This window comes from Coptis chinensis, chromosome 2 (assembly GCF_015680905.1).
Source record: "Coptis chinensis isolate HL-2020 chromosome 2, ASM1568090v1, whole genome shotgun sequence".
In the NCBI taxonomy this organism is placed as follows: Eukaryota; Viridiplantae; Streptophyta; class Magnoliopsida; order Ranunculales; family Ranunculaceae; genus Coptis; species Coptis chinensis.
This window is the reverse complement of record NC_141457.1, coordinates 76,211,506-76,282,233: the sequence shown is the minus strand read 5'-3', so window position 1 is coordinate 76,282,233 and position 70,728 is coordinate 76,211,506. Positions and strand designations below refer to the sequence as shown.

The following is a 70,728-nucleotide window of genomic DNA, read 5'->3' as shown; positions in this document are numbered from 1 at the left end:
CAAACTGCCTACGTATCCTCTCCTTAGTTTTTCTCTTTTTCCTTTCTTTTTCGGGGAGAGAGGAATCAGACCCGACGTAGTTCAATTAGGTGGTATTTATAGGCTTAGGGAAGTATCAATCTAGAAGACACGTGTGTATTTAGTACACGTGTAAGGTGGAGATCGTGAATGAGTGTTGAGCTGGTTATATTATAAGTCATGTACTGATTGGGTGCTGACGAGGTTACCCCTATTTTCCGGGGATAGGTAATGATTACCCCTGATGGTTATCATTACACGAGGCGTTCTGCCATGTGCTCGTACTGAAATATCTTCGTCCTCCTTTCTCGTAGGTCGCCCGGGAGGTATTTGTTGATGGGGTGTTCCCGGGGAGCCGCCACGTTCGGTCTCGAGGGTCGGCGTCCTGAGTTCGCTTACGTTGCACGCGTGCATGATAAGATATCGCTCCCCTACAGTGCCCATCATTTTGATGGACTAATGGTCTAAATTCACGACAATCATTCAAGTACCTAGATGATTTCAGATATCAATAATTCAGAACTATGGTTCAACCTTCATACAATTGAACCTTCATATTCATATATATGTATGTGTGGCCGAAATCAGTGACAGGGTCAGGAGGGAATCATGAGTCAGTTGTCCTCCCTCCTCTTCAAAGTATTTAATGAACTTGGTTTAGGACTGTACGAGTAACTTAGCACTTGGGTAAATAATTGAACTTCCTCGTGTAGAAGTTCTCGCTGCTTCTATAGTTATAGCATTGTTCTATAGTCATAATCTAAAGAAACAAAAATGTATGTGACCGCGTGTCCAATCAGTACGTCAGTATAACTTTCATAGGATCTAAGCACGGATCATTCTCGAAGATACCAAGGGGTCTTCATGTCACTGCCACCAAGGACGCTAGCCAGTCTGCCGCCATTGCGGTCACCTTCAGAAGGTCTTAATCTATCGCTCGCTCCGTCGGATCACCCAAAAGATGGATCTCTAAAATTATAATTTTTTTCATGAAGAAAAAAAATTACTACTGACTTTTCATGGACATGTAGGTTGAAATGATTAAGTACAATGTAAGTAAAACAGGAACCTGTAAGTAAAAATATAAGTTACTGAATATGGAGTATATGGATTATCTATACCTCAGTTCGAAATCTCATCACCAAAGACATTGCTGAAGTTATCTACAGCCCGACCCTTGTTTCTTTGGTGTCTGTTTATTTCTTTTTTTCTATCCTTCTTAGCTAAAATGTTTTCTTTCCTCAGCGGACCAGCAGTAGGGTCTGCCCTGCCCTGTCCCCGAACCCAACCCAACCCCCACCAAGTCAGACGATGGCCATAGATGCTATCTTTTGAAGAGGAGAGTAGGCTTCAAAAAAATAGGCTGGAAATACCAAAGATGTCACAAATGTATACTGTGATTTTAATCCACTTGGCATTGGCCAATTTCATTGTATTGATCTCTGTTCGCAAGTATTGAAAATATCATTAACCTTAGTAGGAAATGCAGGTTTTACCTTCAGGGAAAGTACTAGTTTAAATGGGCAAATTCTACATTGAAGTGACAACACAGGAAAAAGTCTAGGCTATCATATCAATCATCATAAATCGTAGAATGCATCAACAATAATACATCTCCATTGATTGATTCCAACAAAGTAAAGCCACTACCTAATTAATGAACAATAATGCAAGCTTTACTCTTCGAGGTCTTGGTGTTTGCTCTAGATGCTATCAGGTGCTCTTTTTAAAATTCAAGCCCAATAGAAAAGGCTTCATTCCTACTTACTACCATTCTATTTGAAACTTTGCATGCAAAAGAGATTCAGAGGTCTTTACAGTTTTTTTCACAAGAAGCAATGGCATCTACAGCTCTTCAAGTGGTTGTTTCTCCATTTATTGCAGTAGCATATGACAACCTGAGCTCTTTAATCCAGAAGGAAGTTGGCCTGGTATGGGGTGTCCATAGAGAGATGCAAAAGCTTTCCAGCACATTATCAACCATTCGATGTGTACTGGAAGATGCGGAGGAGAAGCAACAAATTGATAAGGCGATAGGGAATTGTCTGTGAAAGCCGAAGGACGCAGCGTATGATGCAGACGACATTCTGGATGAGTGGGCAAATGAGGCTATATGCAACTAGAACAAGTTACAAGAGACAAGACTTGTACCAAACAGGTATGTGACTCTTTCCTGTCCTGCTTCAACATTGAACAAATTAACTTTCGTTGTAACACTGCAAAGAGAATCAATGAGCTTCAAGAGAGATTTGATGACATTGCTGCTGAAAGAGCCAAGTTTCATTTGAGACAGGGCGTTGTAGATAGAAGAGTAGAATTTTTTCTGAATCGAGAAAGTAGTTCAATTTTAACTGAACCACAAGTTTATGGGAGAGATGAAGAGAAAGAAAACATTGTACAGCTTTTGCTAGGCAATGTAGACACTGAAGATCTCTCCATCTGTCCCATACTTGGTATTGGTGGCCTTGTAAAGACTACTGTTGCGCAACTCTTCTACAATGACGAGAGGGTAAAGGAGCATTTTGAGATCAGAATTTGGGTTTGTGTATCTGAAGATTTTGATCTCAAAAGGCTTACAAAGGCAGTTATCGCATCTATGTCAGGAGATTCATCCTGTCTTCGGGACCTTGATACTCTACAGTGTTGCCTTCAAGGGAAACTTACTGGGAAGCGATTTTTACTGGTCTTTGATGATGTATGGAATGAAAACCAGGTGGAGTGGAACAAATTCAAGAATTCAATAAGAGATGGAGCCAGAGGAAGTTCAATTGTGGTAACCACCCGCCTTAAAACAGTAGCATCAATCGTGGGCACATCTCCTGCTATTTCCTTGAAATTTTTGTCTGAAGATGTGTTGTGAATAAATAACTGCGGAAACAACGTTACCCACACCAAACGGATCAATCCTACACAAAGATTGATCTTTCTCAACAGACAAGACTTCAACACCCTCCAAGCAATATCCCAACACTTCTCAATATCAAATAACAAGCATATGAAATAAAAACAATCAATGTAAAAGAAGAACAAACCACAAGACGAGATATATCGTGGTTCGGCAATTTGCCTACATCCACACTGCGAGTTCCAAGCTTTAATAGATGTCCGGAGTAACAGATTACAAGTCTCTCTCAATTCACTCACAAAGAATGAACACTCAACTCACAAAGAATTGTTCTCTTGTAATCACTCTCTTTCTTGGTTTTGGAAAAGTTAGGTTTTCCAAAAGACTAATTTTGTTTTTATACCAAAAACCAAAATTTCGCGGTTACTGTAGCGAAGCCCACTGAGAAAAAGCAGCGGCCCGGCGCGGGCTCTACTGAAGGCTGGCGCTACGGGTTAAAGCCACGAGCTGGTCGCTTTTTCCTTGAGCGCTGGTCGCGCTTAAATTATCGGAGTCATAAGCGCTGAAGTCGTTCTTCTTCCGAAGCGCTGGCGCGCTCTCGAAGCGGAAAAGTAGAAAAAATCCCTTTTTCTACATTCTCCACCTCGGTGAGGTTTTAACACATAAAACCGGGCGAACACATCCAAAGAAGAACACATCCATCCGTAACTTCGCAGCCATAACCGCCTCGAAGGAGCCATGCTCACAAAGAGCTACCCACAAAGAGTCATGCCCACGAAGAGCACGTCATGCCCACAAAGGGCCACCTACAAAGAGTGTCATGCCCACAAAGAGCCACCCACAAAGAGTGTCATGCTCACAAAGAGCCACCCACAAAGAGTGTCATGCTCACAAAGAGCCACCCACAAAGAGTGTCTTGCTCACAAAGAGCCACCCACAAAGAGTGTCATGCTCACAAAGAGCCACCCACAAAGAGTGTCTTGCTCACAAAGAGCCACCCACAAAGAGTGTCATGCTCACAAAGAGCCACCCACAAAGAGTGTCATGCTCACAAAGAGCCACCCACAAAGAGTGTCATGCTCACAAAGAGCACGCCATGCCCACAAAGGCCACGCTTCACGAAAGGCATTATTCAACAATGGATGAGCCTCCACCATTTGTGGAGTACCTCCAACCAATAGAGAACCTCAACATAACCCAAAACCTTTTTGCCCTTAAAGTAATGAAACAAATTCCCAAGTACAAAACTTGTCACGAGACTCCACCATTTTCGCGTATATCCACCGACCAATCTCTCTCAGAATGAGCATCTCTAATCGGCTTCCTTGAAGCTATCTGGCCCATCATCTTCAATATTTAGTGCGTAGGCAACCGAGTCCAGTTGACCATAATGCTTCACTAGCTTATCATGCCCGTACTTCATAACTTGTTTCACACTTCTCTTTGGCTTTGATCTAGTCAAAGCTTGCTGCTCAGGTTGTTGTAACTCTTCTTCTTGTTGAATAGTTCTCTTAAATGTCTCGAAAACTTCATCCTTGGACTTCAAGATATATACCCACACATAGCGTGTATAATCATCAATGAAAGAGACATAATACCGGTTACCTCCCTTAGAAGCCACTCTAGAAGGTCCCCAAACATCCGTATGCACATAATCCAGGATGCCTCTCGTCTTGTGCTTGCTTGTACCGAACTTGACTCTGCACTGCTTGCCATAGACACAATACTCATGAGAATTCCATACTTGGTTTCTCCAAGTCTTTCAGTAGCTCTCGCTTGCACAACTCAGACAATCCCTTTTGGCTCATATGCCCAAGGTGCATATGCCACAATTTTATGCACTCAGAATCATCACTACATGTACCCACTGCTACATCACCTATCACTGTACTACCCAACAAAGTATACAAGTTTCCATGACTTTGACCCTTCATAATGACTAAAGAACCACTAAGGATCTTTAGGACTCCACCATTTCCCACAAAATTGTGGCCTTTGGAATCCAAGGTACCAAGAGAAATAAGGTTCTTCTTTAACTCAGGAACATGCCTCACATCGGTTAAAGTCCTCACTACACCATCATGCATCTTGACCCGTATAGTTCCAATCCCAACCGTCTTACAAGCAACGTCATTGCCCATCAAAACGGAACCTCCACTCAAGTTCTCATAGGTAGCAAACCACTTCCTATTTGGACATGTGGTAGGAACACCGGAATCAAGAATCCACGTGATCGGTCATGTGGTCGCCTTGTGTAGACACCGAAAGACTTACATCATCCCCATCGGGTTCTAAGCAAGACTTGCTTCAATAACATCCTCATTCTCAAACTTACCACTCATCTTGTTACTCTTTTTCGGCTAGAGCAATCACATAAATAATGCCCCCTTTTCTTTGCAATTATAAAGACCGTACATGTTTTAAAGGGTTTTCGAACTACCCTTCCACTTGCTTGTGGAAGTCATCTCATTCGACATCACCCTCGCCATCTTTTCTTTTGCTTCTTTATCAAACTTCTCTACTTTAAATCTAGCATTTGACATCTTGGGAGCCCCTTTTTTCAAGTCACACACAATAACCCAAAAAAATTATCTCACTCAGGAATTTTATCGAACACCTTGTCTACATAAATTTCGAGCACTATGGTTCTTTACCAAAACTCAAAATCCTAGGTCGTATACCTCGCCTCGATACCAATTGTTGTGAATAAATAAGCTGCGAAACAACGCGTTACCCACCAAACGGATCAATCCTACACAAAGATTGATCTTTTCAATGCACAAGACTTCAACACCTCCAAGCAATATCCCAACACTTCTCAATATCAAATAACAAGCATATGAAATAAAACAATCAATGTAAAAGAAGAACAAAACCACAAGACGAGATATATCGTGGTCTACGCAATTTGCCTACATCCACACCGCGAGTTCCAAGCTTTAATAGATGTCGAGAGTAACAGATTACAAGTCTCTCTCAATTCACTCACAAAGAATGAACACTCAACTCACAAAGAGAATTGTTCTCTTGTAATCACTCTCTTTCTTGGTTTTGGAAAAGTTAGGTTTTTCAAAGACTAATTTTGTTTTTATACCAAAACCAAAATTTCGCGATTATTGTAAATGGGCTTCCATCGAGAAAAAGCTCGAGCGCTGGCGCCTTACTCTCTGGAAGCTGGCGCCATGGGTTAAAGCCATGAGCTGGTCGCCTCTTTTCCTTGAGCTGGTCGCTTAAATTATCGGAGTCATGAGCTGAAGTCGCGCTTCCGAGCCGAAGGCTGGCCAGCCGAAGCGTGAAAAGCAGAAAAAATCCCTTTTTCTCTACAAGATGATTGCTGGTTTTTGTTCAAGCAACGCGCATTTGGCACAGGGAACGAAGAAAGCTCAAACTTGGTGAAGATTGGGAAGGAGATTGTCAAAAAGTGTGGAGGTGTACCTCTTGCTGCCAAGGCTTTGGGAGGATTACTGCGATTCGAAAGTAATCAGAACGAGTGGCTCTTAGTGAGAGACAGCGATATTTGGAATTTGCTGCAGAACAATGACAATACCCTTTTACCAGCCCTGAGATTGAGCTACAGTCATTTACCTCCATATTTGAGGCAATGCTTCGCCTACTGTCCTATATATCCAAAAGATTATAGAATGCAAAAGGAAGAAGTGATTCATCTATGGATGGCAAACGGTTTGTTTCAATCCAAAGAAAGAATACAATTAGAAGATACAGCGAATAACATTTTCAATGCATTGTTGTGGAGATCCTTTTTCCAAGATGTAGAGAAAAATGAAGATGGTAACATACTAAGTGTTAGGATGCATGATCTTATACGTGATCTTGCATGTTCTATCATGATGTATGAATGTTCTTCTTTGAAAGGTTGCCAAATAAGAAACGTTCCCAAAGGCACTCGACATTTGTCAGTGACTTTGAAAACGTCTCCCTCATCACCCATTGTTCACTCCATATATCAATCTGCACCTAACATGCGTACACTTATTTTGTTTAACCAAAGGGGAATTGAATTGCCTGCTCACTTCATCTTCTCAACCTTTAAATCCTTACGAGCTCTTAGTCTGGGATGTTCTTATATGAGAACATTACATGATTCCATAAGCAATTTAAAACATTTGAGGTATCTCAAACTCTCTGAGCCTTTCCTACTCACCTCCTTGCCTGAATCCATAAGTTTGCTTAGGAATCTGCAAACTTTGAAGTTAAAGGACTGCTTTAATCTTCAAACATTACCCAAAGACCTGAGAAACCTGAGCAGCCTTAGACACCTAGATATCAGGGGATGTCATAGATTAACTCAAAAGCCAAGTGGGTTGGGGCAACTGACTTGCCTCCAAACCTTAAGTGTCTTCATTGTGAGCTCTGATACTGGACGACATGTCAAAGAGTTGCAAGGACTTGAGCATCTTAGAGGGGAACTAGTTATAAAAGGGCTTGAAAATGTTAGAAGTTCAAAATATGCTAAAGAAGCCAATTTGACGAGAAAACAAAACCTTCATTCGCTGGGTTTAGCCTGGTCGGATTCCCATCTGGAAGAAGAAAATGACACTGATGTACTCGAAGGTCTTCAACCCCACCAAAATACAAGAAGATTGTCTCTAACAAGGTTTCTAGGAGTTACATTTCCAAGTTGGTTGGATATTTCCGTCCTTCCAAACTTGGTTGAACTCTCGCTCTCCAGTTGTAACAGGTGCGAGTACCTACCTTCATTGGGTAAACTACCTCTCCTAAAGACACTTCGTTTGCATGCAATGTATTCTGTGAAAGTCATTGATAGCGAAGGCGTGGTGAATGGATTCCCCTCACTTGAAGAACTCGAATTAGATGACATGCCTAAATTGGAGGAATGGTCTTCAATGAAGGAGAAGGGTGGGGTGCAAGTAATTCTGCTCCCTTCGCATAAGAAACTGAGCATTCAGGAATGCCCTTTGTTGAATAGACTCCCATTGTCATCATCTCTTGAACATTTGGTTGTGAAATGCTGCACTGATATGGTTGTTAGAGTGTGTGGACCGAAAAAGAGGAATAGTCCCACATTGAACAAGAAAGGAGTTCATCTTGATAAAGTGGGAAGGTCACTAACTAGTACTGAGGCCTTTAGGATAAAACCCCACACCCATGGCCAAGATGTGGCCCAATCTCAATGGGTGGTTAAGTAGAGGACAATATCGGTACTAGTTATTCCATGGGAGCGGAGGCCCAGGCCTAGTGGGTGTGCCCAAGTCCTAACAACTGGTATCAGAGCCGATGGTTCGGCAGGGACAAAAGCACTGATCATGCAGAATCAAGAGATGAAATCATTCAAGCCGGAGCGCCAGTGAAGGCCACCTTCCTCAGAGGCTCAGACACATCAGAGCTCTGGCATTGGATCGTGCTCGATGATGAACGAATGGAGTCCCTTGGAGTTCGGTCCAAGGTGGAGATTGTTAGAGTGTGTGGACCGAAAAAGAGGAATAGTACAGAGACATTGAACAAGAAAGGAGTTCATCATGGGTTGATAAAGTGGGAAGTTCACTAACTAGTACCGAGGCCTTTAGGATAAAACCTCACACCCATGGCCAAGATGTGGCCCAATCTCAATAGCTGGTTAAGTGAAGGACAATATCGATACTAGTTATCTCATGGGCGCGGAGGCCTAGGCCTAGCGGGTGTGCCCAGGTCCTAACAATAGTACTACAGACAATATTGGAAAATCTACATTGTCTTTCTTCTCTTACAATCTCTGGTTTTGTAAAGCAAATCTCTTTCCGAGAAGGAATGTTAAGAAATCTCACCACCCTTCAAACACTGTCCATTAGTTCGTGCAAGAAGCTTAAGACCCTTCTGACAGGAGTGGAAAATATCAGTAGACTTACTTGCTTGGAAATCTCGTATTGTGCGGGGCTGGTTTCCTTGCCAAAGGAACTGAGTAACCTATCCTCTCTCAAAGTTCTCGAAGTTAGATACTGCCATGACCTCAAGTTTTTGCCAGAATTCCCACAGAGTTATCTTAGAGATTTGAACGTCTATGGCTGTTCTAGTATGACTAGCTTGTCAGAGGGGCTGAAGTATCAGACAACTCTCCAGAATTTAGATATTTTCGATTGTCCGAAACTGGATTACTCAATAGTGAAATTTCAGTACCTTGTTTCACTTCAAAGATTAGAGTAGGGGGATTACTGGAGTTTTCATTGCTCGATGGGATACAACATGTTTCTAGGCTTCAAAGATTGCACATATCGGACTGTCCTGCATTGATTTCTATACCGGAGTGGATAGAGAGTCTCACAAAACTTTAGTCTTTGTATATATTCCACTGCAAAAATCTTACATTCTTGCCAGAAGGACTGCAGCATCTCACAAATCTTACATGTCTATGGATTAAAGCCTGCCATCCAGAACTACACAGGCACTGCAAGAAGGAAAAGGGGGAGGACTGGCACAAGATCGCCCACGTTCCAAATCTTACAAACTCTCAACATTTTGGTAACCAAAACATTTTTCTCCCAACATTTTTTTTTTTTTACCAAGTGGAAATTTTATTGATAATCATAACGAGTTTTACAAATAATTAGGACAAGTGTGCAACAAGGTGTGCCGCAAGTCCTTTATAAATAACAAATAATTATGACAAGCGTGCAACAAGTTGCGCCGCAAGTCATTTATAAATAACAAATCCTATCCTTCTAAAAACAAGCTCGTTAAAACCAATTATTATAACGTTGTGAGTGCCAACTAGCAAAGTTTGTAAAACCTCTAGGTGATGATACCAGAGGTCTGCCCTACACCGCACCAATGAGTGATGACACCAGATGATACCGCCGCACCAATGAGCTATTGATCTCGTTTAAAAAACTTTCTGAAGTCTCTTGAGGAGGTTAGCCTTACAAGCTTCCTCATGTTTCTCTATCTTCCCTAGCACTACTCTCTTAGCTATTTCTCCCACCTCAAAGTCACCATTCCCCCACTCTACCAACGGAAAGACGCCAGTTATATTAACACATACATGTTTTCCCTCAGACCAACTATAAATCAAGACATCCGTAGGCCGAAGTGTCGATCTACCCTCATTCGGATCAATGAGAAAGTTAATAGGAGCATCTTTCTACACTTGTATCCCAACCCCTTTAAAATGCATCACATAAAATGTCTCTAACATAATCATGTCGGTATTTAAAACCGGAAAAATGTCTACAACGTGATGCATGGTCTCTATAAGCATCTAGTATGCTCTTTTTGCATACAGAGGACCACCATCAGAGTACAAAAGAATCATAAGAAGGTATCGGAGAATAGCACGATACTCCACCTGTAACATACGCTGTCCAAATCCCTCTATTGGGATAGCAAGTAGGAAATATTTTGCATGTTCAGACTACAAACACCCAATGACTACTTTCTGACAAGCAAATAACTCAAACTCCCTCTCAAGACCTACAACAATCTTATCGTAGAAAGTTTCACCAAAACTTTTTGGGGTTTTGAGGAGACGGCAGCATTCATAGTAAGAGAATTAAGATCAAAATCGGGTAGACGGAGACACAATGCACTGCTAGTATCATTAAGAATCTCACCCATAGGCATCGGCCACAACTCCTAAAAATGTGGTTCTAAAGTCTGAAACCGAGATGCAACAAAAGCTGTAGAATTTCATATTAGTAGTGATGCTAGGAGAGTTATGACATTGATATAATGAGAGAAAACCAAGAAGAATAAGAATTTAGAAGAGAGTAGGCTAGAATAATAAGGTTAGAGTTCTTGGATTGATTGTTTTCTACCCAGAGTTACATACTTATACTAAACTAAAAACATGATAATAGAAACTACTAGATATGGATGTCCACACTTATAGAAATGTGGGACTTTCCATATTTGACATATTCTAATACTGACATATTCTAATACTCCCCCTCAAGCTGTAATGCCGCAAACTTGCAAATTGCAGCTTGAATGGTAGAAAGAAAAGATAAGAATATAGCTCTCCCTTTCGTATAGAACTGTCTTTAGTTGAAGAACTCGAACAACTGTTGAGACGTTCTGGAAGTGAAACTGTTGGTTTAGGCAATGGCAAACAATAACACTGATTTGATGTGAGCCTATTGGTTGCTAATGCCAATATCATTGTTGAAGTCTTGCATAACATAAATTGCAAACAATAACACTGATTTTATGTGAGCTTCTTGGCTGCTACTACCAATATCACTATTGAAGTCTTGCATAACATAAATTGCAAACAATAACACTGATTTGATGTGAGCTTTTTGGCTACTACTACCAATATCACTGTTGAAGTCTTGCATAACATAAATTGCAAACAATAACACTGATTTGATGTGAGCTTCTTGGCTGCTACTATCAATATCATTATTAAAGTCTTGCAAAATACTGTTCTGGGTACTCCTGAATACTGAAACATGAGTGTAGTTTAGGCTTGACTGCTACCTGCAAAAAAGTGAGTTTGCCAAGACATGATGGAATATGGAGACATGAGTACTCTTCCACATACATCTCCATATTCTCCTTGCCTTATATACTACTCAATGTCCTCATATCTCCATATTCTCCCCCTCAAGTTGGAATATACAAGACGGAGTTGGAACATACAAAGGTTTGTCTATTCCGACTTGAACTGAGCACCGAGCATCGCTGCGGCATAAAAGGAATAAAAAAAATGATAACCCCAAACATGATGAGGATAACAATAAAATGCGAACTGGATAACCCCAAACATGATGAGGATAACAAAAAAACGCGGACAGAATAACCCCAAACATGATAAGGATAACAAAAAAAAAACGCGGACTAGATCTAACCCCGAACATGATGAGGATAACAAAACCAGATCACAACACCCAACAAACCTATAATCAAACTTCATATCAAAACTAGTTGATAATATGTATCTGTTGGCAAGAATAATTCCTCGTGAGATAGAGGTCATGTGCCTCTATAATACTTCAAACAAACAACTTGACCATGTTCTAGAAACTGAGACAGAAGACGTCATCAATATCAACTGCACGGAATCTAGAAACCCAAACATCCATAACGGCATACAAACAATATGACCCCTCCAATCCTGGACGAGAGTGTAAACTACCTTCCAAAGACTTGATACTTCAAAAAATCTCGGAACCTGATGTGCGGAGGCTAGAGCGAGTCTTGGCGCCGTCAAAGGTATATTGAGAGCACGCTATCCTCTACTCTTCCAACTTCCGATTTCTTTGCGGCGTTGCCCTTGGCCCTGGCTATACTTGAGCACACGTGCCCTCTTCTCTGAATAAAAAACAACGAACAATACTGAAACCAACCTTTGGCATGCGCGCCTAGCAAAAGGCTTAGACTAAGCGCATGCGTGCCTCGTCCAATACTAACTTCAGAGACTCCATGATACAGAGAGGTTGTGCCCCTCTTATCAATACTAAAACAGAGAGATTGCGGAAGACGTAGACTGCGAAAACGAAACAATACTAAAAAACCAATACTGAGAAACTTCAGATCTCTCTCCTAGCATTCTTCAAACAAACTTTAAACACCAGCGAAATCTTGAAAACTTACTTCGAACCATAGAGAATAATAAGATGAGAGATTCCGGAACTCATAATACTTAAACATGACAATAAACAGTGCGATGAATAGTATTGCCGGTAAACAGTGCTGTGAATAGTACCGCCGGTGAACAGTGAAAGATTGAAACTTCAATTAAGATATAAGACCTTCTTCTTGTGAGAAAGCTTGAAACTTAACTTGAATACTAAAAAACTGAAAAAGATTTTTTTTTTTTTTCTTCTTCTTGTATACTAATTTTATGAGATACCTCTCCTAGCATACCACTAAACTTATATTTGAACATAATGCTCTAATACCATGTAGAATTTCATATTAATGGTAATGCTAGGAGAGTTATGACATTAATATAATGAGAGAAAACCAAGAAGAAAAAGAATTTAGAAGAGAGTAGGCTAGAATAATAGGGTTAGAGTTCATAGATTGATTATTTTCTACCCAGAGTTACATATTTATACTAAACTAAAAACATGATAATATAAACTACTAGATATGGATATCCACACTTACTTATACTAAACTAAAAACATGATAATAGAAACTATTAGATATGGATGTCGACACTTATAGAAACGTGAGACTTTCCATATTGGACATATTCTAATACTGACATATTCTAATAAAAGGCAAATATACTTGTTTAGTTAGTGTAGGGTGGTTCAAAATTTCAAAATTTCTGTTATTAGTTATGATTTTCCAAGTTAAGGTCTACCAAGTTCTGAACACTAATGTTTAAAATGGAAAAGCAGAGGAAAAGGGAGAAAAGAAAGACGGTAATTTGAACGCATGCTTTGGCCGGAGGAGAGTGAGCATATCAACATGTATATATCTACTATCTATATACTAAAGCAGAGACCTCTAATAGAGGATTTTCTCTCTCCTATGTGGCACTCTAATATGAGAGTTAGTTTTTTTTTTTTTTTTTTTTTGAAACTCTAATATGAAAGATAATCTTTTCTAATAGCCTATAATCCCACGTACATAGAACCTCTTTGAAGAGTTTGAGTGTATTTCTAATTCTTATATTTGGAGAGTTGGAGTGTATTACAACTTCTTATATATTTGATCAGATAAACATAATTGCTAAAAAATAGGTGATTTATAAAAGGTAATTTCCTATTACGAATCAAACATTTTTAGTGTTCCAATTCTTATATATATATTTGATCAAATAAAAAAAATTGCTAAAAATATGTGATTTGGCAAATCATACAATTTTAATAAGCACCGACTTATTTCGAATATATCCTTAACACTGACTCAAAACACAGTTAAAAACAATTATATAAAAAATAACATCACAAAATATATAATGGAAATTTTTAAAAAAAAATAACGGCAAAGCAATAATGACAAATATTTTAAAAAATATATAATATTGAATGAAACTAACGTAAAAAAACAATTAATGGGGAACCGAAAACTGGATGCAAATGCATCAAACTATAACCTCAAATAATATTTAACAGAAAATCGAAAACTGGATGCAAATGCAAGTATTAAATTAATCTTAAAAAATAATTAATAGAAAATTGGAATATGAATACAACTGCATTAAACTAACCTCAAAGAATAATTAACAGAAAATCAAAACTTTGATACAAATACATCAAACTAACATAAAAAAATAATTGTCGGAAAATCGGAAACTGGATGCAAATGCATTGAGCTAACCCTCAAATATTAAATTAATGGAAAATCGGAAACTGGATGCAACTGCATTGAACTAACCTCGAAGAAAAATTAATTATAAATTAGAAACATGATGCAAATGTGTGGAACTAATCTTAAAAATTAATTAACGGGAAATCGGAAACTAGATGCAAATTCAATTTTATCAAATAATAAACGAGAAATCAGAAACTAGATGAAAATGCATTAAACTAATCTCACAAAATAATTAATGAGAAATAAAAAACTGGATGCAAATGCATTGAACTGACCTCAAATAACAATTGACAGGAAATTGAAAATTAGATGCAAATGTATTGAACTAATCGAAAAGAATAATTAACAAGAAATCAGAAACTGGATGCAACTACATTGAACTGATCTCAAAAAATAAATAACGGGAATTAGAAATTGGATGCAACTGCATTGAACTAACCTCAAAATATAAATAATGAAAAATCAGAAACTACATGCAAATACATTGAACTAACCTCAAAACATAGTTGGGTTATATTGTGGTAATATCTCGATAAGTATAGTTTTGCATTTAAAATGGTGTTTATCTTATCTCTTCCCGTATGATTGGGAACTCCAAGATTTTGAGTTCATTATCATACATTTTGTTTACAAAATATATATGTGATCCCGTATGTATGTTCAATAAAAATATATTCTGATTCAAAAATTTGTGTAAAACATTTTGTGAAAACCTTTTCAGCACACAAAATATTTAATAGATCCGGGGCGTATGCCCGGGTCCAAAATCTAGTCTTATCTACTTTACCAATTTCTTTTGTTTTCTTTGAACTGTCTTCCACTCTTGCGTCTTGCAATTAACATCTCTCGCCACTGTTATTCTGTTATTTCAGAAGTTACGCTCCGGTTTTCAGTCAAAAGTGAATGATCAACTACTCTTCACGCTTTCAATGCGCGCAGGTGGAGCAGCAAAAGTAATCCAAAAGTACTAGTGTTGCTGCCTTTTAGAGGGTTATTTGCGAGCTACAAGTGCTTTGGTCCTTTTGCGCGGCAGATTGGAAAGTTTGGTCGAAGCAGACAAAAACAACTGATTTTTGGGACGTTATGGTCGTTACCAGAACTACACGTCTACACTGCATGTGCTTGTTGGAATCTTTTTTTTTATAGGAGTTTGTTGGAATCAATGAGCTTATATACTAGGTGTTGTTAGCAAAGAGAGTGAGGTGTTAATAACCTCATGTAGTAGCCGGAGTCTGGAGAAGCATATTTTGTTAATTAGTACTGAAATTTTACAGTCTACTCATAAAAGGGCGACTCAATACTTTTTCTTGCAAGTCTCTTGAAATGATTCCCTCACTACACACGCCACGCCATGTTTCATGTATAATCAAATATTCACTGTGTTTCGTCAAATATTTACTTCTCTTTGTTACTCCTCTACTTTACTTTTTGTCTTCTTGAGCCTGGCAACCACCTTTCTGCCATAGTTAGTTATGAGACTTGAAGTTCAGCAAGGCTGACTATCAATTTGGTCATCCCATCCTGCTGCTGACTTGCTGTTTTGAAATGAAGTTCCGATCCACTGACCAATACCGCCTCCGTATTGTGGGCTGCTACTTGAGATTTCGTTATACATGTGCCAGTCCATCTTAATGCCATGTCTTCGCTGTTTGAACTAGAAAAAGCATAAATGCTAATGCAGAAGCATGGCAATATACTTGGTGCCTTCCAACTGATTCATGTGAGATCTAAAATTCAAGCTTAAATATCAGGAAAGGGGCTCCTCCCACTCACACGCCCCCAATTTTAAGGTTGGGATCACATACCACAAGTTTCTCTCACCAGAGTTGCCCCCAAGTTTTAGGTTGGAACTACATATAGTACATACCACAAATTCTTCTATTGTCCGTACGTCAGAGAGGAGGAAAATAATTAGCTCCGTTGGTGCCTATGCTCTCTTTACTTGATAAATTGGCACTAGCGAAAACAAGAATGAACCAACACCGAATTTGATTAATACGGGAGCTGAGCAGAGCGGAAGGAGTAAGAAAGATTCTGAAACTATCGACTATTGCCATTGGAGGTGATGACAGTGTCCACATATATAACCTAGCACTGGTGCATCGTAAAGACTTCAGCTATCTCCAGCTGTTTCTTTCCTCTAGGTTGTTTCCATTTATTTTTAACATTTTTCTTCCCTACTATTCGGTCAATTTTTTTCAAAGAAATTGAAATGTTGCACAGCTTCAACAGATTTAGATCCTAATTTAGAAGTTGTACTCTTCTCTACCAATGACATGTTTAAAAGTGAATCATAAAGTAGGGATCCTATGCATGTAACCTTCAGGAACCAAAACACGAATAGACGAGCTAGGCATCCTATGCATGTCAAAAGAAGTAAATATAAGCAAAAACTTAACGTTTAAAAGTGTATAGAATAACAGCAACTAAATTAAAAACACAAATAATACAAAGGATAAAGCACGAATATGGTTGGTATGTTCAAGGGTTAATCGCACTTTATTACAGTATTTATTGCATCCATACATTGCAAAATTATAACAGGGCAAGGCTTCTACAAAGATCAGTCATTTTCATTCTTTAACAAGACTTAATATTGATAATAGCTTTAAAATTCAGATCTTAATCTAAGAAAGAAAAAAAATGGACAACAAGGCATGTCACTAAGAAATAAAGATTCAAATGTCTATGACGAAAATAAGGAACATAGTACATACTGATTGGGTAAGTGTAAGCTTTCTTGTTCTATTAATAGAACTAACTGAATAAGTCTTGTCAATAAAGAGATTAGGGGAACAGCAGCCAGAAATTGCACCCACAACAAATCCTCTCTTGTTTTCCAGATTGCGTCTTCATCAGACCCCTTGACCAAGTCCCTAAGAAACTCGCAGACTAAAAAATCTGCAAATTCATTTAGAAGATAATTAGAAGATAAAACAGAAAATAAGATGGCTGAGTAGAACATTAATTCCAAGATTGAAAACCAAATTCACTATTCTACAATCGTTCTTTTTGAAGTATAAAGCCAAAAGTGAGAATGGGACACAGGATGTTTGATGGGAAAAATACATCTACAATATTATTCCCTTTTAGGACAATACCCAACATTTAAGCCCTTTTGTAGAAAGAGTAAAGCTCCGATCACAGATGTTTTTCTAACAGTTAGACCTGCTAGGGGAGCGATCATGTTTTATTCAAACTCCGCAGTAATTCTACTATCTACTTACAAAAAAAATTATAACCACCTACAACTAGAAGTTTTTACTTTTTGGTTTTGTGTATGTAGATTTGTGCGACAGATATTTTGTATCCATGATGAATCTGATAAGAGCATCCATACTACTGTTACAAGCTGGTAAAAAGTGACAGCAGTGTTTAAAGATACATATATACTGACAAAGATGCTAATACCAAGACCAAGTTATTAACTTACATAAACTTCAGATTTGCCAGGCTAAGCTGCTACCCTCCCTGCTCAAGAGTCTTCAGGTTGTTGCTGCTGTTGTGGCTGAGGCCACATCTGTGGAGTCATGTATGGGAGAGGTTGTTGGCCATACATCGATTGATCCACCACAGGTTTACCCACAATCATCCCTGTAGTACCAACCTGTGGAGGATGTTGAGGTGGCATATAGTAGTAAGGCAGTGGGTCAGCTGGACCTCCTACAGGGACAGCACCTCCTCTTGGGATTGAGGGAAGTACCTCGTCTTTCAGATCCTCCCTTGGCACTATGTCAACCAGGAAATCAAATATATCAGTCCTTGTAATTGCTGCTGCAATGTCGTTCTTCTGGAGGGTCCTTCTTTTGTTCTCCTCCGTGTGGTTCCATGATCGGAGTGTTAACTCCAAAATGAACATCTCACATGCCCTGGCAAATATAACTGGAGCCTCCGCTGATATCATCCTCACATCTTCATCTGCTTTCATTATTTTCTTAATTCTTGCCAATGGCAGGCTGTGGTTCTTGAAATCAATTGTCTGCTCAATTTCCTGGTACTGGTTTGCCCAGAAGGTCTGGAGTTGTTGCTGCAATTGTTGCTGTTGCTGTAGGTGGATGTGCTGATACGCCAGTTGGTTCTGTGCAAGTTGAGCCTGGGAAGCATTGAAACCTGTGGGCTGACCAGTACTCTGAATAGTTACTCCTGACGTGGCAACAGAACCAGGAGGGTTGCCCACAATCATTTGGTTAGCTTGATATGTGGTTGCCCCATATGGCATTTGAGCTGCATTGCTTACAACCCCCATGACTGGCGGTTGTCCATGACCTTGCTGATCCATTATCTTCTAACTATGCTTACGCTTCCCTTTAAATGCAAACAAAAAAAGGCAAAGAAACAATCAAACAAATGAATAATTCCAAACCTATACGCAAAACAATCTCACATATTTTTTATACAACAACAAATATATATACAAATAAAAAAAGTATATGCTTCCATCAGTAGCACAACATCCACATTCACCTACTATTACTACTAATCCTATCCCATATTCCACATTCATAGCTATATAAAAACACTTACGGCCAGTTACGCCTACAAATAACACATACGAAACCAAAAAAAGAAACAACATAAAAGTCTAAACATCTCAAATTACTCTATATCCATATCATACATCTAAAAAACCCATAGCAAAACATATAAATACACACAATTTAATTCAAATGACCAAATCCAAGATCAATCAAAATCAAACAGACAACAACAGATCTAAAAACAACTCATATTTCAACAAATTAATAATAGTAATAAAAACAATTATGAAAACTGCAAACAATTACGATTAAAACATAGAAATTAAGCCATAATATATAGAAATTGAGTGCAAAGATGGAACCTTTATGCAAAAGAAGTGTGTTAGGGGATTGTTTGGGAAATTGGAAAACGAGATAATTGAGCAAACTTAGAAAAAGAGGAAAGGAGGTTGGGGTTCGTTATGACAAAAGGCAAAAAAAATAACTTTTTTATGACGTCTTTGTCCTTTGTTCGTTATTATTTGGACATTATTGTCATGATCTGGTGGTCCTAGCTTTTTATTAAACGACACGTGTTGGTTTACTTTTGTTTGCATGAAGTTTCGTTTGTTGTTTAGTTGGTTAAAAAAGTTGGGTAATGGATTGTGTTGTTGTCACGGACCTAGAATAATGATTACGTGGACTTATATCACTTTTTAAAGGTAGTTTGGAATTTTGGATTAGGATAAAATAAAATTGCTAGAACCTGCAAGCATCTCCTCGATATATCACTTCGTTAACAATTTCTATCCTCTCTATTTCTATCTTTAGATATATATTATAGTTATACCATTTTTAGATATATATTATAGTTATACCCTCTTTGTTCTATTTTTCAAGGCTTTAGATAGTTTTCAATTTTTTTATAAACTCTAATACTAATCACAAAAAAAAAAAAAAAATCAAATTAAGAGTTCTCATTATTCATGTAATGGGGTTCAACAAGGAATCCCACAAAAACACTATTTCTCAATTTTTCTTTTAAATTAGAAATTTTAGCTAGATAAATCCTAAAAAACCCACATAGAAAATAACCCCAAAGAAACAAAACCCCCATATTAGAGAGTTACAAGATTTTTATTTTTTTTTTGCACTAAAAATTATTGTTAACAAAGTTTGATCAATTATAAACGAGTTTCGAGTACCCAACTTTTAAGTTCTAACAGTAATAGGTAAAGCTATACTCTCTTGGCTCTATTTTTCAAGGCTTCACAGAGTAAACTCTAATACTAATTACAACAACAACAACAACAACAAAAAAAAAAAAACGAATTCCAAATTAGGAGTTTCCATTATTCATGTAATGGGGGTTCAATAAGGAGTCCCACAAAAACACTATTTCTCACTTTTTCTTTTAAATTAAAAATTTTAGCTGGATAAACCCTAGAAAACCCACGTAGAAAATAACCCCAAAGAAATAAAAACCCCATATCAGAGAGTTACAAGATTTTTTTTTTTTTTTTTTTTTTTTGCACTAAAAATTATTGTTAACAAAGTTTGATCAATTATAAACGAGTTTCGAGTACCCAACTTTTAAGTTCTAATAGTAATAGGTAATACGGTTACAGAAATCAAGCAGTATGCTGGAGAGACATTCAACCCGTACAGTGTTCACTATTTAAATATTAAAGCCAAGTTCAATAACGTAGATAATCATGTTTGTGACATGGTGATTTCACTATCCTGATACTTATATTTTTAGCAGCAATATCATGTTTTATATCCTCAATGTCAAGGAAAAATGTCAATCATGTGTTTTTATATGATGACAACCAGACACGATAATAATGAAAATAACTAATGATTGTTATGAGAAAATGATAACTTCTAAGACATGTAGACCTTGCAAAATATATATTAGGTAAAATACGAAACATTATTATTCTCAAATCTATAGAAGGCTCAAATCTCTTTGTACTGTATAGACTATCAATACTAATCTTATGTTACTATGTAGTGATAGTCCATAACCTATTAAAATATTAGACTAAAAAGAGAACAATCACATAATGCTCCAAGAATGTTTAGATTTGTGTGTAAGGTGTGGTTTTATTTTGGATCAGTGAGAAAGGGAAGGGTTTCTTGGAAGATCAGTCTATCAGTGATATGAGCAAGCTAACTAGGTGATGCAACAGTATTGAACTAACTTCAAAGAATAATTAATGAAAAATCAGAAATTGGATGTGAATGCATCGATCTAACCTCTAAGAATAATTAACAGCATAATTAACGCCAAATCAGAAACTGGACCCAACTGCTTGGAATTAACCTAAAAATAATAATTAATGGAAAATCAGAAACTGGATGTAAATGTATTGAACTAACCTCACAAAATAATTAACGAGAAATCAAAAACTGGATGCAACTGTATTGAAATATCCTCATAGAATAATTAACAGAAAATCAAAAACTGTATAGAAATGCATTGAACTAACCTCGAAGAATAATTAACTGAAAATCATAAAGTGGTTGGACCTACATTGAACTAACCTAAAAAAATAATTAACATAAAATTGAAAACTAGATGCAAATGAATCGAACTAACATCAAAGAATAGTCAACGAAAAATCGGCAACAATATGCAAATGCATTGAACTAATCTCAAAGGATAATTAACGTGAAATTGGAAACTGGATACAACCGCGTTGAACTAACCTCAAAAAATAATTAACATGAAATCAAAAACTTGATGCAATTGCATTAAACTAATCTAAAAAAATAATTAATTGGATATTGGAAACTGGACGCAATTGCATGGAACTAACAACAAATAATAATTAACGGGATATCGAAAACTGGATGCAAATATATTGTACTAACCTAAAAGAATAATTAACGAAAAATCAGAAATTAGATATTCTTTGATGATCATACTTAGTGAATCATGTATAATATATTTTTTTTTTATTTCAAGTTTGCAAAGAAACTACAGAAGAATCAATAGAAGTTGGTATTACACATCACCTTGAAATCTTGAATAACTAATGGGAAATCACAAACTGTATGCAAATGCATCTAACTAACCTCAAAAAATAATTAAAAGAAAATCAAAAAATTAAATGGATGCAACTGCATTGAACAAATCTAAAAGAATAATTAACGAGAAATAAATAAAAAAAAAATTAAAAAAAAAAAAAAAACTATGTGTAAATGCATTGAACTAACTTCAAAGAATAATTAATGGAAAATTAGAAACTTGATGCAAATGCATCAATTTAACCTCAAAGAATAATTAAAAAAAAAACAAAAATTGTATGCAAATGCATCAAACTAACTTCAAAGCATAATTAACAGAAAATCACAAACTATACGCAATTGCATGGAACTAACCTTAATGAATAATTAATAAGAAATCGGAAACTAGATACATCGAACTAACCTCAAAGAATATTTAACGGAGAATTAAAAACTAGATGCAAATTAATCGAACTATCCTAAAGAATAACTAACGGGGAATTGACAATATGATGCAAATGCATTGAACTAACCTCAAAGAATAATTAACAGAAAATCCGAAACAGGATGGAAATGTAATGAACTAACCTTAAATAATAATTAACTGAATTTTTTTTTTATGATCCAACATTGTGAATCATGTATTTATATGATATTTTTTAAAGCCATGTTTGCAAGGAAACAACAGAAAGATTAATAGAATTTGGTATTATTAATGGAAAATCGAAAACTTGATGCAATTACATCTAACTAACCTCTAAAAATAATTAAGGGAAAATTGGCAACTAGATGCAAATGCATTTAACAAACCTCAAAGAGTAATTAATGGAAAATCTTTTTTTTTTTTGCTAAAGATAATTGTATTGATTAAGAAAATGTTACAAGTTTCAAAAAAGAGTTAAAGTTAATATAGGTATCATGTCTTCATTTCGGCAGATAGCTAATTTACAAATCTATAATATGTAGGTCATATTATTGTTTTCTATCCTATATAAAAAATTAGGAGTACCGACCCACCATTTGTTTCTCCCTTTGCCAAGGTGACAACAGTTTTAGAGCAAATATCTACTCCAAAGTTACCTCTCGACATGTGTTGGTAATTAGAATCCAATCGACTAGATGCTTGACTTTTTTCCATGCCGCTCGCACTGACCAATGCATTTGGTTGTTATTAAATGACTTCATTGCAGCAGTGGAATCCGACTCCACCCATTTATACTTCCATTCCGGTTTCACTACCTTGCTAATGCATCCAACTAATCTCTAAAAGTAATTAACGGGAAATCAGAAAATAGATACAACTGTATTGAACTAATCTCAAAGAATAATTAACGGGAAATCAAAAACTGGATGCAAATGCATGGAACTAACCTAAAAATATGATTAACGACAAATTAAAAACTGGATGAAATTGCATTTATCTAACTTTAAAAGATAATTAACGAGAAATCAGAAATTGGATGTAAATGCATTGAACTAACATCCGATCAAAGAATAACTAATGAGAAATCGTAAACAGGATGTAAATGCATCAATCTAACCTCAAAGTTAAGAATAATTAATTGGAAATCATAAACTGAATGCAAATGCATGAAAGTAACCTAAAAGAATGATTAACGATAAATTGAAAACTAATTGTAACTGCATATAACTAACTTCAAAATATAATTAGCGGGAAATAGGAAAATTTGATGCAAATGCATTAAAAAAACACTAACAGGAAATCGGAAACTGGATGTGAATGCATCGATCTAACTTCAAAAAAAGATTAACGGAAAATTAGAAACTGATAGCAAATGCATCAAACTAATCTCAAAGCATAATTAACGAGAAATCGAAAATTGGACGTAACTGCATGGAACTAACCTCGAAGAATAATTAACAGGAAATCATAAATTGAGTGTAAATGCGTCATATTAACCTCAAAAAATAATTAACTGGAAATCGAAAACTGGATGCAAATGCATCAGACTAACCTCAAAGAATAATTAACATGAAATCAGAAACTTGATGCAAGTGCATCGAACTAACCTCAAAGCATAATTAATGGAAAATTGGAAACTAGATGCAACTGTATGGAACTATGATGATAAGTACAAGAGTTTTGCGGAATATTCACAAATCTACATGCAACCAAACTCGAGGACGAGTTTCTTTCAAGCCGGAGAGTATGATGCATGGGCATAAAAACTTCTAATTATATTATTAGTAGTCTTATATAATTTATTAGTAGAGTTTCTTATTTGTTCTAGATCTAGGTTAATTAGTAAGGTTTCTATTTTGGTTTCTAAATAGAATTAGAAACATTGGTTATTATATAAAGACAGCTAGGCCTTCATCATTAGATGATTGTTATTAAATATTTATTCTAAAGAATTTGTTCTTCATGATTGAAGGTTTATTCTAACCGCAAATAATATAATTAACGGGGAATCGGAAATTTGATGCAAATGCAATAAACTAACCTTAAAAAATATTTAGTGAAAAATCATAAACTAAATGCAAATTGATTGAACTATCCCCAAAGAATAATTAACCGGAAATTGGCAACATGATATAAATGCATCGAACTTACCTCAAGGAATAATTAACGGGAATTCGGAAACTAGATGCAAATACATCAAACTAACCTCAAAACATAGTTGTACCATATATAATGAGAATGTCTTGACAAGTATAGTTTTGTATTTAAAATGGTGTTTATCGTAATGTTTTGCTATTCAATTAGCGTCAATGTGATCTTCGCCTCCTTGGGCATTCTCCCAAAACTTCAAACAAACTTATATTACTAATTAAACAACAACAAAAAAAGTCGAAGAGTTTTATCAAGAGTGGGTTCTTTCTTTTTATTGAAAGTGGGATTTTCATATTGCAAGAAATTTGGATGAGTAGTCAATATAATATTCATATCTCATAGTTATGCATAGTTGCTAATACTTTTATAACGGCACCCGTTCGTATGACGGGTTCGAAAGCTAGTATATATATAATAGCAGTCTCTTTTCGGGGTCATGGGGGGTTGTCCATGTAAGCAGGGGGATTAAGAAAAAAATAGGAGAAAAAAAATAATAAGTAATTTAAGAGTCTCAATTATTTATGTTTCCTTTATATACTAAATCTATTTTCAAGAGTCTTAATTAATTATGTTTTCTGTTTCCTAATCTATACACATCCAAACAAAGAATAATAAGGATTACAAAGAGACTTTCTTCTTCAAGAGTCCTAATTAATTATATTTCATGTTCCTAATCTATACACATCCAAACAAAGAATAATAAAGATTACAGGCGAGACTCTATTCAAATTAGGAGAAAAAAATTGCTGATAAAAAAACTAGAGAAACAAGCTGCAAAAAAAAAACTAAATAGGAACTAAAAGTCCCAACTCTTAAACTTCTAAGTATCCAATATTCTCGAGTTCTTCAATTTACAACTATTGTGCTGATTTCAAAAGTCTTCTTTCTATATGTTTTCTTTCTTTACCTCCCCAGTATGTGCTGATTTCAAAAGTCTTATTTCTTTTGATTTGTGTTTATCATAAAGTTTAGAGTGTTAAGGGAGAAGGTAATGTAGGTCTAACATTAGTACGTTTGATTGTGACTTCCGAGATTGACAAACCATATACATTTAACGTATATATACCAACCCTAACTGTTTATCAACTCAGTCTACTTCCTCATCTAGGGAGAAGGTTAAGTTATTTATTTTAGTCGTCACTATCTATATATTATCCACATATTTTAGTATGTTCCATAAGAACGTTAGTAATTGGATCTAAAGCTTTAAACCTTACATGTATAGTTTCAGAGCTTTGAACTTCTCTTTCATATGAGCAATTCTTGATCAATAAAATTTTTTAAGTAACTATTTTCACTCACCTAATCCTCATCTACTAGCTGTATTTTATATAATGTGTTTAAGACTTATATTTCCTTTTTCTGTAGTTATTAGCATGCCCCATCCATGCTAACGGATAAACTTCTTTTGACATAATAATAAGATTTCAGTGCATCCTAAAGATGTAAATGTAGTTACTTATTGATGGATCTGATAACCAAGTGTTTTTTTCCCCATATTCTATATTGTTTTTATTTGTTTCAATATGTGGTTGTTATTTTTTATTCTTCACTCTTAATTTCCTAAGAGCATTTCTAGACCAATTCGTGCATGGGTAGACATCAATGATTCTATCCATAATATCTTTAGAAGTTGAAGTAATCCAAACTTACTTTCATGGTTGTTATTTGGTTATATTTGCATAATCTGATAAGTTCATGGTCGTTGTTTTAATTTTGAATGAGGTTCTTCACTCTTAATTTCCTAAGAGCATTTCTAGACCAATTCGTACATGGGTAGACATCAATGATTCTATTCATAATATCTTTAGAAGTTGAAGTAATCCAAACTTACTTTCATGGTTGTTATTTGGTTATATTTTTTTATAATCTGATAAGTTAATGGTCGTTGTTTAAATTTTGAATGGGGTTCTTGGTGTTAGTAGTGTACTCAAGTGGGAATGAATTATTTTGTACATGTTTAAGGTTTATGTGTTAGTAGTTTGCATGCCGATGGTATTTTGGAGTAGATAAATTTCTCAGGGAGTGTTAGTGGCGCTGCCAGAAATAGGAGATTCTTACATGGAAACACAAATAGGAGATTCTTCAACAGAAGGTGAGTTAGTAGACTAAATGAGGTTTTCTTATTTTTTAGGGTATGTTTTGTTGTATATATGTATATAATAATAATAATAATAATAATAATAATAAGTAAACCTTGCAAATCTAATATGATATAATTGAGTTAGGTTGTGTTTTGTGAAGTTGTTGGACTATATATTCAAAACTTGAAACTGTACTTCTAAATTTTTTGGTCGCACTAATTTTATTGTGTACATATCTCTATGTTGGAACATTTGTGCCATTCAGACTACCATTCTTCAAATGCATACTTAAAGTAAAATAATGTAAACCTACATGATAATATAGATACTTGACGGAAACCAAAAGGTTCCATGATCATCTACCATAATAGTTGAGTAATATGCTCATATGGATTTATTTTCTTAAAATTGAAGTTCAGGCACACAACATAATTCATATGTGATATTTCTTAAATTTTGTGGGAGTCGGTTTCCCCGATTTTTCGGTTCACAAGTTAATGTTTAATGTATCTTAAAGTTAAAGCAGTCGGTACTACGTTTTTTGACCCAGTTGGATACGTTTAATTGATTTTCTAACCTGATTGTTTTGTATATTCCATTCAGGTGTGCTATTCATCTAATATAATGCTGATTTTCTTTCACATGCGTTGCTTTACTATATTTTTGTTAGCCTTAAGCTACTTCATTGGTAGTTTCGTCCCACTTACAATTACAAAACGAAGGATTTCTTGGCACTTGGTTTCTTTTGCAACAAATCGAAGACGAAGAATCTAAAAAAGCATCACATTTTGGGTATGAATTTGAAGGTCTTGGTTCTCCAAGTCATGGCTTAGTCTTGAAGGTTGGACAACTCATTGATGCTTATCTAGCATAAATTACACCTGATCTATATCTAGATCTACGAAAATTCATTGCTATCATTGAAATCTTGCTTGACTATGCCCAAGTTATTGATGATGGACTCTACAGAGCAGCTGATATATATTTAAAGGCAACTTATCCAACTTTTTGTTTTTGTTAGTGTTGTCGTCTGAATTCATTTCTAATATAGAGTGATGTTGTGATTCAGTGTTAATTCGACTCTTTCTTATGTTTTACTTCACTTTAATTTGTGATGGGGTTCTAATTAATAGATCTCTTTCGTAGAACAAAATTGAAATTTTTATCACAAGTTTGTTTTGAAATTTTCATGTTTTTAAGAGTGTTTTTTTTTTTGTAATTGCACTATTAGTAAATTAAGTATTTATTTGCCTTCTATCACGGACCACATTCTACATTTGTCTCTGATGGTTTTCAAATATTAAACCATGAAGAGGAGTACCTGAGTTTTTTTGGAAAAAGGGTCATTGAATCAATAAACATATCAGTGCTCATGCTCTTTATGTGCTAACATGAATTAGCAAACGATGAACATTCTTATTATCTGCTTTAAGGACTATACATAACGATAAATAGAAGTTGGTATTACACACCAACTTTGATAATTATCAGGAAATCAGAAACTGGACACAAATGCATTGAACCAACCCCAAATAATAATTAACGGGAAATAGGATAATAATGAGAAATCGCAAGTTGGATGCAACAACATTGAACTAACCTCAAAGAATAATTAAAGAGAAATCGGAAAATGGATGCAACATTGCATTGAACTAACTCAGAATAATTAACAGGAAATAGGAAAATGGATGCAACACTAAATTGAACAAACCTCAAAGAAAAATTAATGGGTAACCGGAAAATGGATGTGAGTATCGAACTAACTTCAAAGAATAATTAACGGGAAATCGGAGACTGGATGCAATACTGCAATAAACTAACCTCAAATAATAATTAAAGGGTAACTGGAAATAGGAGACTGGATGTAAATGCATCAAACTAATCTCAAAGAGTTATTAATGCAAAATCGAAAAATTGGATGCAAATGCATTGAAAAAACCCTCAAAGAATAGTTAATGGGAAATTGGAAATTAGATGCAACATTGCATTGAACTAACCTAAAAAAATAATTAACGGGAAATTGAAAATTTGATGCATATGCATCGAACTAACCTCAAAGAATAATTAGTGGAAAATTGGAAACTGGATGCAACTGTATTGAACTAACGCCAAAGAAAAGTTAACGAGAAATCAAAAACTGGATAAAAATGCATTGAACTAACCTCAAAGAATAATTAACGGGAAATCAAAAACTAGATGCAACTGCACAAACTAACCTCAAAGAAATAATTAATGGGAAATAAAAAATTGGATGCAAATGCATCAAACTATCCTCAAAGAATAATTGACGTGAAATTGGAAACTGGATCCAAATCCAAATGAATTTAACTAACCTCAAAAGATAATTAACAGGAAATTAGAAGTTGGATGCAACTGCACTGAACCAAAGAATAATTAGCATGACATCGGAAATGCAAATCCAACTAACTAACCTCAATGAATAATTAATGGGAAACCGGATGCAAATGCATCGACTAACCTCAAAGACTAATTAATGGGAATCGGAAACTTGATACAAATGCATTAAGCTAATCTCAAAAAATAATTAGTGGGATGAAAATTGAAAACTGGATGCAAATGTAATGAACTAACCTAAATGAATAATTAACGGTAAATCAGAAACTGGATGCAACACTGCAATAAACTAACCTCATAGAATAATTAACGAGAAATCGAAAATTGGATGTAACACTGCAATGAACTAACCTCAAAGAATAATTAACGGGAAACCAGGAACTGGATACAAGTGCATTGAACTAATTAACCTCAAAGAATAATTGAAAGACAATCGGACACTGGATGCAAATGCATTCAACAAACCTCAAAGAATGATTAACGGGAACTCGGAAACTGGATACAAATGCATCAAACTAACCTCAAAGAATAATTAACGGGTAATAAAAAATAACATCAAACTGCATCAAACTAACCCCAAAGAAAAATTAACAAAAAATCGGAAAGTGGATGCAACTCCATCAAACTAACCTCAAAGAATAATTAACAGAAAATTGAAAACTGGATGCAACTGTAAGGAACTAACTTTAAAGAATAATTAACAAGAAATCAGAAACTGGATGCAAATGAATGGAACTAACCTCAAGGAATAATTAATAACAAATCGGAAACAGGATGTCAATGCATGGAACTAATCTCAAAGAATCATTCAAGTGTAATCGAAAACTGGATGTGAATGCATCAAACTAACGTCAAAGAATAATTAACTGGAAATCAAAAACTAGATACAAATGCATTAAACTAACCTAAAAATTAATTAACGGGAAATCGGAAATTGGATACAAATGTATTGAACTAATTAAACTCAAATGATAATTAACTTGAAATAGGAAACTGGCATTGATCTAACCTCATAGAGTTATTAACGCGCAATCCAAAACTAAGTACAAATTCATGAAACTAACCTCAAAGAATAATTAACAAAAATTAAAAAATGGGAAATCAGAAACTGGATGTAATTGCATTGAACTAACCTCAAAGAATAATTAACTGGAAATCGAAAACTAGATACAAATGCATTAAACTAACCTAAAAATTAATTAACGGGAAATCGGAAATTGGATACAAATGTATTGAACTAATTAAACTCAAATGATAATTAACTTGAAATAGGAAACTGGCATTGATCTAACCTCATAGAGTTATTAACGCGCAATCCAAAACTAAGTACAAATTCATGAAACTAACCTCAAAGAATAATTAACAAAAATTAAAAAATGGGAAATCAGAAACTGGATATAATTGCATTGAACTAACCTCAAAGATGAATTAACATAAAATCAAAAACTGAATACAAATGCAATGAACTGATCTCAAAATATATTTAACGGAAAATCAGAAATTAAATGCTAATGCATTGAACTAACCTCAAAACATTGTTGTTTTATGTGTAGTGGAAATGTCTCAACAAGTATATGATTGGGAATGACTTGTTATTCAAGTATATTCAATATGAATTTCACTTCATTGGGCATTCTCACAATTTTTTTTTATCAATCTTCTATTATTAAACAACAAAAAGAACTCGAAGGGTTTTTATAAAAGTGCGTTGTTGTTATTATTATTATTATTATTTTCTGGAGTGTGATTTTCATGTTGCAAGAAATTTGGATGAGTGGCCAATGTAATATTCATATCTCATAAATAGATCTATCTACATAGTTCAAATATTTTTTAGAATAATTTAATATAACGGCACCCGTTCGTAGAACGGGTTAGAAAGCTAGTTCGATATTTCTATATATATATAAATTGCAAATTTCTCGTGTAGATGAAGAAGGGTTTTGGTGTGGGTGGTATGGACATAACAAGATGTAATGAAATTCCCTTGGATATATTACCCGACATACTAAACAGACTCCCTCTCAAGTCGGTTTTTTTTTTTTTTTTTTTTTTTTTTTTTTTTTAAAGTGAAAATTTTATTGATATTAATAAGAAATTTTACAAATAATTAGGACAAGCGTGCAACAAGTTGCGCCGCAAGTCCTTTCTGAATAGCAAATCCTATTCTTCTTAAAACAAACTCGTTAGAACCAGCAAATCTTTTTTTTTTAATGAATGATAACGAATTTTACAAATAATTATGACAAGCGTGCAACAAGCTGTACCGCAAGTCCTTTCTTAATAGCAAATCCTATCCTTCTAAAAAAACTCGTTAGAACCAACTGTCATAACGTTACTGTCTATAACTTTCTGAAGTCTCTTGAGTAGCTCAACAGATTGTTGTTCCAAGAACCCAAAAGTGTCGAAACTGAATGGAATAAAACAATGTTGGTTAGCCCTACAAGCTTCCCCATGCTTCTCCATCTTCTCTGTTGCTGCCCTCTTAGCAGTTTCTCCCACCTCAAAGTCACCATTCCCCAACCCTACCATCGGAGAGACTCCAGTTACATCAACACATGCATGTTTTCCCTCAGACCAACTATAAATCAAGACATCCGCAGGCCGAAGTGTCGATCTGCCCTCATTCAGATCAGTGAGAAAGTTAACAGGAGCCTCTTTCTTCACTTGTACCCCAGCCCTCCAAAATGCATCACACAAAATGTCTCTAACATGATCATGTCGGTATTTAAAATCAGGAAAATATCTACAATGTACTGCATGGTCCCCAAAAGCATCTAATCTACTTTTTTTGCATATAGGGCAAAGACCCTCGTCAGAGTACAGAGGAATCATAAGACGGTACCTGAGAATGGCACGATACTCCACCTGTGACATACGCTATCCAAGTCCCTCCATCGAAATAGCAAGTAGAAAATCTTTTGCATCTTCCGACTGCAAGCATCCAATGACTACTTTCTGATGAGTAGAGAACTCAAACTCCCTCTCAAGACTAGCAATTTTTTTTCCGCTACAAAACATGCAAATATATATATTATAGAATTATAGGGGTACACTGAACGTCTAAGTAATATTTTGGTAGAGTATTCATGTCAAAGGAGTTATAAGCCCATTTAGCTAGATCATGAGCCTCACCATTAAAACATCTTCTTAACCATCTAAAACATGAAAAATTAAATTTATTAGCAATTCTGATAATTGCTTTTGTAATGCTTTGTAAAGACCAAGCAATACTAGACTCCTGGGTGCTTGCTCAAACTTTTGATAACGTTGATGTTGTCACCCTCAAAAAGAAATTTTCCTCTTCCTAAGTGATGTGCCAGCTTCACTACTACCTCGGCTGCAAGAAGTTTACTCTCCTCTGCTGACTTTGCTGTGAATCTCCTCACTGAACAACAAGTAAAGCTTCTTTTTCATTCCAAGCCATAGCAGCAGCAACTCCTGATAGAGATCTCTTATTGAAAGCAACGTCAAACCTAACATTTGCATAATCAAGCATGTAAGCGATGTTACTTATATGATAATGCAAAGTAGATATATAACTAGTAGATGTTAAAGCATGTGGGCTATGGTTTGAATTTATATTCCTAATTGTAGTGTTAACAGAAAAAGTAGGGTTTAGACTCTCCCTGTCAAAAGTTTTGAGTCTTCTTTCCCATTAAATTATTGTAGCTATTAGTATAGACCCCCTATCCGCTGCTCCTCTATCAAACTTCTCCAGATTCCCTATTATCCCACATAGTTTGCAGTAGGGTACATGCATACACACCCATGCCAAATTAGCTATATCAGGGACCTTGTTTTCACCATTCCATGCTGATCTCATCCACCCATCTTCTAATGGACCATCCTTTGTTGACTTCTGTTCGTAAATCCAGTGGCAAAACAAACCACAAAGTTTTTGCCCAATCACATTCAAAAAAGATGTATTCCACAGTTAGTTTCTTTTTTCCTGAAGCAAAAGCCACACATAGTATCATTGTTCCTAATCCTCTTCTATATCTTCTCTCTAGTTGGTAATATGTCCATGTATAATTTCCACATGAAAACTTGTTTCCTAGCAGCTAGACGAGCTCTCCAAATTCTTCTAATAGTTTTTGCTTGAAAAGTAGAGTCATAGCCCTCCCAATCCTTTGCTTTGAGCAGATGAAAAATAGATTTGACAGAGAATTTTCCTTTAGTAGCAGGCCACCAGGTTAACTCATCCGCCCCTCTATCCTGTGGTCTGATGTGTATTCCCTTGATAAACCCTGCTACTATAGGATCAAACACTTCGTCAATAAGTTGATCATTCCATGCTGATATTTTCTTATTCATGAGATTTTTCACTTTCCAGTATTTATGGATCCCCACTGGTGGGTGCAAATCCTTTATAAGTATAGGATGATCCTGGAACATAAGCCAAGGATCATTGAACACAGAGGTGTGAGCACCATCCCTGATGTTCCAGATAGACCCTTTATGTACCAGGTCAAAACTTTTATTGACCCCTCTCCAGAAGTAGGAGGCATTAGGTGCCGATAACTTTTGTTCTGTCCCCATACCTTTTTTTCCATAAGTCGCATAAAAGTTTTAAACCAAATGGAATTCTCATCCTTTAAAGCTCTCCAACTCTGTTTGGCCAACAGAGCTTTGTTCATATCAGAAAATTTCTTGAAACCTAGTCCTCCAAGGGACTTAGGCTTGTAAAGTTTATCCCACTCAATAGTGTAGATACTCTTAAATTCATCATGCCCATGCCACCAAAATTCCCTACACACTTTATCCACATTGTCACAAACAGATACATAGAGGGAATATGAGGTCATAGCATAAAAGGGTGTAGCTTGAGCTACAACTTGGATCAAAACTGTTCTACCAGCTTGGGATAAAAGCCTGGCTCTCCAACCTTTTATTTTATTATGTACAATATCCACCAAGTAATCAAAATCAACTTTCTTACTGCTAGTGAGTAAAATAGGTACCCATGGGTACTTATCTTTATTTGAAAATTCTCTCATGTTCCAGTATTTTCTCAAAAAATTTCTATGTTTAGCATGCACATTCCTACTAAAATAGATACTAGATTATCAAAATTGATCTTTTGGCCAAAGGCCAGACAATACTTATGCAGAATATCGTTAAGAACACCTGCTTCACTTAAAGAAGCTTTAGTGAAAAGTAGTAAATCGTCAGCATAATAAATGAGCAATGGGAGGAGCATACTTCCTAATTTTAATACCATGTATAGCATGATCATTTTCAGTTTTATTAATCACGCGAGAGAGAGCTTCAAAAATAAGAATAAAAAGATAAGGAGATAAAGGATCCCCTTGTCTTAATCCCCTTTGAGGGAAGAACTATTCCAAGTGAGAGCTATTAAGGAGCACTTTAAAAGAAACAGAAGGTAAACATTGATTAATAAAAGTTCTCCATTTTTCACTAAAACCAAACTTTTCAAAAATATTATTTAGAAAAGACCACTCTACTCTATCATAAACCTTAGCCATATCAAGTTTTAAAGCTACCCATCCATCCTTCTTCTTATACATGTTCTTCATGTTGTGAAACACTTCACTTGCAAGCCCTATGTTATCCCCTATATTCCTACCCTTAACAAAAGCTCCTTGAAAAGGGGATACTATCTTATGAATATGACACTTTAATCTATTAGCTAAAAGTTTTGAAATAATTTTATAAATAAAATTGCAAAGACTGATGGGTTTAAATTTTGAAATATGTTCAGGAGATGAAATTTTAGGAATTAAATAAATAAAAGTTTCATTGAACTTGGGGTTTAAGACACCATTATAGAAAAAATCCTAGACACAGTCAATAATTGCTAGTCCAACCACATCCCAAGCAGTTTGGAAGAAAACCCCCTGGAAACCATCAGGTCTAGGGACTTTAAGAGAGCCCATTTTTTTAACCACCAACCAGATTTCCTCACCTGAAGGAATTTTAATAAGCATATCATTTTCAATATCAATAATACATGGACAAAAAATAGTCTATATCCGCATTATTCACAGACATATCAGATTTAAATAAGTCTTGAAAGAAAGAGTTTATGTTCTTACCAATCATGTCCCTACCTTCCAGCCAGTTGTCATTATCATCTTTCAACTTATCGATACAATTTTTTCTTCTTCTATAGATAGTAGAAGTATGAAAAAACTTGGTATTCCTACCTTGTTTTTTGACTTCTTTCAACCAAAGAACCTCATTTTTTGGCGCCAAAGGCCTTATTCCTTATCAAGCCAGTAATTAAGTTGACTTTTAAGAGCTCTAATCTATTCACATATGCCCTTAGATAGAGTATTTTTCATAAGCTCCTCAAGCCGATTTTGAATCTTTCTAATATTGGAAAACATGTTCCCAATAAAAAACATCTTTATTCTATTTTTTAAGTTTTATTCTAGTTTTTGTAAGTTTAGTTAAAACATTGCAGTCCGATTTATTATGATTAGCAGCGTTCCATGTTTCCTCAATGGTAGGAATACAAGAAGAATTTTTAAGCCACATATTAAAAAATCTAAAGGGTCTATACACTTTACCACTGTTACATTTCAGGTTGATGTTCAAAGCTAAATGATCAGATGTAACACAGACAACAGATTTCACAAAAACATGTGGAAACAATTCAACCCAAGTTGGGATAACCAGAACTCTATCCAATCTTTCCATAACATGATCTTTAAATCTACGATTATTACACCAGGTAAATTTAGGCCCAGAGAAACCCAAATCAATTAGCATGCATTTAGTAACTTTCAAGTCACTTTGTAGATTCAAGTGCGTTTCAAAATCTTGGTGTTCTGTGATTCTCAATAACTTCCATCGAGCATAAAGGCTACCCAATGTTTGTAAATGGCCCGCTTTTATGTAAGCTCCTCGGACAAAGTATAGCATCCTCTCTCTTGGCAAACGATCAAGTTGTTAGGCGCGCACGCGCTTGATGACTTTTGCTTAGCCAAGGGCGTGCCCGCGCCTCACCGTATTTCAGCACGACTTCGACTATTTTCGGAAACAGTATAAATATAAAGTTTTTTCTGTAAAAACTTAACCTAACCAAAAGAAAGAAAGAGAGAAATTGTAAGAGAGAAATTCTTAGTGAGTTGAGTGTTCATTCTTTTTGAGTGAATTGAGAGCTCTTGTAATCTGTTAATCTAAACATCTAGTAAAACTTGAAACTCGCAGTGTAGACGTAGGCAAATTGCCGAACCACAATATATCTCGTCTTATGGTTTGTTCTTCTTTTACATTAATTGTTTTACTTTATATGCTTGTTTAATTGACATTGAGAAGTGTTGGGATAATACTTGGAGGGTGTTGAAGTCTTGTCTAAAGAGAAGGATCAATCCTTGTGTAAGGTTGATCTATTTGTAATGGATAACGTTGTTTCTGCATTGTTAGTTATTCACAATAATTAGTATCAGAGCAGGATATACGACCTAGGATTTTGAGTTTTGGTGAAGAACCATAGTGCTCAAAAATTGCGTAGACAAGGTGTTCGATAAAATTCCAAAGTGAAATTTTTTTTGGGTTATTATGTGTGACTTGAAAAATCACTACACCATAACAGGCTATTTGCAACGGCAAAAAAGCGTTGCTAATAATTTTCGCAACGCTTTTTAAGCGTTGCAAATATGGCGTCGGTAAAGTGTTGGAAATATTTGCAACGCTTAAAAAGCGTTGCAAACAGAAATTTCCAACGCTTAAAAAGCGTTGCAAATAGAAATTCAAAGCGTTGCAAACAGAAATTTCCAACGCTTAAAAAGCGTTGCAAATAGAAATTCAAAGCGTTGCAAACAGAAATTTCCAACGCTTATTATAACTATTTCGTACACATATTTAAAACCTTTGCAACGGTTTTTTATTTCACAAACGCTTTTTAAGCGTTGGTAATTTGTTAAAAATTTTACCAACGGTTTGTAACCGTTGCAAAGTTGTTAGTTAATTTAAAAAATAATAATTTAAAATTCGTTTGTAACGGTTATAAACCGTTGCTGATGGGTTGCTAATAAAAAAATAATAATTTCTCATATTTTGTAGCGAGACCAGCTAAACCAATTTGGTGGTATAACTAAGACTTTTATGACCGACAACACGACACAGATATCATCATACCCTATACATTTACAACTACACTTCTAGACTAACATATTCTGTAGAGTACTGCAACTCTGAGAGTAGAACAAAAGAAGGATTCAAACAGTTGTACTGCTACCACAATAATCCTAAATGAACATTTTGTATGATAAAGCTAACTATCCATCCAGCTGAATTAACCATAAAGCCAGAAACACAATTATTCCTAGCAGAAGGAATAGTATACTACGGTCTATCCTACCCGAATAACACGTATTTCAAGATGACACTGCATACTTTATACTAACAACTTGAGTATCCCATGCAATTTTTCACTCATTCTGAAATATTCACTACATAATGTAAGAAATTTAACAGTTGTTCAAAAACAATAAAACAAAACATCCCCAAACACCAAAACCGATAACTTCACTTTACTTGCACTAAAAAAACATACTTCACCATTTAAACCAATAAAAACTCTTCATATTTTATCAAAAGGCATCAAATTTCTCAAGCCCACTTTATAAAACAATCTAAAAAACAATAAAGAGTACAAAAAAAAAGGTTTACCAAAGTGGACTTGCATTAAATAAATTCTTGGAACAAATTACAGAAACACAAAAAGGTTTCCTTTTCCTGCAACTTCTGGCAAACCAAACACTGGTAATAGGATAACTTAGACCATGTCAGGGATTCTAACGCACCAAGAACCAGGCTCCAGCAGTTTCCAAGTTGAAATATTAACAGAACTAAAACTGATTGGATACACTATGCTTCAACAAAATGACCAAAACAGAAACTAATCTGGTCTAGCCATGTAGTTGCTAAACAAGCACCTTCCCCTTGTAACAGCCACTATCAAGGACTTAGACAGAACCTAGAAACTAATCGAAAACTTCATGTCCATCGCCAAAAACACCCAAGTCACAATAATCAAAACTATTGCATCAAAAAAAAAAATTACCTGAACTGATAGCTGGAACCACCACAAGCAGTGTAATACAATCCCCAGGTTGAACAACATGAGTCAAAGCCCAAACCAAAGCAGTTCTCGGAATCTCCTTCATAGTTAAAAACTCAGTGGCTGTAATAAATTTTTTTTAGGGTCTGCTCACTACAGAACGGAAGGTGCCCGAGTACCAAGTAATAAATGAGTAACCAGTCGTGTGTATCGTCAACCAACAAGTTAACGTGGCTTACGTATATTGGTTCGTGAACTGGGACTCTGGGAGACTCGAAAGAACTGGACCGGTACAATGCAACCTGTCGAGTCTTTTCATAATAATTTCATCACTCCACAGTTTTCAAGTTGATCGAAAAACAAATAAAACAGTTTTAATAACAACAAAGAAAAGAAGATGTTCCTCTCCACAATAAACCCAACCCCGAAAACTCCTCTCTCATTCTCTCTCACTCACACTATAATCACACCCAAGTTTTTTACTGAACACAGACCAAAAACAATAACCAACGCCGCGTCTAATAATAGCAATTTATTAATTTCATCAGCTTCTGCAGTTGCAACTGCTATACGTAAAGCTTGTTCAGCAGTTGAGTTTGTACAGAGAATAGAGAATACTAGCAGTTGAGTTTCCTCTTTCTTTGCTTCTGCAGGTGCTGGTGCACCACCACCACCAGCAGATGCTGCAACTGCCACAGCGGCACCTCCACCACCGGATGGAACAGAAGCCAGCTTCTCCCTTCCAGAAGCAATAAGCTCTGTTGTGTCTTTACCCTTGACTTGGGACAAGAGCAATTCGATCTTATCATCATTAGCTTCAGCCCCAACTGAAATAGCATAAATCGCATTCATGTTAGACTAGTTTGGAATCCTGGACACATGGTCACAAAACCCAAAAACAGGAGAAAAAAAGACCCAGATGACACTTTTTTCTACTTTTGTTGTTGTAAAAAGAAATGTTTACTTAGTTTTCTGTTCATAAAACTTTTCATAGATCTGCATTCCTGCTAAAGAAGCTCATCGCCATGTATACACATCAAATTTTGCAGTTGACAATTACCACAGTTAACATTGAATTTGCATCTATTCATTTTAATAAAAAAATTGGCAATAAAACAAAGACCTTGAATCATCATTTAATATATAAATATAAAAATGAGGGATACAAAGAGTTTCAGCAGAATCACTTTTGCGAAAGAAAGAAAAACACAAACAAACTAGAGTTTTTCTAATGGATGTTGGTTGGCGCTTCATGGCATTTCCACTATAAAACAATCCCAATCCCTCCGTCACCAAAAAATGTTTTAAAATAAACAAATACTGTTAACCCATACTGACCTAAAACTAGTCACCATATCAAAATACTACAAAGTCGTATATTTGATTAAAAAGAAAGAAATTAATAAATTGAAAAAGGGTTAATTTCAAAAACCATTTCACAGCAAGACAGAGAAATTAAGATCTATCCAGCTACGCAGAAAAAGTTTAAGGATTTGTTTATATGCCTGCAACGGAACATAGTGGCGGTTAAAACATGAGCACACTATGATCTCTCATCGGCATTCTACAACAACTAAAGTATTGTATCGTATCGATTAAAAAAACAAAACGAACCAGAGCCGAGAATGGATTTGAGGTCAGTAGTGGAAGGTTGAGATTTGCCACCCAACAAGGCGAGTAAATATGCAGCGACAACCTTCATGTTTCCCTGCAAAATAGAAAAAGAGATGCTTACTAGATAGGTCTGCACAAGAGCCTTTTTTTTTTTAGGGTTGCTGATTTTATTATGCAAATTGGGATGGTTTTAGGGTTTACTTGTGTTTATATAGGAGATCGGGTTACCGCTTTTAAGCTCTAATAGGTGTCCCATGATACTTTTCCAGAGCAGAGCATACACTTTCACGGTAATCCTAACAAAAAACAGAGAAGAGTCAAAAGACAATCATTTCAAGGCTGTTGAGCCAGTGCTATCTGTTATCACCATGATTCATAACTGTTTCGTCCATTAGGAGATACCACTTCAGATAGTTTGAGGTTGCGAAAGTTCAAAGGATCCATATTTTTGTTGACTCTGTCAAACACTGTACTTTACATGATTATGAAAGAAGCATAAGAAACCTACCTCTGTTCCAGCATATGCTCTAAGAATAATCTTTGCAACAGCACCAGCTGCAACTCTACCAATGGTTTCCCTCGCAGAAGATCTACCACCACCCTACATTTCCAATTTTCGGCAATGTTAAAGAACACGGACCAACTAACGCACTTCTCCTAGCCTCTTAGGTTGTAAAATAAAAGTACGCCAATAATGACGATGTAGACTCTTTTCCAAAAGCTATCACCCATTTACACTTACTGTTCCTAAACCTTTAACAATATGGAGTTAGGGACAATTGTTCCCACCGGTGTGAACACAGGACATTAGAGTATATATCTAATTTTCGGATTGCACTAACTAAATCATTTAGCTGGAAATGTTTCTATCGTGCAAGCAAATTTTGCCTTATGTGTTGACTGAAGTACTGATGCTCACTTCATACCACTTTCTTTTCTACGCCTAATATGAGTAAAACCTTTTTATTGTAACTAGGAGTTACTTAAATCACCCAATACTGTCTTATGAGGAAATCACTGCAACTTCTATAAATCATTACACACAAAAAGCACTTCTCCAAAATCAAGCCAAAAAAAAATGTAAATTATACCTGTAACTCCTACGACTATCCCTTCGATAAGGAGGAGCATCGCGATAAGAAGAGGAAGATCGCTCGTTAGTAGTACGAGTTCTCCTGGATCTAGGAGGAGGAGGAGTCCTACTCCTACTCCTGCTCCTGCTTCTGCTTCTTCTCTATATATATCTGCTTCTTGTTATTTATTAAATTCGACAAAATATTTACAAGCTTTGAAGCGGATATTTACAAGGCAAGCATTTTAAGATTTTGTAAATAATCTCTGTAAACACTTACCAAAAATTTCTTTTAAATGACCTTCATTCACATTCCTAGTGAGCTGATCAACGTGAAGAACTACAGATTCAAGAAGTGGAGAAGCCTTCCTGAAAATTACAACCACACCACAACAAATAATCTAAACAACCAATATACATTTAAATCGAAAAAACTTGAATTCAAAACCTACCTAGGAGCTGGTGAAGCTCGTTTAGCTACTACCGGTGACCGTCCTCGCCTCGCTACTCCACTAGGACTACTCAATAATAAAACACACACAAAAATTATAAACCCTAATTTATTCTGTTTAGAATTTAATAGAATTTGATAGAATTTGAATTGAGTTAAAGAATGAACCTTTTTTTGAGTGGAGGGCTACGGCTAGCAGAACTGGCGCTACAAGAAGGAGAAGAAGCAGATGAAGAGAAAGATTTTGAGACGGAGCGTGAACGAGAGCGTGAATCTGAACCGGAAGAAGAGCGGGAACGTGATGATGAACCACTGTCTGATCCAGATGGTGATGCTGCAGGTCTACCTCGACCTGCTCTTGCCATTTTTATTTATTTCAGCTCAATCCTCTTTTCTCTTCTTCTCTTTCACTCTCTGAAGAAACCCCCTAGAAAACCTGTGGCTTGAGTTATCTGCTGCTACTCTTCTCAGATATATAAATACAACTATCAGTACTTGAAACATAACGGATATTTCTGCTTCTTCTTCTTCTTCTTCTTTCTTTGAGAGATTCGATTGAGAAGAAGAACAATTGTTTGTGATCGTTGGTTTTGAGAGAATTGATTGAATCTGAAAATTAGGTTTTGAGGAGTGCGAAAATAATGCGGCGGTGAGAGAGAGAGAGAGGAGAGAAAAAAAAAACTTATGTCTTATATTTCGATTTTTTTCGTTTATCAGGTTCGCGAAATTTTTAAGTTTGTAACACTTCTCCAACGCTTTTTAAGCGTTAGCAATTAATTCCGGAAATTCACCTAAATAAAGCAACGCTTTACAACATTGCTAACGCTAAATAAGCGTTGGAAACTTACTAACGCTAAATAAGCGTTGCAAATCAAAAAAGGTGCGTGTTGCAAATATCCTATTATGGTGTAGTGAATGGCTCCCAAGATGTCAAATACAAGGTTTGAAGTAGAGAAGTTTAATGAGAAGAATAACTTTGGGATTTGGCAAGTCCAAGTAAAGGACATCCTCATCCAACAAGGTTTGCACAAGGCTTTAAAGGGGATTAAATCTAAGGTGGCCAGTATGAGTGAGGATGATTGGAAAGAGTTCGATCTACAGGCTTGTTCATCAATTCGGTTGTGTCATGCAAATGGGGTTATGTATAATATGATGGGAGAAAATACCACTGCTGGTATTTGGCTCAAGCTAGAATCTATGTATATGACCAAGAGTATGACGAACAAGATGTACCTTAAGAAGCGTCTTTATCGGTACATGATGGTGGATGGTTCAACGATACAAAAGCACATTAGTGAGTTCCGTCGATGCCTAGCGGATTATTTGAATGCTGACATGAAGATGGATGATGAGGATCAAGCAGCATGTTTAATATTCTCTTTGCCCAAAAGTTATGAGCATCTAATGACTACCTTTATGAACAGAGAAGATGTTGATCTTGACAAAGTTTAAAGTGCGCTTCTTTCTTATGAGTTGATGAAGAAGACACGAGTTGATGAAGAAGACACGAGTTGATAATAGCATTGATGCAGGTCAGGGGCTAGTAGCAAGAGGAAGGTCGTATGAAAATGCCTCTACTAGCAATGAGAGGTTTAGGTCTAAGTCAAAGAAGCCGTTGAAATATGTGAAGTGCTACAATTGCGAAGAAAAGGGACATTACGCAAGTAATTGTCCTCACCTGAAGAAAGATAACAAGAACAATGGTAAGAAGAAAGGTAAAGCTAAAGTTGAGGCAAGTTTTGTTTCAGGCTCTGAAGGGGACGATGAGAGTATCTGTGTGTCCACACAAGACTATATGGCCGAAAAGTGGATTCTTGATTCCGGATGTTCCTACCATATGTGCCCGAATAGAAAGTGGTTTACTTCTTATGAGAGCATTGATAGTGGTTCCGTTTTGATGGTTAATGACGTTGCTTGTAAGACGGTAGGAATTGGAACTATACGGATCAAGATGCATGATGGTGTAGTGAGGACTTTAACCGATGTGAGGCATGTTCCTGAGCTAAAGAAAAACTTTATTTCTTTTGGTACCTTGGATTCCAAAGGCCACAAGTTTGTGGGGGAAGGTGGAGTCCTAAAGATTGTTAGTGGCTCTTTACTTGTTATGAAAAGTCAAAGACATGGAACCTTGTATACTTGGGTAGTACGGTGATAGGTGATGTAGCAGTGGGTGCATGTAGTGATGATTCTGAGTGCACTAAGATGTGGCATATGTAACTAGGGCATATGAGTGAAAAGGGTTTGTCTGAGTTGTGCAAGCTAAGGTTCTTGAAGGACTTGAAGAAGCCAAGTATTGGGTTCTATGAGCATTGTGTCTATGGAAAGCAGTGCAAAGTCGAGTTCAATTCAAGCAAGCACACGACAACATGCATCCTTGATTATGTGCATACGGATGTTTGGGGACCCTCCAGAGTGGCGTCAAAAGGAGATAACTGCTATTATGTCTCATTCATTGATGATCATACTCGCTATGTGTGGGTGTATATGATGAAAATGAAAGATGGAGTGTTTGAGACATTTAAGAAGTGGAAGGCAATAGTTGAGAATCGCATAGATAGAAAGGTGAAGACTCTATGATCTGACAATGGTATTGAGTATACCTATGGGCCTTTCCAAGAGTTTTGTCTTGAATGAGAGAATTGCCGACATTAATCGATCGAGGGCGCGCCGGCAAAGAAAATGGAATGGCAGAGAGGATGAATAGAACCTTGCTTGAAAGAGCTAGATGTTTGTTATCTAATGACAATCTAGGCAAAGAGTATTGAGCAGATGCAGTGTCCATGGCGTGTTACCTATACAATAGGTCACCAGTTTCAGCTATAGATTGCAAGACACCTTATGAGGTGTGGTCAGGTAACCCAGCTAATTATAGTATTTTGTGAGTGTTTGAATCAACTGCTTACTACCATGTGAGGGAAAGCAAGCTAGACCCTAGAGCTAAGAAAGTCATATTCTTAGGCTTCGCAAATGGGGTAAAGGGATACAAATTGTGGTGTCTAGAAGACCACAAGTTCCTGGTCAGCAGGGATGTTACCTTTAATGAGACTTCCGTGTTATCTTTCAGTAAGCCGGAAAAAGCTGGGCAGAATGGTGAGTCTATAGAAGTTCAAGCTACTGAGCTTGAGTTGTCTGATGTAGCAGATGATTGGTTGGTTCATGATGAGATACTAGATCATAGAACCACGCAACAACAGGAAGAAGAGCATGAGCATCCGCAACTTGTAGTGGTTGACCCTAGGCCAAAGAGACAAGTTAAAGAAGTGCACAAGTATGGGCACGAGAAGCCGGTGAAACACTATGGTCAGGTGGATTTAGTCGCATATACACTGAATATTGATGATGATGAGCCAGATAGCTTCAAAGAAACTGTTAGAGATGCTCATTACAGAGATTGGTTGGTTACTATGCAAGAAGAGATGGAATCTCTTGATAAAAATCACACATGGGACCTAGTTTTATTGCCAAAGGGCAAAAGGACTATCGATAGTAAATGGGTGTTCAGAAAGAAAGAGGTCCTTCCTGAGTCTGATAGTACTGGGTACAAGGCAAGAGTGGTAGCAAAGGGTTTCTCACAAAAGAAAGGAGTCGACTACAATGAGGTATTTTATTTCCCCAGTGGTCAAACATACTTCCATTCGTGTGTTATTGAGTTTAGTTGCTCACTTCGACTTGGAGTTAGAGCTACTTGATGTGAAAAATGCATTCTTGCATGGGGACTTGGAGGAAGAGATTTATATGAGACAACCTGAGGGTTTTGTTGTTGCTAAGAAAGAAGATCTTGTGTGCAAGTTGAATCGGTCACTGTATGGTTTAAAGCAATCGCCAAGGCAATGGTACAAACACTTTGACACATTCATGATGCAACATGAGTACACCCGAAGTAAGTATGATTGTTGTGTTTACTTTTGTAGACTTCGTGGTAATGACTTCATTTATCTCCTGCTTTATGTGGATGACATGTTTATTGCTTCCAAAAGCATGGTGGAGATAGACAAGTTAAAATATCTCAACTTAGCTCTGAGTTTGAGATGAAAGACTTAGGTGGAGCCAAGAAGATATTAGGCATGGAGATTGATAGAGATAGGAAGAAGCGACGGATAGTTGTATCTCAGAAGAAATACCTTTGGAAAGTAATTTCTCGTTTTGGTATGGAGAATGCAAAGTCGGTTTCTACTCCTTTGGCTGGGCATTTTAGGCTTCCAGCTAAGTTCTCTCCTAGTTCGGTGGAGGAACAAAAGTATATGGCTCATGTTCCTTATGCAAGTGCAGTGGGCAGTTTGATGTATGCTATGATGTGCACACGCCCAGAAATTTCACAGGCAGTTAGTGTTGTAAGCAAGTATATGACAAATCCTGGGAAGCAGCATTGGGAAGCAGTGAAATGGGTATTGAGGTACTTGAAGGGTACCTTGGATGTGGGATTAGTTTATAGTAGAGGCACTTGCTATGTCAGTGGGTATGTGGATTCAGATTATGCAAGTGATCTAGATAGACGACGATTGACTATTGGTTATGTGTTTATGATACATGGTGCACCGATTAGTTGGAGGTCTATGCTACATGCTACAGTTGCTCTATCTACTACTGAGGCAGAGTATATGACAGTGGCAGAGGCAGTGAAAGAGGCACTATGGCTTCGAGGTCTTCTGGATGATATGGGAATTGAGCATAACAGTGTTGCTTTGTATTGTGATAGTCAGAGTGCTATTCATTTGGCGAAGAACCAGGTTCATCATGCTCAGACCAAGCATATTGATGTACATTATCACTTTATACAAGATGTCGTTGAGGATGGTAATGTAGCACTTGAGAAAGTGGACACCCATGACAATCCTGCTGATATGCTGACAAAGGTTGTTACCGGAGTTAAGTTCCCACACTGTTTGGACTTGCTCCAAATCCTACATGTTTGAAAGAGCCCTTTATGGGCATGCCTCTTCGGGGCAGTTGTCTGCGAGTTCCGGGGACTAGTACTTCTTGCTGGATGTGTCCGGCTCGGTTTTATGTGTTAAAACCTCACCAAGGTGGAGAATGTAGAGAAAAAAGGAGTTTTTTTTTTTTTCTCTCGTGTAAGGCGCGCCCGCACTTATGTATGCCTGGACAAGGGCGCGCCCGCGCTCGTCTCTTGGCAAACAATCAGGTTGTTAGCGCCGCGACGCTTCGACTTTTGCCGGCCAAAGGCCACCACCACCGATTTCAAAGACGACTTATTTTTTTGAAAAACAAGATAACTATAAAGTTTTTTCTGTAAAAACTTAACCTAACCAAAAGAAAGAAAGAGAGAGATTGTAAGAGAGAAATTCTTATTGAGTTGAGTATTCATTCTTTGTGAGTGAATTGAGAGCTCTTGTAATCTGTTACTCTTGACATCTAGTAAAGTTTGGAACTCGCAGTGTGGACATAGGCAAATTGCCGAACCACGATATATCTCGTCTTGTGGTTTGTTCTTCTTTTATATTAATTGTTTTACTTTATATACTTGTTTAATTGACATTGAGAAGTGTTGGGATAATACTTGGAGGGTGTTGAAGTCTTGTCTAGAGAGAATGATCAATCATTGTGTAGAGTTGATCTATTTATAGTGGATAACGTTGTTTCCACATTGTTAGTTATTCACAACACACTGATAAAAAAAAAAATCATTTTGAAATCAGCTGCTTGCGCCATTGTAATGGTCTATTATGTTTTGTTGATTGTGATCGAGATAATTTGAGTGTATGTAATCCAATTTCCGAAGAAAAAGTCGATTTACCAAGACAAACTGACAAAGTACTTTGAGAGCGGGAAAGGGGCATTTGGAAGTTTTAGCTTGGGGTAATTTTTTGAAGTCCTGGCATGGAATAGTTACCCAAATTGCATCATCCGCGCACACTTTAGGAACCAACTTGTGGAGCCAGTAACGAGTACGCTCATAGATGGATGGAACCTTTAAAGTACGGACGCACCTCCTCATACGCTATGTCCGCGTTGAACGTGGACGCGGCATGGACGCACATCGGACGCGGTCAACATGGTCAAGATGCAGTCAGGACGCGCGGTCAACATGATCAGGACGCAGATTTTGACCTAAAAAAATATATATATAAATCAAAATAATATTAAAAAACTCAATTTTTTTAATTTTTTTTGTTTTGTTAAGACTTGTGACAGTTTTTAAAGTTTGATTAGGAAATATTAAACTTAATTTTGTGGCTATTTATCTTTAATAGTTTTGAATTTATGAATGTTGATACATTTAATTTAGTTTTTAATGTTTAATTTATATAAAATAAAATTATAAATATTAATTAATTTCCGCGTCCTTTGCTGCGTCCGCATCCTATTTTTTTTTTATATAACCGAGTCGCCACGTCAGTGTTCGCATCCGTGCAACATAGGATGGAACCAACTTTCTACACAACCCCTTTTAATTATGCAGGAAATTGTATTGGTACAACCATAGTACAAAATATCACGATATATCATGATAAATATTGAGAATTCAGCAAAAGATATGTAAATATTGCGATATGCTTAGAGATATATACAATTACAAATATCGATAATATTTCAATGATATTTATAATATTATTGATATTTTAGGATATATTACGATATTTGGTGATATTTTGTGTAGATAACAATTTTATTTAATATTTATCATTATATTTCAAATAAATATAAATTATATATCATGATATATCAAGAAATATCCACAATATCTACAATATTTGTCGATATTTTAGAGATATCTACGATATTTGCATATGAAATAATGTCAAATATCTTCAAAAAAGGAAATATATCCACGATACATATCTATAAATCAGGAATCGATATTTTGCCCTATCCTGATATTTTGTACTATGGGTACAACACCATTCTCCCTTTGATCATCTACATTGACTTTGCGAGAGTTTCGGGGTCATTCAAACCCTTTAAATCAACAGTCCGGTACTAAAGTCTCTTCCATATTGAAGGAAATTTGTGTTTATCATCTTTGACATCCAATAATTGTTTGGAGTTTTGGATATTAATTGACTATAACATCAACGGTTGGGATATGATGGTTAGTATTGCTCCGCCTCGCCAATACATCAACTGGACGATGCCATATTCCACTCGAATGGGTGAAATAGTATATGCTACAGATGAATCCGATATTTTCTATTTCTACAGTTTCCTCACTCAACAATTTGACATAATCAAAGCTGTCGGACTTCCTCCAGATTATTATATCGTACTGATCATGTAGAAAATAAAGTTACCTTATTTTAAAAGACTTGTGAGATTAGCAAGTGCTTTTTGTAGCATTATTTTAGCAGTAAGGATGGAGTGGTACTGCTTCCTTTACTTCTTTTTTTTGGTATGATTTCATTGAGTTGTATGTTGTTTAAAAGTAGTTCATTCTACTATTACTAGAAAACCAAATAGCAGCGGTGACCAAGGTTGCACCAATGGGAATTTGAAAGATGATGAAGAAGATGATGGAAGGAGATTTGGGGATGGAGGACACTTTCTTCATTAGAAGATTAGAAGAAAGGGAGAGTGTTGCATAGCCTGTCAATGGATCGGTTTGGGTCGGATGATGGAATATCCGAAACTAAACCGAACCGATAATATTATATTTCATCCGAATCAATAAGACAAACCGAAACCAAATCAACCCGAATCGAAAACTATAAAATCAAATCAATTAATTTTAGACACAATTGATAAGTCATAAAACCTATACAAAATTAATCATAAATATTATTAAAATATTATTTTTCGGTTCGGGTTGAAATCGGTTTGGTAAAAAGCAAACTCAAAACCAAACCAATATTTGTGGAGGGCAAACTAAATTTCCAAAATCCAAACCGTTTTTTATTGATTTAGTTCGGGTCGGTTTTCGGGTTTTCTCAAAACCCATTGACAGCCCTAGTGTTACCCTCCAAACATCAGGGGGAGACGATAGAGCAGTACTTAGGATCCCAATTCCCAACTAACAAAGCTTAGATCTTTACCCAAAAAAACAAAAACGAAGCTTATATGAATGAGAACAAGATGCCTGAAATGATGGCATGGAACCCAAAAACATTGTGTTATATTGTCAATTTGTAATTGTAAATAATAAACTTCAGTGACAACTCTCCACCAAAGTGAAATAATATTTAGTCATCTTTTGACGGAGCTGTAGACAAGCTGCTCTCATGCTTCATCCGATCAGATAGCTTCTGACTCGGGTTGATTAAATATCATGGCTAATCCTGTCATTTCTGATAACCTCATTCCTGTCAGTTGATACGACACCAATAAGACCAGTCGTTTAGGCAGCAGTTGGGCATACCAGATCAACTTTTAGTCTCCATATAACCCTTCTCTTCAAGACTGTAAGAATTGTGCCTAATCCACAACATAGAGACTACATAATGAGAAAGGAAAACACACACACACACACACACAGTGATCTAGATGTCTGGAAAGATCATATTTGATATATGTATACGAATTGTCCATCCTTGCTCCTCCACCAGAACGATCAATGGTACATACTAATTGATCTCATGTGTAACACAAATGATATTTAACATATCTATTTGCAGTATTCAAATTACAGAACTGAACAGCTACCTATTCATATATTATAAAATGTATAGCTTAGAAGTCCCTTATCCACAATGCACTCATCAAAAGCAAATGAAGACCAGAAACAATAAAGAAATCCTACAACTTGCTTCCGACTTGTAGATCTAATACAATCTTCCTATCATCTTCTCAGAAATATTTGACGTGTACTTTTGTCTCTTTCAGATGATGTGTAAATCAATGCAACATTTTTGCACAGATAGTGTTAAAAAAACACGCACCGAGACTTGCACCTCAAGGCATCCCTTAAGCCTTTTCGGAGATCAGTGCACTGAGGCTTAATCCTCAATGGCTGAGCAAAAGATCGTAAAAACATAGTTTTTTTCTACTTTATCAATGCAACCACCCTCAATCAATGTTCAAAGGACAAAATAACCTTACTCGTATGGAAAATTGTTCAATTTTTGAAAATACTTTTTGGTTGCCATTGAGGCGTGATTGAGGCTTAAGCCCCCAAGCTCAAGCGCCTCTGAGGCTCACATTAGACCTCGCAGAGGCAGACTGCTTTGAGGATCATGACTTTTTTTTAAACACTGGCCCAAATAGTACATAAGAGAGGAAATCAACAAAAAAGTAACCAGTAAGAACAAACAAGAAGGAATAGAATCTTTCTGATGTACCTATGTTTTATCTTCAATAAAAAGAGATGCTATATACAAGCTTTCGCCTATGCTGCCTTTCAAATGCAGCAACAATGGAGTCAATGTTTTCTTCCCATGAATCAGTTGCTTCAAGCTGTACATTATCAACAACATAAATAAATAGCAAAATAAATATTGAACATATAAAAATAAATAGTAACGACATATTATCTGACAAGCATTATATGAACCGCAAGAAGATAATTTTTAAAACTGGAAACACACCTCTTGGCATAAATCCAATGTAAGTCTAGCACCCACAGCTGCCTCCTCGTGGTTATCTTTTACTTCCAAATTGATCACCAATACAGTTTTCATCAAAACATGCTCTCGATTGTGAAGATCTGCAGAATATCCACACAGTGGCTGGATACATTATACACAATCTATGATGGTTCAAAGCATGACATTTCAGACAAGTTCATTCCCAATTGAAGAATCAAGAACCAAACATTAGATCGGAAATCACTCAACTATATAGCAGAAGTAAACTCTGTTTAACCAAAAAAAGGTCTCTCGAAGATTTCAAAAGGTCGTAATATGGAGGAACATGATGCTTGAAGACAGCTTTGTATATTTACTTTCATTTGTTTCCTTTCTTTATCTTGGTTTTGCAAACCCAGATAAAGGTGAACATCCTAGGATATATATGAAGGTCACAGGCTAAATGCAAGCAGTCTAGGCCAAACATGGAATAGGTAAGGCGAAGCACAAGGTAAACCAAACTTTTGTTGATTTTTTAATAAATTTCTTTGACAGCTGAGGTAGTCACATTCTGATATTCGAAACATTGACTCCGTATAAGAAGTTTGGAAGGAATTATTAAAGGATAGAAGTAACTATCAAGTTAGTGATCAAACTTGTCGACTTTTTTCGATTTGGTGAGTGAACTTTTTTTTTCATTCAATTTCACCTCTACTTTTAATTTTTTCCGATTGGTGATTCTGTGAAAATCAAGTTGACAGACGTTAACTATTTTCATACGTGGCAATAGTTATTAATTTTTTTTCATACGTGGGAATAATGACAAAATGACATCATATAGGCGTACACTACATTCCACATGGGCTCGCTTCCATCTCGACTTTGGTTTAAAATTACCAATCCAACGGTCATATTTCATCTGCTTAAATAATAAATACGCTTCTTCCCCAACTCATTTCTTCCCCAAAACTCTGTCAGTTCCCAAAAACTCATTTTTTTTTTACAAAGAAGAACAAGTTCATTATAATCCTTGTAATTTTATTGATTTTTAGTTGGTTCAATCGGATTTAAACATTCTCAGATTGTTTTGGAATGTAATGAAACTTGCTCTGTTTTAGAAGAACTTTTAGAACATTCACTAGCTTTAGAACAACAACATGGACTCGAAACAAAAACAGTCTCAACACACATACTTAAACAAGAACATAGACCCTCAAAGAAGAACATGGACACAAACAGAGGAAGTGGACTTCAAACTAGAACAACTAGCTGACTCTCTTCTTCTTCGATCTCCTTCTTTTTGTTCTTGGTGGTGGCAATGCTTGCACCACCTCCCCTAGTTCTTCCTTCTTCGTGCAGTTCCGTTCACTCGTTGATCCAATCCAATGTCTTCATCCTCCTTTAGTCAATGGCTTCGTTCTCCTTCTTCGACGTTAAGTTTTTAAAAATTTAGGGTTCAATCGTTTTTTATTTCAATCATGGCGAGATCAATCATTTTTTCGCTCAAAATACTCAGTCGAGTTAGTGGTACTGGTTTCTGAATAGTGCCACGGGTTGCAATCTTCTCTCATCAATATTTTGTTTAATATCTCGAAGCATAGACATGTGTGGTAGACTCCAGCAATCTAACGCATCCCAGCAGTATTTTCATATTTTCTAGGTCGTTGTAGGTCACGTGTGAAAAAAAATGAATTTCCATTGCCATGTATGAAAATAATTAACGTCTGTCAACTTGATTTTTACAGAATCACCAAATCCAAAAAAATTGAAGTAGAGGTCAAATTGAATGAAAAAAAAAGTCCACTCACCAAATCGAAAAAAGTCGACAAGTTGGATCACTAAGTTGATAGTTAGTTCTAAAGGATATTGAACTGGTTAATACTTAATAGGTGTAAGACATATGATGGGCAAGTAATTCATTTGATCAGGCTGTAGCAATTGGAGTGGTTGATGAGCGATATATTAAGGACTTCCAGTATTCTGAATTGACAAAGGGCCACTTGAGCCAATCCTTTTCAGAGGCACATCCCTGTCAATTATAGGACCAGTTCTTGTGTTTTTTCTCTACTCTATAGATCAGTTCAGTCTTCCAATTCTGTAATATGCCACGGTGCAAGGATCTATATCCTTCATCTGTAGAATAAAAGTGCTAGTCTTTACTTGTTTTAGTATGCAAGGTATCTTTATCACTATCTTAATTCTCTCTAGAAAAGAGAGATTACTTGCTGCTACCCCTCCCAAGCTTTGGTAATAAATAGTTAATATTGATGTTTTAATCAGTGAAATTGAGTGGTACTTTGTCCCTCCCCAAAATATATATATATATATAGCCCGGCTCCTAACCTTAAAATAAGTACCAAATTAAGTGTTAAATCTAAAACAACCCACAACTTCACCTACAAAATGAATTAAAACCTAATTTTTTGTGGATATAAGCTACTGACCATAAAGATCATCTCTACAAAAATTCAGCCCGTTTGACAATTTTTAACGTTGGCAAAAGATGATTGCAAAAACTCGATATTTCTGGACCGCTAGATATTTTTTCAAAAGTGGACAACAATTTTTATTTAGGTTAGAAAATATCAAATGAGATGAATTTTTGTAGAGATGATCTTTATGGCCAGTAGATCATATCCACAAAAAATCAGGTTTTAATTCATTTTGTAGGTGAAGTTGTGGGTTGTTTTAGATTTGGTACTTATTTTAAGATCCTTTTAGGAGCTGGACTGTGTATATATGGGTGAGACATGACACTATTCCAACAAACATGGAAGAGTGCTAAACTAATTTCAACATATTTGAAATTCTATTGTTAATTATAGATTACCATAGAATAACCTAAAATCAGGTTTCTTACTTTCTCGGGCGAGGATGGAAGACTAAACGAGGGTAAGATAGAAGGCTTTTAAGGGTGAATTGGAAACGAGGCAACTGCTTTTTATAAGAGAAGTCATTTTATCTTCTAAGACTAATAACCTCGCTGCAGATAAAAAGGATTTTGTATTTTAAAACTTCAACAATGACCAAGAGGGAGCAGGAAAAAAACAAAAAGGAAAGGAAAAGCCATATTTGCAAGCACAAGGATTAAAATGTGGTGAGACCTTAAAAGACCATGCTCCTGACATTTCTTGTTTAGAAGAAAACTTTCATAAAATGCTAACTAAACGGTGAAAAGGCAAGGAAAGGAATGGAAAAGAAGGAAGTGGTTCACCTTTTCCATAGTTTTCTCTTGTTTATGAGGAAAAGGGTGGTTTCCCTATGGTATCCGACAGCGGAATTGAAAAGTATAGAGTTAAAAAGAAAACAGTTAAACAAGGAAAGATTACTTTGACTTTGTCTATTATTATTAATATCATTTTAAAAGATTCCTTTCCTTTTGCACAGTTTGCATAAACAAACATGACTACTTTCATTCTCGAATCTTCCTTTCTCTTCCCCAATTTTCCAAAGAGAAACACAGTAACTGATCCATTCCATTATGTTCCTTTTAATTCCATAGTGGACCACTCCCTAGTTTTTCTCTCCGTCCCGCACTTAAATAGACACCCTAAGAAGCTGCTACCCAGCAAAGGATCCTCTGTTTCTCTATTAGAAAATCAAGAAGTAGTTTTGCCTAGTATGCTATTACTACTTTGGATCTTCTCAACGGAGTTCGTTTTTCGGATATGTAATATTTTTCCTCATAAAGATAAATTTTCAACCACAGAAGTACAAAACTAGCAAATCTATCATTTATATATACATATCTATATGAATATGACTTCCATAATATCTTACGTTTGGTCTTTTTGCAAATCTTACTTCTTGAAAGAACGTCAGACGAGTAACCGTACTAATTGTAAGTACAAACTTTGGTTTTCCAGGAAATACTGTTCTAACAAGACTAACTCCCTCCCTCTCTCACTAGAGAACCACCCGGATCTCCATGGTTCCCGTTCAAGTAATCAAGTTTCAATTGACATTATTTCTTCTAGATCAAACCTATCTTTACAGGTGAGACAGCTGAATTCAGCTACTTTTTCAAGGCTCAAAAAGGTTTTCTTGACAAACTCATGGCTGCAGATATATTTCTACTTCTATCGCCCTCAACTCATTCTACGTGTGCTCTTATCAACATAAAAAGTAACTAAAGTGAACGAAAGAACAAATTTTCTTCAGTACTGAGACTGACATCTTCAATTACTAACCATGTAAACAAATATACACAATAAGAAGTCAACGCAGTAGACTACAAACCTTCAATAGCCATATCGAAGACCTTTTCTTCAAACGTAAACACTACATCAAAACTTCCATCAGAAGCATTGTCTTGCCAACGTTGAGGCGCAAGTTTAACACCTGAGTTTCTTTTAAGCATTGGCAAAATGCCATTGCGCTTGTATCTTTAATAAACTTAAGGACAAACATAACAATATCAATATCACCTAAAAATTGAGCAAAACACAGTAAAACCAAGTATAAAGGATACAGTTCGGGGTCCTTACGTCTGAGGTCATCGAACATTTGTTTATAAGGAGTACCAAATTCATAAACATTGGGTTCTCTTAAAGAAGGACCTGGAAGCTTCACGTGAGCTCCAGTACCATATGAGCATACATCGAACCCTTGTCTTTTTAATAGTGAATGTGCTTCCATGCTTCTGTTTTGGTTTGATGAACAAACCATCGCGTATCTTAGCTTCATTGTCAGAGGGTTTTTTGAGATTAACGCTAGAATTTTGCAGGGTTTAACGGGAGAAATTTAGGATTGGGGAAGAAATAAAAGTGAGGTAACAGTGCAAAATTTCGTTATATTCCGCGTTAATTCGCGATACATATCGATACGTGGAAAGAGAACCCTTTAATTTAACGTGATAGTTCACTTTGTGAAGGTAATTTTTTTTGTTTTATTTTTCTCAATAGTCTATAAACGTTTTAATTTGTACTAGATTTTGGATCTGGGCATACGCCGGGATATTTTATATGTTTTGCCTCTTAAAACTGGAATGTTTGATTAATGTTTTAAAAGAAAACCATATCAAGGAAGAGAAGTCTATATTTCTTCATATTCTTTATCATCTTATACACAGCGTATTTCAAAAACTTCAATTTTGTTTCCATCATTAAGTGTATGCCAAATAATTCAATGTTGTTTCCATCATTAGTTGTGTCAAATAATTCAATGTTGTTTCCATGTTGAAATAGAGTTTACATTTAGTATACATAGTTGTGTGCCAAACACTATGTACACTAAATGTTTCGATCATATGAAAATACTTACAAAACTTTGCTCCGACTTGTTTGCATATCAACCAAATTAGGATAACTTAATCTCGGTGTTTCTTCTTTGATTTTATAGAAAAACCCTAGGGTTGGTTGATAAAATTCTAGACCCCTAATTCTATCATATAAACTTCCATGAAATCCTTCAGCTTTACTTTCACTTTCGGTTTCAATTTCGGTTTCTCCATTCACCTCCACAACCTTCACTGATTCGTTAATATTAGTCGATTCAAAATAACCACAACCACAATCTTCACTAAAGTTGTCAGAATAATCTTGCTCATCATTGCTACTAACAACGTTAACTATATTCTTTATTCTCCTCGCCATTACCGTCAACTAAAGATCGAGAACTAGAGACTGCACGATAGTGGCGGAGCCAGGAATTTACCTCACCTTGGGCACTCACTGACTCATATGCTAATAATTTTCTAATTTTAAGCAAAGCACTAGTGTACACAATTTTATTTCGCAAAAAGATTACCATTGTAGTATACAAAAAAAAAACTAAAGTTGTCAAAATACATTTCGCTCTTTTGAACTCTAACAATTCTAAAAATGAAAGTTATAAATTCCTTTTATGACCCGCATCCTGGAAACGCTTCAAGATTGCCTCATTGCTGATGTTATCAAAAATATCTTTTTCTATGTATGTCACGAGACAATCATTTAACCACTCGTCTGCCATTCGATTCCTTAGACGATTCTTCACTATGCCCATAATTGAAAATGATCTCTCAACTGTAGCAGTAGAAACCGGTAGTATCAGTAAGAGTTTTATAAGCCTATAAACCAAGTTATAAATAATATTTTTTCCCAACTCAACCATTTTTCTAGCCAAACTACTAATTCCTTTAAGTGTTCTAAAGGCATCATTGGATTTCATATCAATCTCATAAATCTCTAGTTGATTTTGAAAGACTATACGCTCTTGCTCGGAGAAATCATCAAGATAAAATTCAGCAAGACGAATCAACTTGTTAGTATCAAACGCACCAAACAAATCATTGGGGTTTAAGCAAGCCATACAAAGAAGCAACTCCGTATTCACCTTATCAAAACGGTTATCAAGCTCAACACATTGCTTATCGATACAACCATAAAAGAATCCAACCTAATAATAATGTAAATTAGTTGCCTCTTCTGCTTTTCTTTAGGATCTTCCTCGATGAACAAACTTAGCATCCATTTGAGGCATGTCTATACCATGTTTTGTACAAAATGCAGAAAACTCACCTAGTAGCGAATCCCAACCACATTCCTTCATTTTCTACAAACGCTCCTTGCATACTTTTACTAAAGCTAAAGTATTCACTATATCTTGATCTTTTCGTTGCAATGCTTTTGAAAGATCATTAGTGATTCCCAATAGATTCTTCATCAAATGCAAGATGAAAATGAACTCAAACGAGTGCATCAAATCTAATAAAACGTGTGCTTCTCCTTTTTTATCTGAACTTGAGCTCTCTTCCATCACCTCATCAAGAACTTCAACCACGGAGGGAAATATAACAATGAAATTAACTAATGTACCATAATGTGAGCCCCAACGTGTGTCGTTAGGTCTTTTAACACCAAGCTCTTGATTTAGTCCTTTACCGCTTGATAGTTCACCATTTCTAAGTTGCTCAAACACTCTAGCAGCTTCTTTCTTTAGAAGATTATCCCTATGCTTGCAAGAGACCCCAACAGCATTCACCACGTTGCTAATAGAGGTGAAAAATGAAGCAATCTCTTTGATATCTTTTGCGACATGGACAAGTGCCAACTGAAGTTGATGTGCAAAACAGTGTACATAGATTGCAGACTTGTTCTCATTCAAAATGAGTGCTTTTAGCCCAATGAACTGCCTTTGCATATTACTAGCCTCATCATACCCTTGACCACGCAGTCTCGAGAAACTCAATCCATGTATGCCGAAGAATTTTTCAAGTGATGTCTTGAGTGAAGCTGATGTAGTATCAGGGACATGCATCATGCCTACAAACCACTTTATCACACAACCTTTCTTGTCAACATATCACAAACAAATAGCCATTTGCTCTTTAATCGACATATCATGAGCTTCGTCAATCAAAATGGCAAATAATTCTTCTCCAAGGTCTTTCATAATAGCATTAACAGTTTCAACAGCAGCTGCATTACTAAAGCCTTCTGAATTTGAGATTTGAGATTTGAAATTGGTGATGTCAATTTGAGATTTTTCGGTGCATTGTTAAGAGCGACATTGTCAACAACTTTATTGTGAAGAGCTAAGAATATTAAAAGCTCAAGGAAGTTTCCCTTGTTTTTAGAGCTTTCAGATTCATCATGACCACAAAAAGCTAATCCTTGGCACAAAAGAAATCGGATAACATCAAGAGAAGCAGTTAAACGAAGTCGATGGTTAATCCGTTCTTGGTCCGAATGCTTGACAATTAAGTTCTTGATGTGTTGGTCTTGTTTCATTAGATTCTCACTTTTCATACACGCTTCGTTATGAGCACTATTATGGTTCCCAACATGATCTTCAATCCTTCTGCAATTTTTCCAACTCCTAAACCCACCATTGATGAAAGCATCCCTATTATCTCCAGACTCTCGCCTCCACAAGTAACAGTGTAAGCAAAAAACAGCGTCCGTGTGAATGCTATACTCCAACCAATTTCCATACATAGTGAAAAAGTCTTTCTTGAAATGCTAAACCTTCTTTCCATCTTGTGTTGGTGGATAGTGAGCTTGAAATGGTTGATTAGGCCCTCTTAGCAAATATGCCCTTCTAACAGCTTCTTGATCCTTTGGATGACAATCAAAAACTTTAGGTCATAAATTAAACCAGGATCAGATTCAAAATTTGACACATCAACCTCAATACAAGTTAGATTTATCTTTTTCGATCTAGGCTCCATCTCCATTTCCTCATTGTTATGAATATTTTGAATAGGAGCCACTGGATTAGACACATCTTCACGATTTCTTTTTTGAAACAAACTATTGATTTTATGATTTTTCATTATTGAGAGAGAGAGAGAGAGACTACTGTAGGAAATTAAAAATGGAGAATGAAAGTTGAAGAGAATAAGCTTTGAATAAGTGTAGCAGTATGCAGTAGTAGGCTAGCAGCACCTGGTTTGAATTTTTGAAATCAAAATGTTGAAAAGTGACAACCACATGTGTTTTTATCTGTACGAGGAAGCGAGAAAGTGGTATGTTCGGTTGAATCGGTTGGGCTTGGGCCTTGGATGTTTTGTTCTCGCAATACATAGTATTTTTTTTTTTTGGACAATTTCACTGGGGCACGTGCCCCATGTCACTGCAACTGCTGCACGACACCCTTTGTGTTTTTCTTTTCATACAAACACTCTCCTTAAACTCATGACCACTCCTTTTCCTAATAAAATGGTCAGTTTAGAGGAGGGGTATTTTGGTAACCTCTATTATTTAATTAGGTCAATTTTTTATTATTTTTTTTGAGTTTTTTTCTTATGGTTTGACTCAATCAACTAACTGTTGACCGATGGAAGTTAACTAACGGTTGACCGATGGAAGTTGAAAATGTGGGGGGTATCGCAAATGATCTTCAAATGTGGGGGGTCTTGCAAAAGAGATCTTCAAATGTGGGGGGTATCGCTCCCCTTTAATTTAACACGATAGTTCATTTTGTGATATCATAAAACGGATATATGAATCTCACTAGATGTGGTGGCAGTGATTAATGATCATCTGGTGGTGGCAATGAGGGAAGCAGTAATTAGTCCAAAGAAGATGACGGTACTGTAGATATATACGCTAGCAATGTTGTCTTGTGGGGTACTATACCCTTGTCCATTCTGTGTTTTCAGCCATTTTATGGAAAGAAGATATTACAGATATTGTACACTATTAATTAATTTAACCACCTTGCCGGGATGAAGGTTAGAAATTCTAACAGAAATGGTTCCAGTGCTACTTTGAGGTCCAGTATCAACTTCACCTTCTCAACTCTCAAGGTGGCACTGAAGTTTTGGTGAACACACCTGAAAACCCTCTACCGCGGAGCTATACAGATTCCAAACCAATGAACAATCCAAGTTATACCAAAATAGTTGTCTAATGTTAGTTGCTGAATAGCACGAGGTGGACTCATCTGGAGGATATGCAGAGCCAAACGTTGAGCACTTCACTGAGTGGTGTAATTCAGGACTACACCTTCAGCTCCACCCCAATAGCCATGAATCTGACTTGAGGGGTAACAGGTGTTCAGGCCGGCCTTCAGGGCACTTCCTTACTCAAGGCGGGATAACGTGTTTTGGGCGTCTAAGACTTTACCCTAGGCACCTATTCGGATTGCAATCCATCACCACTCCACCAAGAATGACTCTTCAACTGCATGTGTTTGATAGACTAGAGATGGCTTCCTGAAAAGTTTAAAGTACTTGTGAAATAGTGGATCTATTTTCGAATGCGCAAACTCCCTCTCTCCTGTGGTAGTTTTCATGGAATCTTGATTTCAAACACAATCTTGAAATGCAGCCATCAGTTATGGACTATGGTCGATAGTCGCTTAATTGGCATGAGGGCTCTTCTTAGGCGTACATGGACATCTCATAGATTGGTGTGTGGATTTAAGCGAAAACAACCTCTATACCAGTTGAGGTCCAAGAGTTCACTTTAGGTGTATATTCGATCTTGGTCTATTTGGCCTTTACCTATCCAATCATCCTATCCTATTTGATTTCTTTAGCCTGATTCACCCCGTACAGATATGCGTGAATTTGAGTACCAAAAGCGCAAAAATAATTGAGAAAGAACAATTTTGACCAGTCAACTTTGAAATTAAAAAGTGGCTCACGTCCCTACTTCGCTAACATCCTTTGCCTCACTCATCCTTCGCCACCTTATTCTGCTAATAACGTGAAACCCTTTATTAACTACTCAGCCTCGCCGATGTGGGACAATTAAGAAAATAAAAAAAGTCCAAAAAACACCCGAAATTTGGTCATAACGAGTTCGTTGGTTTACTCTGAAGTCGTACGGCACTCCACTCGGATGGGTGAGTTGACGCTGGAGACTTAGTGGGAGATTGTTGGATGGCAGAAGAGATAACTGTGTCTTAAATCTGTTGGTTTTGCTGTTATGGACATTGTAATTTGTAAGTGCTGAATCGGTGTATGAAGCTTCCATGAGTTAAATTCCACAATAGTTGACACCAAACATTTTCAATTCCTAACGCAACAATACAGGGCAGGTTTTTTGGCGCATGGATAAGCTAAAATCTGATTGAAATTACATTGAATTAAGTTTATCTATAAATTACTGCTCTGATTAATTTGTCAACTCTATTGGTTTGGCAGATAAAAATTGTCTGTACTAAATTTTGTGCAATGTAGGTTTACTGGGTACGTCTCGATTTGTTTATTTTGTGCAATGTAGGTTGTGTATGATTGATTTTGAAATGAATTATGGGACTGTGTATTGCAGTGATGAGTTGGGGCGTTTTGTCGCAGATAAGAAGTGTCTCACTAGTCTTAAAATCGAGGGGTGTTCTAATTTAGGCTACTTGAATATCTGTTCATCGAGTTTGTAAATATTGTGGCTGTCTAATCTTCATTCACTTTCGAAGACGGTAACTTAGTTTTTGGGCTATTGGTTTTAGTTTGATAGTACTTGTTTCTGTGAGTTGATTTTGTTTGTGATGTTGTTTACTATAGGTTATGAACTGTCCGAACTTGACGGAGCTTTCACTTGATTTCTCTCGACAGGAAAATGATTTTACGGATCTTGCTACTATGGTGGATAGTTTTGGAAGGAGTTGTCGGAGGTTGCGAAACATTCATATTGCATTGGTTCGATTGTGTAATGCTGTTGTGCTTGTTTTAGCAGATGCAAACTTGAGGTTTGTAATAGTTTGTAATACATGGTTGCTTGTTATTAGTTTTGATGCAGTTTAATGTGTTTTTTTCTTGGGTATGACTAAGATTAGTGTTTGGTTTTTTTGATGTGCCAGTGGTTTGCGCATGCTGTCTCTTGTACTTGGTTCAGAAATCACAGATGCATCTGTAGCTGCCATTGCATCAAGCTATCCAAACTTAGAATTGCTTGATCTTAGTGGGTAGGTCTTGATCAGAAATTGAGAATGCTACTAATTGAGATGATTTTCAGGTTACAATAACATACAAAAGCAGCCAACTATGTTCTTTTGTGTCATGACTACTGATCACCTGGTACTAAACTATTCAATAAACTAATTACGCATTGGATCTGTATCCTTTATATTCGTTAATCTTATTGTGATGTTACTAAGCCTTAGTTTCGACTGCTAGAATCCTCTGTTTCATTAAGAGAAATGAGAGACTTGTGTCTCTTCATTGAAAGGAAACTGAGGTAGAGTAATATGGTGACATATCGTTTCAGTTGCCCTTTATTTTGATTGGAGATTTGATTGTTGCTCTTCTACATATATTATAACATTTCTTTCCCAATCGATCTAGGAAAAAAATGAATGCTTACTGGTGAACTAATGGTCCATGATAACTGCCATTTACGTCGAGGTAAATACTTGGTAAAGGAGTCAGGCTTAGACAAAAACCAAGTTGAGTCCGAGCCTTTTGAGATACTTGCTATCATTCGGATAGTCTTGTGGGGATTGGTCCCATGTTTCTTATTTTCTCATTGTTTGCTTCTTGTTTCTTGATGTTCTTCTAGTTGTAGGCCATCTTGTCCTAATTTACCTTCTTAATTTTATCCATACTCAATCATTTGGTGTAAATGATTAAGAAAGAATAACCTCATAATCCATAATTTGTGTGCGGACGTTGATGATGATAGTTTAACCTCATAGTCCATATGTCCAGCATAACGTTGTAGTCTGTTGAATTCATTCGACTTGACCTAGTTTGTAGACTTTGTTTTGTGTCTCATCCTTCATACTTTGATTTTTTTTTGTTCTGGGTTTGGCAATAATGCTGAACACATTGTAGTTTAAATTGGGCCTTCAAGCATTGCAGTTGATCTATGAGTCCTTATACGTGTCTTGATCTGAGTTTAGGTCAAGCATCAGTGATGGTGGAATTGGAATGATCTGCAATGAGTTACCTGAGACTCTATGTCGACTCCTCCTTGCTCTTTGTCCTAATATCACTTCAATTAATGTACTATCCCTATGCTCCTTTTCTTCCATTAGTACAGGAAAGTATTGCTTCAGCAAAAAATACTAGAAAGCATTGCATTGATCATTCATTAATATTGTTCACTTTCTCTGCATTTCAGGTGGCATTCAATTTGCCACAGCTCAGTTACCTCTTCTTGAACTTATGGATTGTGGAATGACCATATGTGATCCAGATTCTCAAAACTTTGACGAAGAAAATGGGTCTAACAGTACAATAGCTGCCGGTGAACCCAATTATTTGCAGAAAACACCCAACAGCAAGCTACACCTTATTTACCAGAAGCTGATCATGAAACATTCCCGGCTGAAGAAACTTAGTTTGTGGGGTTGTTCTGGTTTGGATGTAAGCCCCACTTTACAAAATATGAGATCCACCTTTTCAGTTCTCAGCTTCAAGTTTCTGAACGTTTTTCTTTGATGCCAACTGCAGGCCCTTTATTTGAACTGTCCGGAGCTTCATGATCTTAATCTAAATTCCCGTTCCAACTTGCATCCAGGTATTCTATTAGGGTTGTTTATTGTGTGTATGTGCGATTGGGTGGATGATTGTCCAATTAATTCCTTGAGATCTTGAGAAGCCTAATAGGTGTTGATGCATTGTTTGCAGAGAGGTTGCAACTGCAGTGTCCCAGTATGAGAAATGTTCATGCCTCTGGATGCCAAAATATGTTGGTTAGAGCAATTAAAAGTCAGGTAAATACACCCCAGATATGCTAGGTTTTAATTTTCAATCAAGTTAATGCCTTCTCAATGTTCTATTTAGACTATGAAGGATAATTAAACACTGAAAGTCTGTACGGAAACTGAAACATACACACTATGCCTAGGCAAAACGGCCCGCTCGTGCAAAAAGTTTTTGCAATAATGCTTAGTAAAAGACAATTAGGTGTGATAACTGTTCAATTTATTCCAAGCCAGTAGAAGTTCCTTAACCATGCACTCTAGATTGTGTCAAACCTGAGTACTGAGACATACACTTCATAATTGGGTAGCATCTGAATTGTCGGGGACCACTTAATGATCTATTAAATTTTGAATGTATAATTGCATCACTTACCTTGCATGATAGGTCTTAGAAAATTATGTCATACTTGACTCACTTTTCCTTGTTATGTTCCCGCAAATGGCTTGGAATACGCATCTTGGTTGTGCAAAACCTAAGGCCTCTTCAGAATTCAGATACATCCATCTGTTAGAATCTGAAGTGCTGGGGAGTGGGGACAATAAATCTAATCATTAATCCAATAATGTAAGCTGACACTTTTTTGATGATAGATATCATGCTCATAAGTTTGTGAAGTGGGCTTTGAATGTCCAGTGCAGATATCTTCGTTGTGCTGAACCCTAGGCACTTTCAGATATATAACCTCATAATAGTATGGCATCTGAAGCGTCAGGGATCCTAGATCTGATTTATAAACTCATTTAAGTAGAACTTAGCAGCAGTTGTTTGACATAGACATGACTGAGTCACAGCTAGAAAAACTGCCAAGTCCATACATTTAGCTTTAAGATCCCTTCAATGGTTTTGACATGTCGAAAGCACATGCTAATCAATATAAGTAGTAATTACCAAACTTATACATTTAGCTGTACTATTCCCTTGAATGGTTTTGATCATGACAGTGTAAAGAAATATGCATTGACGTCTGATCAACATATATGAGGCGGATAACTATACGGCTATATCATGAACCACAGTGCCATTTATATGTTCTTCCAAATTTATGAGATTAGACTAATATTAATGAATTGATTCAATTGGCAGTTTGTTAAATTTGGCAGATATTTTTCTTAACTTTGATAACCTCTGACAAGCTCTGCTATCATGTCAACCCTCATCTTTATATTTTGCAAGGCCTTTGGAGGCTTGGTAAGTTTTCTTACAAGGTACTACACGTTCTTGCAGGTCTGCAATGATTTTACTGATCGAGATGATCACTACACATTCAAGCGTTTGGGAGATGGTTCCAAGAGAATTCGAGTTCCCCACTTTGTGAACCAACAGGTATAGAAGAAACAAAACCACAAACCTTTCTGTTCTGAATCAAGTTTCTCCTTCTAAACGTGTTCTCATAACCTCATTCTTTCTTCAGTATATGATTATTCTTTCCTTCATCTTGCAGACACCTGATTCTGATAAGAGAAAATGATTCTTTGATCGGCTGCCATGTACTGTGCATGTTCGATGATCCCATTTGTTTTAGCTTGAAGACTTGTTCTGATGTATTGTCTGTAACTTTTAATTGCTGCGCTGTGGCTTTTAGTGTTTAAAAATTTACAAGCGATAAACCAAGCTATAAACCAAATTGGATATTTGTTCAAAATAAACTAATAAGGAAAAAACCTTACTATACAGACGTCTCTTAGATCCTGCATTCAGCTTTCTCTTTGAACAATAAAGTGATTATCTATGATCAGAATGTGTTGTGTACAAGCTCTTGCATTCTTTTGTGGTCGTTGATATATACACTGGTATGCAACAATTATTTAAATAATTTCCCAAGGGAGAAAAAAGTGAGTCCGGCTCAGGTGAGGGGCATCCACCGGGTGGGCACTCTCTTCGCTATCATCCTTTGCCTCACTCATCCTTCGCCACCTGATATATTGACGTATTGTACACGTGAAACCCTTTATTAAACTAATCCAGACTACTAAGCCTCGCCGATGTGGGACAATTAAGAAAGATTTGGGCTACCCCGAGGATATCCCTATAGGGATGAGTGTGCCGATACCGTTGGATCCGAGATCTAACGGTCCGAAAATCAAAAACAAAAAGGAAGAGAGAGAATGTGAATTTGTTTTTGATTTTCGGACCGTTGGATCCGGCTCGGATCCAACGGTATCGGCACACTCATCCCTATAGGGATATCGGATGTCGTCCCTATGAGGATATTCCCGGGGTAGACGAACTCAGAAAGAAAATAAAAAAAAGTCAAAAAGACTCCCGAAATTTGGTCATAACGAGTTCGTTGGTTTACTCTGAAGTCGTACGACACTCCACTCGGATGGGTTTTTTTTGGCAACTGTATGGGGCGGGTATTTTGGCGTATAGATAAACTAAAATCTGATTGAAATTATATTGTGTTGTGATTAAGACAATGCGGAAACAACGTTATCCACAACAAATAGATCAATCCTACATAAGGATCGATATTTCTCACTAGACAAGATTTCAACACCCTCCAAACAATATTCCAACACTTCTCAATATCAAATAACAAGCATATAAAGTAAAACAATTAATATAAAGAAAGAACAAATAACAAGACGAGATATATCGTGGTTCGGCAATTTGCCTACGTCCACACTGCGAGTTCCAAGCTTTAATAGATGTCCGGAGTAACAGATTACAAGTCTCTTAATTCACTCACAAAAAATAAACACTCAACTCACAAAGAATTGCTCTCTTATAATCTCTCTCTTTCTTGGTTTTGGTTAAGTTAGGTTTCTACAGAAAAAAACCTTTATTTATACTGTTCCAGTAAAAACTTCCGAAATAGTCTTTTCAAGTTGAAATACGGTGGAGCCCGGGGCGCGCCCTCGATCAGGCGAAGTCGAGCGCGAGTCGCGCTTTGTCCAGGTGTGACTAGAGCGTGGGTCGCGCCCTTCACACTAGAGAGAAAAATACGTCTTTTTCTCTACATTCTCCACCTCGGTGAGATTTTAACACATAAAATCGAGCCAAACACATCTAGCAAGAACACATCCAGTAGGAACACATCTAGCAAGGAAGACTCGCAGTCAACTGCCCTGAAGGGCCATGCCCACAAAGGGCTCTTTCAAGCATGTAGGATTTGGAGCAAGTCCAAGCAATGTTGGAACTTAACTCCGGTGACAACCTTTGTCTAACATATCAGTAGGATTGCCATGAGTGTCCACTTTCTCAAGTGCTACATCACCATTCTCAACGACATCCCGTATAAAGTGATAACGGACATCAATATGCTTGGTCCAAGCATGATGAACCTGGTTCTTTACCAAATGAATAACACTCTAACTATCACAATACAAAGCAACAATGTTCTGCTCAATACCCATATCATCTAGAAGACCTCGAAGCCATAGTGCCTCTTTCACTGCCTCTGCCACTGCCATATACTCTGCCTCAGTAGTAGATAGAGCAACTATAGCCTGTAGCATAGACCTCCAACTAACGGGTGCACCATGCATCATAAACACATAACCAGTAGTCGATCGTCGTCTATCTAGATCACCTGTATAATCTGAATCCACATACCCACTGACATAACAAGTGCCTCCACCATAAACTAATCCCACATCCAAGGTACCCTTCAAGTACCTTAGTACCCATTTCACTGCCTCCCAATGCTGTTTCTCAGAATATGCCATATGGTGCTTACAACACTAACTGCCTGTGAAATGTCTGGGCTTGTGCACACCATAGCATACATCAAACTACCCACGACACTTGCATAAGGAACATTAGCCATATGCTTTTGTTCATCCACCGAACTAGGAGAGAACTTAGTTGAAAGCCTAAAATGCCCAGCTAAAAGTGTAGAAACCGACTTTGCATTCTCCATACCAAATTGAGAAATCACTTTCTGAAGGTATTTCTTATGAGATACAACTATCCGTTGCTTCTTCCTATCTCTATCAATCTCCATGCCCAGTATCTTCTTGGCTCCACCTAAGTCTTTCATCTCAAACTCAGAGCTAAGTTGAGATTTTAACTTGTCTATCTCCAAAATGATTTTGGAAGCAATAAGCATGTCATCCACATAAAGCAGGAGATAGATGAAGTCATTACCACGAAGTCTACAAAAGTAAACACAACAGTCCATACTTACTTCGAGTGTACTCATGTTGCATCATGAATGTGTCAAAACGCTTATACCATTGCCTGGGCGATTACTTTAACCCATACAGTGACCGATTCAATTTGCATACATGATCTTCTTTCTCAGCAACAACAAACCCTTCAGGTTGTCTCATATAGATCTCTTCCTCCAAGTCCCCATGCAAGAAAGCAGTTTTCACATCAAGTTGCTCTAACTCCAAGTTGAAGTGAGCAACTAAACTCAATACCACTCTTGCTTTGTACCCAGTACTGTCGGACTCAGGAAGGACCTCTTTCTTTCTGAACACTCATTTACTGCCGATAGTCTTTTTGCCCTTTGGCAATAAAACTAGGTCCCATGTGTGATTTTTATCAAGAGACTCCATCTTCTTGCATAGCAACCAACCAATCTCTATAATGAACATCTCTAATAGACTCCTTGAAGCTATCTGGCTCATCATCTTCGATATTCAGTGCATATGCCACTAAATCCACCTGACCATAGTGTTTCACTGGCTTCTCATGCTCATACTTGTGCACTTCTTTAAGTTGTCTCTTTGGCCTAGGGTCAGCCACTACAAGTTACGGATGTTCATGCTCTTCTTCCTGTTGCTGTGTGGTTCCATGATTTGGTACCTCATCATAAACCAACCAGTCATCTGCTGCATCAGACAACTCAAGCTCAGTAGCTTGAATTTCTGTAAACTCACCATTCTGCCCAGCTCTTTTCGGCTTACTGAAAGATAACACAGAAGTCTCATCAAAGGTAACATCTCTGCTGACTAGGAACTTGTGGCCTTCTAGACGCCACAATTTGTATCCATTTACCCCATTTGTGAAGCCTAAGAATATGGCATTCTTAGCTCTAGGATCTAGCTTGCTTTCCCTCACATGGTAGTAAGCAGTCGATCCAAAACTCGCAAAATACTATAATCAGCTGGGTTACCTGACCACACCTCATAAGGTGTCTTGCAATATATAGCTGGGCGGTGACCTATTATCTGAGTAACACGCCATGGACACGTGATCGCCCAATACTCTTTGCCTAGACTGGCATTAGACAACAAACATCTCGCTCTTTCAAGCAAGGTTCTATTCATCCTCTCTGCCATTCCATTCTGCTGAGGCATGCCCCTGACTGTCAGGTGTCTGGCAATTCCTTGTTGTGCACAAAACTCTTGGGAAGGCCCATATGTATACTCAGTACCATTGTCAGACCGTAATGTCTTTACATTTCTACCTGTGCAATTCTCAACCCTTGCCTTCCACTTCTTAAATGTCTCAAACACTTCATCTTTCGTTTTCAACATATACACCCACACATAGCGGGTATGATCATCAATGAATGAGACATAATAGTGGTTACCTCCCTTTGAAGCCACTCTGGAGGGTCCCCAAACATCCATATGCACATAGTCAATGATGCCTGTTGTCGTGTGCTTGCTTGACTTGAACTTGACTCTGCACTGCTTCCCATAAATGCAATGCTCACAGAACCCCATACTTGGCTTCTTCAAGTCCTTCAAGAACCCTTACTTGTACAACTCAGACAAACCCTTTTCACTCATATGCCCTAGTCGCATATGCCACATCTTAGTGCACTCAGAATTATTACTACATGCAACCACTACTACATCGCCTATCACCGTACTACCCATCAAAATATACAAGGTTCCATGTCTTTGACCCTTCATAACAGTTGAAGAACCACTAACAATCTTTAGGACTCCACCTTTGCCCACAAACTTGTGGCCTTTGGAATCTAAGGTACCAAGAGAAATAAGATTTTTCTTTAGCTCACGAACATGCCTCACATCAGTTAAAGTCCTCACTATACCATCATGCATCTTGACCCGTATAGTTCCAATTCCTATCATCTTACAAGCAACGTCATTACCTATCAAAACGGAACCACCATTAATACTCTTATAAGAAGTAAACCACTTTCTATTCAGGCACATATGGTAGTAACATCCAGAATCAAGAATCTACCTTTCGGCCATATAGTCTTGTGTGGACACACAGAGACTCAATTCGTCCCCTTCAGAGCCTGAAGCATAACTTGCCTCAATTTTTGCCTTACTTTTCTTCTTACCATCTCTCTTGTTCTCTTTCTTCGGGTGAGGACAATTACTTACGTAATGTCCCTTTTCATCGCAATTGTAGCACTTCACATGTGTCAAAGGCTTCTTTGACTTGGACCTAGACTTCTCATTGCTTGTAGAAGCCTTTTCATACGACCTTCCTCTTGCCACTAGCCCCTGACCTACATCAATGATATTCTCTACTCGTGTCATTTTCATCAACTCATAAGAAAGAAGAGCACTCTGAACTTCGTCAAGATCAACGTCTTCTTTGTTCATAAATGTAGTAATTAGATGCTCATAGCTTTCTGACAAAGAGAATATTAAACATACCGCTTGATCCTCATCAATCATCTTCATGCCCACATTCAAATAATCTGCTAGGCGTCGACGGAACTCACTAACATGCTTTTGCATCGTTGAACCATCCACCATCATGTACCGATAAAGACGCTTCTTAAGGTACATCTTGTTCGTCATGCTCTTGGTCATATACATAGACTCTAGTTTGAGCAAAATACCAGTAGCGGTATTTTCTCCCATCACACTATACATGACCTCATTAGCAAGACATAACCAGATTGATGAACAAGCCTAAAGATCGAACTCTTCCCAATCATCATTACTCATACTTGCCGCCTTAGATTTAATCCTCTTTAAAGCCTTGTGCAAACCTTGTTGGATGAGGATGTCCTTTACTTGGACTTGCCAAATCCCAAAGTTATTCTTCTCATTAAACTTCTCTACTTCAAACCTTGTGTTTGACATCTTGGGAGCCATCTTTCAAGTTACACACAATAACCCAAAAAACAATTTCACTTCAGAATTTAATCGAACACCTTGTCTACACAAATTTCGAGCACTAAACTCAAAATCCTAGGTCGTAAACCTATGCTCTGATACCAATTATTATGATTATGACAATACAGAAACAACGTTATCCACAACAAATAGATCAATTCTACATAAGGATCGATCATTCTCACTAGACAAGACTTCAACACCCTCCAAGCAATATCCCAACACTTCTCAATATCAAATAACAAGCATATAAAGTAAAACAATTAATGTAAAGGAATAACAAACCACAAGACGAGATATATCGTGGTTCGGCAATTTGCCTACGTCCACACTGCGAGTTCCAAGCTTTACTAGATGTCCGGAGTAACATATTACAAGTCTCTCAATTCACTCACAAAGAATGAATACTCAACTCACAAAGAATTGCTCTCTTATAATCTCTCTCTTTCTT

At 36.6% G+C, this 70,728-nt stretch overlaps 7 protein-coding genes, 1 long non-coding RNA gene, 1 other non-coding gene and 2 pseudogenes across 16 annotated transcripts; 5 read left to right on the top strand and 6 right to left on the bottom strand.

Moving 5' to 3' along the window:
* The first annotated feature begins 1,856 nt into the window (after positions 1-1,856).
* Positions 1,857-3,310, top strand: LOC147517904 (putative disease resistance protein RGA3 pseudogene; annotated as a pseudogene).
* Positions 3,311-6,195: 2,885 nt separating this feature from the next.
* LOC147517903 (disease resistance protein RGA2-like) lies at positions 6,196-10,529 on the top strand. The gene is made up of 2 exons (XM_086593747.1): positions 6,196-7,957; positions 8,487-10,529. The coding sequence occupies exons 1-2, from the start codon at positions 6,505-6,507 to the stop codon at positions 9,020-9,022; spliced, it is 1,989 nt and encodes a 662-aa protein (XP_086449873.1). The 5' UTR covers positions 6,196-6,504; the 3' UTR covers positions 9,023-10,529.
* A 1,748-nt stretch (positions 10,530-12,277) lies between these two features.
* On the top strand, positions 12,278-16,183 carry LOC147517902 (uncharacterized). Its single transcript, XR_015211610.1, has 2 exons — positions 12,278-13,239; positions 14,959-16,183. It is a non-coding gene; the product is annotated as an uncharacterized LOC147517902 (long non-coding RNA).
* A 375-nt stretch (positions 16,184-16,558) lies between these two features.
* LOC147517901 (nuclear transcription factor Y subunit C-3 pseudogene) lies at positions 16,559-19,086 on the bottom strand (annotated as a pseudogene). The gene is made up of 3 exons (XR_015211609.1): positions 18,927-19,086; positions 17,520-18,391; positions 16,559-16,987 (listed from the first exon to the last, which is right to left on the bottom strand). The product of XR_015211609.1 is annotated as a nuclear transcription factor Y subunit C-3 pseudogene (transcript).
* A 12,871-nt stretch (positions 19,087-31,957) lies between these two features.
* On the bottom strand, positions 31,958-33,572 carry LOC147517900 (uncharacterized). Its single transcript, XM_086593746.1, has 4 exons — positions 33,006-33,572; positions 32,623-32,961; positions 32,259-32,434; positions 31,958-32,048 (listed from the first exon to the last, which is right to left on the bottom strand). Exons 1-4 carry the CDS (start codon positions 33,570-33,572, stop codon positions 31,958-31,960), a joined length of 1,173 nt encoding a protein of 390 aa, XP_086449872.1.
* Positions 33,573-37,895: 4,323 nt separating this feature from the next.
* Positions 37,896-41,427, bottom strand: LOC147517899 (uncharacterized). 6 transcript variants are annotated; one of them, XM_086589951.1, is made up of 8 exons: positions 40,912-41,427; positions 40,745-40,810; positions 40,573-40,661; positions 40,312-40,464; positions 39,729-39,821; positions 39,449-39,516; positions 39,221-39,314; positions 37,896-38,433 (listed from the first exon to the last, which is right to left on the bottom strand). In XM_086589951.1, the coding sequence occupies exons 7-8, from the start codon at positions 39,306-39,308 to the stop codon at positions 38,060-38,062; spliced, it is 462 nt and encodes a 153-aa protein (XP_086446077.1). In that variant the 5' UTR covers positions 39,309-39,314; positions 39,449-39,516; positions 39,729-39,821; positions 40,312-40,464; positions 40,573-40,661; positions 40,745-40,810; positions 40,912-41,427; the 3' UTR covers positions 37,896-38,059. The 6 variants fall into 6 exon arrangements, with proteins under 6 accessions (XP_086446077.1, XP_086446076.1, XP_086446078.1 ...); XM_086589950.1 differs by having other exon boundaries at positions 39,422-39,516; positions 40,312-40,454; XM_086589952.1 differs by having other exon boundaries at positions 40,312-40,454.
* Positions 41,428-48,788: 7,361 nt separating this feature from the next.
* LOC147517898 (uncharacterized) lies at positions 48,789-55,124 on the bottom strand. Of its 2 annotated transcripts, none has more exons than XM_086589946.1 (5): positions 54,667-55,124; positions 54,435-54,580; positions 50,217-50,335; positions 49,971-50,085; positions 48,789-49,107 (listed from the first exon to the last, which is right to left on the bottom strand). In XM_086589946.1, the coding sequence occupies exons 1-4, from the start codon at positions 54,879-54,881 to the stop codon at positions 49,984-49,986; spliced, it is 582 nt and encodes a 193-aa protein (XP_086446072.1). In that variant the 5' UTR covers positions 54,882-55,124; the 3' UTR covers positions 48,789-49,107; positions 49,971-49,983. The 2 variants fall into 2 exon arrangements, with proteins under 2 accessions (XP_086446072.1, XP_086446071.1); XM_086589945.1 differs by having other exon boundaries at positions 48,789-48,995; positions 54,667-54,967.
* A 900-nt stretch (positions 55,125-56,024) lies between these two features.
* On the bottom strand, positions 56,025-57,437 carry LOC147517897 (uncharacterized). Its single transcript, XM_086593745.1, has 2 exons — positions 56,751-57,437; positions 56,025-56,573 (listed from the first exon to the last, which is right to left on the bottom strand). Exons 1-2 carry the CDS (start codon positions 57,435-57,437, stop codon positions 56,025-56,027), a joined length of 1,236 nt encoding a protein of 411 aa, XP_086449871.1.
* Positions 57,438-57,565: 128 nt separating this feature from the next.
* Positions 57,566-58,114, bottom strand: LOC147517896 (uncharacterized). Its single transcript, XM_086593744.1, has one exon. It carries the CDS (start codon positions 58,112-58,114, stop codon positions 57,566-57,568), a length of 549 nt encoding a protein of 182 aa, XP_086449870.1.
* Positions 58,115-59,391: 1,277 nt separating this feature from the next.
* LOC147517894 (F-box/LRR-repeat protein 17-like) lies at positions 59,392-64,962 on the top strand. The gene is made up of 11 exons (XM_086589944.1): positions 59,392-60,569; positions 60,772-60,816; positions 60,899-61,043; positions 61,129-61,313; positions 61,425-61,529; positions 62,466-62,606; positions 62,688-62,931; positions 63,019-63,085; positions 63,196-63,281; positions 64,498-64,596; positions 64,715-64,962. The coding sequence occupies exons 4-11, from the start codon at positions 61,132-61,134 to the stop codon at positions 64,739-64,741; spliced, it is 951 nt and encodes a 316-aa protein (XP_086446070.1). The 5' UTR covers positions 59,392-60,569; positions 60,772-60,816; positions 60,899-61,043; positions 61,129-61,131; the 3' UTR covers positions 64,742-64,962.
* LOC147517895 (small nucleolar RNA snoR111) lies at positions 61,759-61,876 on the top strand. Its single transcript, XR_015214529.1, has one exon. It is a non-coding gene; the product is annotated as a small nucleolar RNA snoR111 (small nucleolar RNA).
* Positions 64,963-70,728: the final 5,766 nt, after the last annotated feature.

Coding starts and splice junctions, on each gene's coding strand:
- LOC147517903 (XM_086593747.1), top strand. CDS start 6,505: ATGCAAAAGGAAGAAGTGATTCATCTATGGATGGCAAACGGTTTGTTT. Junction 7,958..8,486: donor AGTGGGAAGGTCACTAACTA/GTACTGAGGCCT, acceptor TATCGATACTAG/TTATCTCATGGGCGCGGAGG.
- LOC147517894 (XM_086589944.1), top strand. CDS start 61,132: ATGAACTGTCCGAACTTGACGGAGCTTTCACTTGATTTCTCTCGACAG. Junction 63,086..63,195: donor CCGTTCCAACTTGCATCCAG/GTATTCTATTAG, acceptor CATTGTTTGCAG/AGAGGTTGCAACTGCAGTGT. Junction 63,282..64,497: donor TTAGAGCAATTAAAAGTCAG/GTAAATACACCC, acceptor ACGTTCTTGCAG/GTCTGCAATGATTTTACTGA.
- LOC147517896 (XM_086593744.1), bottom strand. CDS start 58,114: ATGTATGGAAATTGGTTGGAGTATAGCATTCACACGGACGCTGTTTTT.
- LOC147517900 (XM_086593746.1), bottom strand. CDS start 33,572: ATGAGAGAATTTTCAAATAAAGATAAGTACCCATGGGTACCTATTTTA. Junction 32,435..32,622: donor GTCTAGCTGCTAGGAAACAA/GTTTTCATGTGG, acceptor ATTTACGAACAG/AAGTCAACAAAGGATGGTCC. Junction 32,049..32,258: donor AGAGGAGCAGCGGATAGGGG/GTCTATACTAAT, acceptor TGCAAATGTTAG/GTTTGACGTTGCTTTCAATA.
- LOC147517899 (XM_086589948.1), bottom strand. CDS start 41,108: ATGGCAAGAGCAGGTCGAGGTAGACCTGCAGCATCACCATCTGGATCA. Junction 40,811..40,911: donor AGCCCTCCACTCAAAAAAAG/GTTCATTCTTTA, acceptor ATTATTGAGTAG/TCCTAGTGGAGTAGCGAGGC. Junction 40,471..40,572: donor TCATTTAAAAGAAATTTTTG/GTAAGTGTTTAC, acceptor ATAAATAACAAG/AAGCAGATATATATAGAGAA.
- LOC147517898 (XM_086589946.1), bottom strand. CDS start 54,881: ATGAAGCTAAGATACGCGATGGTTTGTTCATCAAACCAAAACAGAAGC. Junction 54,581..54,666: donor AGACGTAAGGACCCCGAACT/GTATCCTTTATA, acceptor AGTTTATTAAAG/ATACAAGCGCAATGGCATTT. Junction 50,336..54,434: donor CTTCGATATGGCTATTGAAG/GTTTGTAGTCTA, acceptor GATATTCTGCAG/ATCTTCACAATCGAGAGCAT.
- LOC147517897 (XM_086593745.1), bottom strand. CDS start 57,437: ATGATGCATGTCCCTGATACTACATCAGCTTCACTCAAGACATCACTT. Junction 56,574..56,750: donor ATACTTTAGCTTTAGTAAAA/GTATGCAAGGAG, acceptor CATTATTATTAG/GTTGGATTCTTTTATGGTTG.